Genomic DNA, 72,089 nt, shown 5'->3' on the forward strand with positions numbered 1-72,089 from the left:
TCCACGAATGCTCTCGCTCTCTCGTCTTATTCTCTCTCTCTTTTTCTTTCTTCTCAACTCCTTCGATTCCACATTGTTGAGTCTCGGCGATGTGAAGTTTTAATTCCTCGTATCGTTTTCAATTTCCCGTCTCCGGTTTCTCCTGCTCAGTCCGAGAGCCCATTCCACATTCGTTGTCGCGACCTTGATGGATATAAAGGCACGAGAATAATTTACTTTCATTCGAGATATGTACGTATTTTAAGCCAATTATCTCGTTGTGCTGCTGCTGCTGCTGCGTTGACAAACGATACACACGGAGAGTTGAATAACAGCAGCGACGTTTTGGGAAATGTCCCTTCTTCAAAACACGTAGATGGAGAGGGCAGAGAGATGGAGTTAATTAAAGTTGTAATCGCGCGCTTTGTACTATGGGCTCACCCACTCAATCATTCACCCACCCACTTACACACTCACTCACTCACGCACTCACTCACTCAATCATTCACCCACCCACTCACACACTGACAAAGATCCCCCGTGTAGCCTTACACACTCACTCACACACACACTCACACACTCACTCGCACACTCACTCATTCACACACTCACTCACTCACACAATCACTCACTCACACACTCACTCACACACTCACACACCCACACTCACTCACACACATACACTCACTCACACACTCACACACCCACTCACACATTCACGCACTCACTCACACACTCACTCACTCACACCCACACTCACTCACTCACACACTCACACACCCACTCATACACTCACGCACTCACTCACACACTCACACACTCACTCACACACTCACATACACTCACTCACACACTCACTCACTCACTCACACCCACACTCACTCACTCACACACTCACACACACTCACTCACACATTCACTCACTCACTCACTCTCACTCACTCACACACTCACACCCACACTCACTCACACACTCACTCACTCACACACTCACACCCACACTCACTCACACACTCACTCACTCACTCACACACTCACACCCACACTCACTCACTCACTCACACACTCACTCACATACTCACTCACTCACTCACCCACACACTCACTCTCACTCACTCACACACTAACACACTCACCCACACACTCACACACTCACCTGAGAACGCGGTCATCAAGCTCTCGGCTTACGCAGACGACATGATGCGTCGTGCTCAACGACGCGCATCACGTCTCTGCACTCTGCCAGGTGTTTGCCGTGTATGAGAGGGCCTCCTCCACCAGGGTCAACTGGCCCAAGTGCGAGGCCCTCTCTGTGCTTGGGGTCACGAGGCGGCGTTCGCTCTGTGCTCCTCCCAGGAGAAGTCGTTTGGGGGGGCGACGGAGTCAAGTACCTGGGGAAACCCCCACGACGTCGCTCTGAACAATTGGACCGAGCTGGCCGACACAATCGAGGCTAAATTACTAACATGGGCGCACGCCTCGCTCCGCAGATGTCATTCAGGGGCCGAGTGCTCGTCGCTAACACCCTGGCTGCATACTGCGTGCTGTGGCACAAGACCAAGGCCCTCCAGCCTCCTGCTTGGCTACTCACCAGAGTTATCTTCTCACTCGCGCACACTTCGTCTGGCACGGGAAGCACTGGCTCAGGCCGGGCGTTCTCTGCCTGCCGGTGGGCGAGGGCGGTCAGGGTCTGGTGGACGTCGCCGCCAGGGTCATGAGCTTCAGGGTCACGAGTTTCAGGTTCATGGCAGTCAGGCGGCTGCTGTACGACCGGGAGGAGCTACACTGGTAGTCGCCGGCCCTCGCCCTGCTGAGGAACGCAGGGGGGTTCCCGGGGTACGGAAAGGAGCTCTTCCTGATGGACCTGAGCCTGGTCGACTACACGAGGCTGCCAGGTTATCACCAGAGCCCCTTAGACGCGTGGCGGAGCTTCGAGAGGAGCAGAACGTGCGTGGCACCCTACGACCTCGCGCAGTTCCTGAACGAGTCCTTGTTCTGAAACGGACTTTTCCAGGGAATCAGAGGGGAGAGGGCCCTGGCTCTACGCCTCACATCGGCAGGGCTGCGGACAGTCTTCCACCTCGTGCAGGGCCACCAGCCCAAGTGGAAGACCGCAGCTGAGATCGCCAACACCGCTAGGGGACACCGCTCCATGCTCGCCGGGGAGAAACCGCTGTGGGACATCGCTCCGCGCCATGAAGGAGCTGCTGCAGGCACCAGGGGATGGCGGTGCCCCCCCCTCCTCTTCTTTCCCGGAGTTGTGCTTCCCCTGCGCGCAGCCCCCCGTCCACAGCGACTCCGGCAAGCTACTGAAGCTCCGAGGCTGCAGGAACGTGCCCCTGAAGAGTGCCCAAGCAAAGCGCTCTACACGTGCTGCGTCAAGGCGCTCTACACGTGCTGTGTCAAGGCGCTCTACACGTGCCGTGTCAAGGCGCTCTACACGTGGCTGTGTCAAGGCGCTCTACACGTGCTGTGTCGAGGCGCTCTACACGTGCTGTGTCAAGGCACTCTACACGTCCTGTGTCAAGGCGCTTTACACGTGCTGTGTCAAGGCGCTCTACACGTGCTGTGTCAAGGCGCTCTACACGTGGCTGTGTAAAGGCGCTCTACACGTGCTGCGTCAAGGCGCTCTACACGTGCTGCGTCAAGGCGCTCTACACGTGCTGCGTCAAGGCGCTCTACACGTGACTGTGTCAAGGCGCTCTACACGTGCTGCGTCAAGGCGCTCTACACGTGCTGTGTCAAGGCGCTCTACACGTGCCGTGTCAAGGCGCTCTACACGTGGCTGTGTCAAGGCGCTCTACACGTGCTGTGTCGAGGCGCTCTACACGTGCTGTGTCAAGGCACTCTACACGTCCTGTGTCAAGGCGCTCTACACGTGCTGTGTCAAGGCGCTCTACACGTGCTGTGTCAAGGCGCTCTACACGTGGCTGTGTAAAGGCGCTCTACACGTGCTGCGTCAAGGCGCTCTACACGTGCTGCGTCAAGGCGCTCTACACGTGCTGCGTCAAGGCGCTCTACACGTGACTGTGTCAAGGCGCTCTACACGTGGCTGTGTCAAGGCGCTCTACACGTGCTGTGTCAAGGCGCTCTACACGTGCTGTTTCAAGGCGCTCTACACGTGCTGTGTCAAGGCGCTCTACACGTGCTGCGTCAAGGCGCTCTACACGTGCTGCGTCAAGGCGCTCTACACGTGCTGTTTCAAGGCGCTCTACACGTGCTGCGTCAAGGCGCTCTGCACGTGCTGCGTCAAGGCGCTCTACATGTGCTGTTTCAAGGCGCTCTACACGTGCTGTGTCAAGGCGCTCTACACGTGCTGTGTCAAGGCGCTCTACACGTGCTGTGTCAAGGCGCTCTACGCGTGCTGTGTCAAGGCGCTCTACACGTGCTGTGTCAAGGCGCTCTACACGTGCCGTGTCAAGGCACTCTACACGTGGCTGTGTCAAGGCGCTCTACACGTGCTGTGTCAAGGCGCTCTACACGTGCTGTGTCAAGGCACTCTACACGTGCTGTGTCAAGGCGCTCTACACGTGCTGTGTCAAGGCGCTCTACACGTGGCTGTGTCAAGGCGCTCTACACGTGCCGTGTCAAGGCGCTCTACACGTGGCTGTGTCAAGGCGCTCTACACGTGCCGTGTCAAGGCGCTCTACACGTGCTGTGTCAAGGCACTCTACACGTGCTGTGTCAAGGCGCTCTACACGTGACTGTGTCAATGCGCTCTACACGTGCTGTGTCAAGGCGCTCTACACGTGCTGTGTCAAGGCGCTCTATACGTGCTGCGTCAAGGCGCTCTACACGTGACTGTGTCAAGGCGCTCTATACGTGCTGTGTCAAGGCGCTCTACACGTGACTGTGTCAAGGCGCTCTACACGTGACTGTGTCAAGGTGCTCTACACGTGGCTGTGTCAAGGCGCTCTACACGTGCTGCGTCAAGGCGCTCTACACGTGGCTGTGTCAAGGCGCTCTGCACGTGCTGTGTCAAGGCGCTCTACACGTGCTGTGTCAAGGCGCTCTACGCGTGCTGCGTCAAGGCGCTCTACACGTGCTGCGTCAAGGCGCTCTACACGTGCTGTGTCAAGGCACTCTACACGTGCTGTGTCAAGGCGCTCTACACGTGCTGTGTCAAGGCGCTCTACACGTGCTGTGTCAAGGCGCTCTACACGTGGCTGTGTCAAGGTGCTCTACACGTGCTGTGTCAAGGCGCTCTACACGTGCTGTGTTAAGGCGCTATACACGTGCTGTGTCAAGGTGCTCTACACGTGCTGTGTCAAGGTGCTCTACACGTGCTGTGTCTAGGCGCTCTACACGTGCAAGGCGCTCTACACGTGGCTGTGTCAAGGCGCTCTACACGTGGCTGTGTCAAGGCGCTCTACACGTGCTGTGACAAGGCGCTCTACACGTGCTGTGTCAAGGTGCTCTACACGTGCTGTGTCAAGGCGCTCTACACGTGCTGTGTCAAGGCGCTCTACACGTGATGTGTCAAGGCGCTCTGCACGTGCTGTGTCAAGGCGCTCTACACGTGCTGTGTCAAGGCGCTCTACACGTGCTGTGTCAAGGCGCTCTACACGTGCTGTGTCAAGGCGCTCTACACGTGCTGTGTCAAGGCGCTCTACACGTGCTGTGTCAAGGCGCTCTGCACGTGCTGTGTCAAGGCGCTCTACACGTGCTGTGTCAAGGCGCTCTGCACGTGATGTGTCAAGGCGCTTTACACGTGCTGCGTCAAGGCGCTCTACACGTGCTGTGTCAAGGCGCTCTACACGTGACTGTGTCAAGGCGCTCTACACGTGCTGTGTCAAGGCGCTCTACACGTGCTGTGTCAAGGCGCTCTACACGTGCTGTGTCAAGGCGCTCTACACGTGCTGTGTCAAGGCGCTCTACACGTGCTGTGTCAAGGCGCTCTACACGTGCTGTGTCAAGGCGCTCTACACGTGCTGTGTCAAGGCGCTCTGCACGTGCTGTGTCAAGGCGCTCTACACGTGCTGTGTCAAGGCGCTCTGCACGTGATGTGTCAAGGCGCTTTACACGTGCTGCGTCAAGGCGCTCTACACGTGCTGTGTCAAGGCGCTCTACACGTGACTGTGTCAAGGCGCTCTACACGTGCTGTGTCAAGGCGCTCTACACGTGCTGTGTCAAGGCGCTCTACACGTGCTGTGTCAAGGCGCTCTACACGTGACTGTGTCAAGGCGCTCCCCACGTGACTGTGTCAAGTCGCTCTACACGTGACTGTGTCAAGGCGCTCTATACGTGCTGTGTCAAGGCGCTCTACACGTGACTGTGTCAAGGTGCTTTACACGTGCTGTGTCAAGGCGCTCTACACGTGATGTGTCAAGGCGCTCTACACGTGCTGTGTCAAGGCGCTCTACACGTGCTGTGTCAAGGCGCTCTATACGTGCTGTGTCAAGACGCTCTACACGTGCTGTGTCAAGGCGCTCTACACGTGCTGTGTCAAGGCGATCTACACGTGCTGTGTCAAGGCGCTCTACACGTGCTGCGTCAAGGCGCTCTACACGTGCTGCGTCAAGGCGCTCTACACGTGCTGTGTCAAGGCGCTCTACACGTGCTGCGTCAAGGCGCTCTACACGTGCTGTGTCAAGGCGCTGCATTCCCAGGACCTGGCCGACCTACCGGACACAAAATTGGACAGAACATTTTTCTCCTCTCATTGTGGCCGCCCCTCAGTGGAAACTAATGTACAAGTCTCCCCCTGTAGCCAAACGCTGCGGTAACCGCCAGTGGAGGTTGGCACACTGCACCTTGCCATCGGCCGTGTGGCTCAGCCGAATCTCTTGCCAGGGGTAACAGACTCGTGCATTTCCTGCGGTGCGAGGGAGGATCTGCCCCACCGGTACTTACGCTGCCAGCGGCTCAAACCAATGTTCCGCCTTTTGGGGGACATCTTCAGGAAACTGGGGGTACCCTTCTACAACAGCAGCTTCGTATATGGGGGGTGCCTTACCTGGCTAGCAAGCGCCATGACCTCGCCAACTTCGCCTGTGCTCAGGCGAAGATGGCGGTGTACATGCTGGAAGGTGACACTGACGGCTGCTCTGTGCTTCCAGTGTTCAGGGGCCCCCTCAAGGCGCGGCTGCGGCTGAAGCACGCCATGTACCACACATATGTCGGTGATGTGCACGTCTTCTTCGAACGCTGGGGAGCTGGAAAAGCCCCTCTCTGCACCAGCGTGGACGGCACCCTCGTGGTGTTCACCTTCTGAAGCGCTCGCTCGTCACCGTGGCGTGCGTGATGACCACCACAACCACCACGTGACTTTTCTTTCGTGTTGTGCGTGGTGCTTTTAGCGCCACAGCGCGTCGATTTGTAGCGTTTGTTTTATTTTGTTGACTTCATGTATTTCATATTGAAATCGCCTCCAGTGCTTTTTGCTGCTGGCGGCAATAAAAGTTGTTTTAAAGTCAAAAGTCTCTACCTCCTCTCTTCCTACTCCGTGTCGCTCTCTCTCTCTCGCTTTTTCTCTCGCTCTTTTTTTAACTAGGACAAGTGCTGCATCTGCACGCAGCCCTTCTCGCAAGTCCAACGGCCTCCGACGGGTAGCTCATATCAGCATGCAGAGCTCCCCGTCATCTGCCACCGAGCACACGGCCTCCTCCATCGCCCACTGCTCCTTGAAGGCCGGCACGGCGTGGGTCAGCCACGCCGCATGGCGGAACTCCAGCCCACACACCCCCTGGCTCCAACCAGAGCGCGGAAGATGCCCAGGCTGCTGGCCGGACGTTTCCCCTCCAGGGTCACCTTCCTCGCCCTGTGCATGGCGAGCGTAGCCGACGAGCACGTTGACCAGACCCTGAAGATGTTGGAGTCCGTCGCCCTTCGGGTATCCAAAGATGAGGACCGTCCGTCGGGTAGAAGTGGAGGCTGTCTCTCTCCTGTTACTCGCTCGCTCTCTTCTCGCTCTCTCTGTCGCCTTCTGCGTTTCTTTCACTCATCACCGCCTTTGATCGCAACGGCGATTCCCTTCCCGATCCCACTCACCCCCCTCGGCTGAATCGGACGCGGTGACCTCGTGTATGTGTGTGTGTGGTACCATTGTGTGTGTGTGTGTGTTCTCTCTCTCATCTCTCTCCTCTCTCTAATGTGTGTTTGCATTGTGTTGGAAATATAAATAAATACATTTCCCAAACCCACCCAACAGTTTGCATAACGAATTGTGTGCCAGTGACGTTCGCTGTCCTTGTACAACACAATGCGCGTTTATGTAACGTGTCCACTGGGGGTGTTTTGGCTGCGTGCGCGTGTGTGTGTTGTGCTCGCTAACAACACTTGCCCCAACAGTCTGTTAAGGCTACACGGGGCGTCTTTGTCTTTGCGTGTGGTGGTGTTCATCGCGGCGGTGCGGCGGTGAGCGTTTCAGCTGCGAACCCGAGTTCCATTCCCGCTCACGGCCGCCGACGCCAGCGGCGATTTACAGCAAAACCCCGGTTTACGTGGGGGATGCGTTCCTCCAATGTCCTACGATGACGAATGTCGAAGCGAACTCGATCAAAGCGAACTTGGAGGGTAGTGGTGGGTGGTGGGGGTGGTGGTGGGTGGTGGTGGTAGTGGTGGTGGTGGTGGGTGGTGGTGGTGGTGGTAGTGGTGGGTGGTGGTGGGTGGTGGTGGGTGGTGGGTGTGGGTGGTGGTTGTGGGTGGTGGTGGGTGGTGGTGGTGGTGGGTGGTGGTGGTGGTGGGTGGTGGTGGTGGGTGGTGGTGGTAGTGGTGGTAGTGGTGGGTGGTGGTAGTGGTGGGTGGGTGGTGGTAGTGGTGGGTGGTGGTGGTGGGTGGTGGTGGTGGTGGGTGGTGGTGGTGGGTGGTGGTGGTAGTGGTGGGTGGTGGTGGGTGGTGGTAGTGGTGGTGGTGGTGGGTGGTGGAGGTGATGGAGGTGTAGCTGAGAGGCGACGGATAACGAGAAACGACGGACGACGCTGCTGTCAGCGACGTAAGTGTGGGGCTGTGGCGAAGCAAATCGGGTAGTGGTGGTGGGTGGTGGTGGTGGTGGTGGTGGGTGGTGGTGTGGTGGTGGTGGTGGTGGTGGTGGTTGGTGGGTGATGTGGTGGTGGGTGGTGGTGGTGATGGGTGGTGGTGGTGGTGGTGGTGGTGGTGGTGGGTGGTGGTGGTGGTGGGTGGTGGTGGTGGTGGGTGGTGGTGGTGATGGGTGGTGGTGGTGGTGGTGGGTGGTGGTGGTGGTGGGTGGTGGTGGTGGTGGGTGGTGGTGGTGGTGGTGTCAATAAAGTGACGACGTACAGAGGGGGAGGGAGGGGAGAGATGTAAATCGACGTTTTGCTGCGTCCGAATCAATCCTGGGGCTCACCCTGGGTCCACTCCGTCTCAAATGTGAGTATCGCTTGCGGTGTGTGGACATTGCCGCTCTGGAGACCGCGTGAGTCTGCGGCGAGGTGTGGACTCATCTCCATCTGTCTCGGGTGTGGACCACAATCAACTTCAAGGACAGTGCATGTCATTATCATCCTAGATTTGAAGCTTTCGTGACTGCAAGGATTCATATTCTTAGCGTTTTTCGGTAAAGTCACGTAGGTAAAACATTAAAATTAATAAAAGTAAAATAAATAAAAATCACGACGTTTCGGAGGCAACACGGAAGCTTGTGTTGCCTCCGAAACGTCGTGATTTTTATTTTATTTTACTTTTATTAATTTTAATGTTTTACCTACGTGACTTTACCGAAACAACCTAAGAATATCATTATCATCATCAGGGTTGTTTTTTTTTGTTTGCATTTTGACTTCTTGTGTTGAGGTTATTGCAAACATGATGCCTTGTATAAAGGTGTCAGATTTTGTACCAGTTAAAAGGGTAAAAACCTATTATTATATTTTGCCACTGGTAAAGGATGTCTCATATTGTAAATGCTTACCCCGAGCTCTCAATACTCTGATAGTGCGCTGTCTTTGAGTTGTACGCCTTTTGGCGTCACCTGGTCCAACACCAGTGGAGACTAGGCTCTAAAGAAATCTGTCTCGGGTGTGGACCAATCAACTTCAAGGACAGTGCATATCATTATCATCATCAGAGTTGTTTCTTTTTGTTTGCATTTTGACTTCTTGTGTTGAGGTTATTGCAAACATGATGCCTTGTATAAAGGTGTCAGATTTTGTACCAGTTGAAAGGGTAAAAACCTATTATTATATTTTGCCACTGGTAAAGGAGGTCTCATAGTGTAAATGCTTACCCCGAGCTCTCAATACTCTGATAGTGCGCTGTCTTTGAGTTGTACGCCTTTTGGCGTCATCTGGTCCAACACCAGTGGAGACTAGGCTCTAAAGAAAGCTGTCTCGGGTGTGGACCAATCAACTTCAGCACAGTGCATGTCAATATCATCATCAGAGTTGTTTCTTTTTGTTTGCATCTTGACTTCTTGTGTTGAGGTTATTGCAAACATGATGCCTTGTATAAAGGTGTCAGATTTTGTACCAGTTGAAAGGGTAAAAACCTATTACTATCATCGCCATCTGTTGCACTCCGCGAGGCGTGAGGGCGGCTTTGTCCGGGATGCTCCGCGTGTCTTAGCACACTAGAAGAATGAAGACGGCTCAGCGGCAGCAGCAGCAGCGGCGGCGTAATCGTCGTCGTCAGTAATACAATTAAACTGGTCAACAACAAAAAACACGTTTTTTTTCTGGCCTGGACTTTGCAGCTGTTTTAGACAAATTTCAGGGCGCTGATTCCAAATCTGATCTCAGATTTGCTCTATCACATCTCATTTTTATGCTATCGGCATACCCCATTTTCATTGATTTTACCCGAAATTAACTCTGTCACTTATAAATGCAAGTTGTTGCGAGTCAGTGACTGCTTTAGTGTTAAAATACGGTGCTGTATTTTTAGGATAGTGTGTTTATAGTATAATTGTATGTAGATATCCACATTTATTTAATATTTTTCTTCTGCAGTTTTAATTGAAAATGCAATATTTGATATAGATAAAAACTGATGCCAGATTTGGAATCAGCACCCCAAAATTACCTTGAAACCGTTGGGATACCTTATGCCAGAAAAAGTGTGTTGACCAGTATTATTAGTTGGCCGGATAAAAAACACAAAACGCCAAGGCGGCAGAGGCAGGAGCCCCTCCTGACAGTTGCGACTCTCAGTGCTAAATGAGTAAATGATTGCATACTAGTTATTGCTATGTATGTATACTGTAGTATTGTATTATGGCTTGCCTGATGTTACGTAATGGTCATTATCATCAGCATTGACCTTGGAGTAGGTGGCGTCGTGGTTGGGTTGGGTGGGCATGTCCACCCCACCCAGCCTTCCTCCCCCCACCAACCTGGACAATTTAGTAATCTTTTGAAGAACGTAATCAACCAGGTGGGGTGTTGACTCTTGTGTAGGCCGACTCTCTGTGTTGTATCGCATTATATTTCCAAGTTTACGATGTTTGTTTTTTCATTTATTTGTACCTGACGATGGTTGCTTGTGTTGCAATCGAAACGTCGTATTCTATTATACCAAACCATCTTCATCCTACCACTTGTAATAAAGCTCTTTGAGACGACTTCTGGAATCCGTCTTTTATTCACTTTGGGTTACATCTACTTCACGCTGCTGATAGACAACGTGAAGGGACAGATAGACCGAGAGAGACGCACTGCCACGTGGCAACTCGGAGCCCCGCTCTTGCGTGGCCCCTTCCTCCGTTGTTTCCCGTTCTGACCACGTGTCGTTCCTCTATACCCCTATTTAATACCCGGGTCACGTGGTACGCTCAGCCAATCCTCGTTAGCCTGCATCGAATCTTCCAGGCTCCCTCGTCAGCTCCCGGGACCACGCCCCTGACTCATCTCCCCATTGGCTGAGGCCAAAGCCAGCAGAACCAATCTCCATAGCTGTCACCTTTCCATCACGTCAGGGCCATGCCCCCAGGCTTCCCCCCATTGGCTGTAAGCCAGGACCGGCAGAGCCAATCACCATGACAAGGTGTGATACGTCAGTGAGCCGGATATATTCTCATATTACACAGGCAAAGCCTACTGAGGTGTTAACTTCATTTTCAGAAACGACCTGGCCACAAATGATAGCGGAAAAAAGTGTCTTATCACGTGGAGATTTATCGCAGCCTAAATCATCTAAATAATATCAATGTATGTTTCTAAATGTGGAGGGGAAAACCCTGAGAAAAAAAAATCCACGCGACCACGGAAAAAAAGACACCACAAACTCCAAATATACAGCAGGCGTCAGGGTCGTGATCGAACCCACGAACTCTTCCGTACCAGGCGAGGTAGTGAACATTACACCACCGTGATCATGATTATGATGAGAGAGAGACACGCAAACTCCAAATATAGAGCAGCAGGCGTCAGGGTATGGCTCGAACCCACGTCCTCCTGCATACCAGGCGAGGTAGTTAACATCTCCTAGCCACTGTGATGATGAGAGAGAGATGCAAACTCCAAATATACAGCAGCAGGCGTCAGGGTCGGGATCGAACCCACGACCTCCTGCGTACCAGGCGAGGTAGTTAACATCTCATAGCCACCGTGATGATGATGAGAGAGAGACACACACACAAACTCCAAATATACAGCAGCAGGCGCCAGGGTCGTGATCGAACCCACGACCTCCTGCGTACCAGGCGAGCTAGTTAACATCTCCTGGCCACCACAAACTCCACGTTTGAGGCCGCCCTCATCCAGCAGTGGACTGACAAGCCGGTTCGCGTGGCTCTCGCGAGGAACGAGGACAAATACACGACGGTGTGTCCGTCCTTGGAGGTATCCGACGGAGATAATTTGCCGCTCCACATGGGCGCATTGTCGACTCGAGACAGAAGGCGATGGTTTGAGAATGGGGGTTGAGTGGATGGGTGGGAGGCTGGGAGAGGGTTCCTGTATGGATGGGTGGGATACACAGAATGGGGGATGGGTAAGGGGGGGGGCGGTGACCTTCACGTGGGTTACAGAAGGGCCGAACCTTCATTGACAACGCGGCAACCCACGAGAGAAGGACCGGAAAAGCTTCAATGATTCGGTGAATGATCAGACCTTCGAGGTTTCTTTGTGTGGACTTTTCGAGCGATGATGATGATGGTGGTGGTTTGGAAGTGTGTGTGTGTCAATGTGTGTGTGTGTCAATGTGTGTGTGTGTGTGTGAATGTGCGTGTGTCAATGTGTGTGTTAGTTTGTGTGTGTGTCAATGTATGTGTCAATGTGTGTGTGTCAATATGTGTGTGTTAATGTGTGTGTCAATGTGTGTGTGTGTCAATGTGCGTGTGTCAATGTGTGTGTGTCAATGTGTGTGTGTCAATATGTGTGCGTGTGTGTGTCAATGTGTGTGTGTCAATGTGTGTGTGTCAATGTGTGTGCGTGTCAATGTGTGTGTGTCAATGTGTGTGTGTCAATGTGTGTGTGTGTTAATGTGTGTGTGTGTCAATATGTGTGTGTCAATGTGTGTGTGTGTCAATGTGTGTGTCAATATGTGTGTGTCAATGTGTGTGTCAATGTGTGTGTCAGTGTGTGTGTCAATGTGTGTGTGTGTCAATGTGTGTGTGTGTCAATGTGTGTGTCAGTGTGTGTGTGTGTCAGTGTGTGTGTGTGTGTGTGTGGGGAGCGGTAGTGTAGCGGTTAGCGCGCTGCGCTATGAACCTGGCGACCCGGGTTCGATTCCCGCTCACGGCTAACACCAGTGACGATTATCTGAACCGGTCCTGGGCCTCCCCTAGGTCGACTCAGCCTTAAATGAGTACCTGGTGCGGTGTGTAAACATCGCCACTAGGGAGACAAAGGCGGTCGGGCGTGGTGCTGGCCACCCACCCCCTCGTGTACCGTTCCGGCCTTCATAGGTGCTCGCTAACAGCACTTGCCCCTACAGTCTGTTCAGGCTATACGGGGGATCTTTGTCTTTGTGTGTGTGGTGGGGGAGCGGGAGTGGTTTGCGCGCTGCGCTACGCACCCGGCGAGCCGAGATCGATTCCGGCTCACGGCTAACGCCAGGCGACGATTGCCTGAACCGGTCCTGGGCCTCGGACTAGGTCGACTCCGCCTCAAATGAGTGCCCGGTGCGATGTGTGTTGTGAAAAGAACGAAAACATCGACGCTGGGGAGACAAAGGCGGTCGGGCGTGGTGCTACTCACTCTCCCCCTCGTGTGCCGTGCCGGCCTTCATAGGTGCTCCTCTACAACAAGAACAACCGCCATTCGCCACTAAGTGTCGGTGACGTCACCACGACGCTTGTGCCAGGCCATGTGCACCTTGAGGCCACGTGAAGTGTCGAACGCCCGCTGGCTGGAGGTCACGGGGCAGACCCAGTTGCCACGGGTCGACTGACTGAGATGACCGAGATGACTGGCTGATGCACCACCTGTGCCCCCTACTGTACCAACTTTCTGTGCTTTAGCCACCCGGCGCTCCGCTCGTTGTTGTGAGCGTCGCTCCTCCGCCCTCCGTTGTTGTTGGAGGGCGACTGCCTCCAACTGCCCAGTAGCGTCCTTCACGAGCCTCCTCCACTGAGGCCGATCTTGACACCGCTGGTAGCAGTCATCGGCAAGTCCACTCAGCTCCACGTCCTCCTGTACCACATCACTCCATCTCTTCTCTAGCCCGTGCCGCGCCCGTTTAGCCCCCTCGATCCGGCCGAACAAAAGCTGTTTAGGCATACGGTGGCTGGGCATGCGGGCTACATGACCCAGCCTCTACAATGACACTTGCCACCAACACAGTCCGTCGAAGCTAAAATGGGTTTGTCTGTGTGAGTGCTAACTCGGGTTAGGGTTTTTAAAACTGTATTTTGTCTTCATCTATGAATGGGAGATTGATGTCGGCACCGTTCCACAATTAATAGATTTCATTTTTACGTTAGACAACAAGTAACAAAATATATATAATCGTATTATATATATATAATCATCAAATATATAAAGTCAGTTTAACACGCAGTAGGCTTTCGCGGCCACTATTATCGATTAGAGGTTTTTTTTCGGGATTGATCGCGTCAATATGAATGTGCCGTTTACGTGACAGACCTTGCTTAACTGGCTGCTTCAACGACACATTTAGCTTTACGCGATCTCACCCCCCCACCCCACCCCTTCTATTATGGATGGTAAATAAGGCACACAACACCCACAATATCACGGAATTGATCAACCGGTTAACCCAACCGATGTCTCGCCATGCCCCGAGTCGGCCAGCTGTTTCCCATCGCCAAATCCTCCCACCCACCCGTCTCTCCACCAGCCACAAAGTAGCCTCCTAGACACAGACCACCCTCGAACCCCACGGGACATCCCATGGGGCACGGCTGGCTACGCGCGTTGAGAAAGACGTTCCAACATACAGTGATGGAAAAAAGTATTTGATCCCCTGATGATTTTGTACGTTTGCCCACTGACAAAGAAATGATCAGTCTATAATTTTAATGGTAGGTTTATTTGAACAGTGAGAAACAGAATAACAACAACAAAATCCAGAAAAACACATGTCAAAAATGTTATAAATTGATTTGCATTTTAATGAGGGAAATACGTATTTGACCTCCTCTCAATCAAAAAGATTTCTGGCTCCCAGGTGTCTTTAATACACGAGCTGAGATTAGGAGCACACTCTTAAAGGGAGTGCTCCTAATCTCAGCTTGTTACCTGTATAAAAGACACCTGTTCACAGAAGCAATCAATCAGATTCCAAACTCTCCACCATGGTCAAGACCAAAGAGCTATCCAAGGATGTCAGGGACAAGATTGTAGACCTACACAAGGCTGGAATGGGCTACAAGACCATCGCCAAGCAGCTTGGTGAGAAGGTGACAACAGTTGGTGCGATTATTCGCAAATGGAAGAAACACAAAAGAACTGTCAATCTCCCTCGGCCTGGGGCTCCATGCAAGATCTCACCTCGTGGAGTTGCAATGATCATGAGAACGGTGAGGAATCAGCCCAGAACTACACGGGAGGATCTTGTCAATGATCTCAAGGCAGCTGGGACCATAGTCACCAAGAAAACAGTTGGTAACACACTACGCCGTGAAGGACTGAAATCCTGCAGCGCCCGCAAGGTCCCCCTGCTCAAGAAAGCACATATACTGTACGTACAGACATACGGCACGTCTGGGAGCTCATCGTTCAATCAGCATTGGTTCGGCACAAGCTGAGACTCTGTAATCGGTGTCTCATTTGGCAGCGGAGTCAGACTTGTTCGAATCAACGCTGCGTGGTGAACTGCCCGGATGTTTAGAGTCAACATTGATCGATTTCGACGTTCAGTTTTTCATCAGTGATGTCCGGCTCGCTTGAATCAACGCAGAACCGCCGGGTGTTTATAGCTGCAGACCGGTTTTCGACGTTCAGTTTCTCATCAGTGAAGCCAGGCTCGCTTGAATCAACGCTGGTGAATTTCCAGATGCAAAAAGTCGCGGGCCGGTTTCGATGTTCAGTGTCTCATCAGTAAAGTCAACGGTGGTGACCTTCCAGGTGTCAAGACCGTCTGTGCAGGATCGCGGTCCGAGCAGGACTCAACATCGTCCAAGACATCGCAACGGACTATTGTTGTCCACAACATCACTCACCAACACGTGGCTTGCTCGTGGTAACCCAGCAGAAACAGCTGCAGGGTCCCGCTTCTGTGGTGATGATCAGTTGTTCCATCGGTTGCCCGAGATGATGTCACCATTGTGAGTGTTTACGAATGCTGCGTGTTGATTTTTTTTGGACGAGTAAATGCTTATTCTTAGGTTTTTTCGGTAAAGTCACGTAGGTAAAAAATTAAAATTAAAATTAATAAAAGTAAAATAAAATAATAAGAATAAATAAAAAGAATAATAATTAAATAAAAACAATTTCCAATTTTTTACCTACGTAACTTTACCGAAAAAACCTAAGAATATGAATCCTTGCAGTCACGAAAGCTTCAAATCTAGCATCGAGTAAATGCTTTTTAATTAATTGCACGCCGGTTTAGTTTCATATATCTGCGTGTGTATGTATGTACGCGTGTGCAGCGTCGTCATTTTGTGGGGAGCGGTGGTGCAGCGGTTAGCGCTACGCTGCGCTATGAACCCGGCTACCCGAGTTCGATTCCCGCTCACGGCCAACACCAAGTGACGATTATTTGACCCGGTCCTGGTCCTCCCCTAGGTCGACTCAGCATCAAATGAGTACCTGGTGTGTCGTGTAAACATCGCCACTGGGGATACAAAGGCGGCCGGGCGTGATTGTCGGCCACCCCACCCCCTCGTGTGCCGTGCCGGCCTTCATAGGTGCTCGCTAACAGCACTTGCCCCTACAGTCTGTTACAGGCTACACGGGGGATCTTTGTCTTTGCTATTGCTGGGTAGCGGTAGTGTAGTGGTGGACGCACTGCGCGTCAAACCCGGCCACCCGAGTTCGATTCTAGAGCCGTGACTGCCGTCGGTGGCGATTCCCTCCACCGGTCCCGATGCCGGCCCTAGGTCGACTCAACCCAAACCTGCCAACCGGTGCGGTTTACCCCGTGTTCTCGTACAGGGACATTGAGTTGAAACACGGTGTTTTTGTGTCTATGTGTTTGTGTTTCTCCCTTGTTGATGGGACTTTGTAGGATGAACGTTGAGGTTGACAAGGGGGCACGGGTTGACCAATAAGGTCTGAATTGGTCCTGTAAGAAGGTCGGGGCACTGATAAGGGGTTGACAGTGATGTCGACCTTAAATGAGCACCTCCCGTGGTGCGGTCGCGTACATTTTTTGCGTTAGATCGTGTACATTTGCACGTGCGATCTAACCCGAAAAACTCTATCATGGAAAATTAAAAAGATAAACGGAGTAGCGAGGGCATGGATTCAGAGTGGTGGGGCTGGCCGCACACACACACACGCCACGTGACTTGCGGAAGGCTTGAGCTGATTTTGATGAAGACGTGGAGATGCGAGAGGCAGGGGTGCATCATGGGGGCGGCCCAAGGAAGCCTTGGGCTCATTTAGATCGAGAGATGGAGATGAGAGGGGAGGGATTCAGAGTCGGGGGGTGGCCACATACACACACACAGAGAGAGAGAAGTCACGTGACGCACGGGAGGCTTGAGCCGTATTAGATGTGAGGCAGAGGTCGCAAACGGGTTTTGATTCCTTACCCGTACCCGGCCGCACCAGGGTCGCAAATGGGTACCCGTGTTGAGTAGTAGACGGAGGTACTCGGAGACGGAGGTGAGTTAGGGGCTTCCGCCAGGGTTTATTAACACGTATCACTATCCCAGGTTCCCTCTTTACCCCTTCTATTATCCCCGTTCCTCCAGTGACCCCGCTTACGTCACGGGGTCTCCCTTAAATACCCTCTGAGGCGTGACGTCACGTGCACTGCCCAGCGCGCGCGACCCCACGTCCCGTGATGTCACCGCACCGGACAGCGCACACGACGCCACCATTCTCCTCTACTCCTCTACACCCGTACCCGTACCCAGCCGGGTACGGGTAGCCGTTCCCTACCCGTACCCTACCCGAAATGAGTGACAAACAGTTACTCACCAGTGACTCACGGCCTACCCGTACCCGTACCCGGCCGCACCAGAGTCGCAAACGGCTACCCGTACCCATACCCGGCCGGGTACGGGTAGCTGGGTATCGGGTAGGGTACGGATATCAGGTACCCGGTTGCGACCTCTGATGTGAGGACAACAACAAAAGAAAAGGCGAGATGAGATGGATGTCGCCGGGTGTCGAGATAGTTACCGGAGCGGCGTTTCGGACTGTTCCAGCTGAACCTCAGCACCGCTTTACATCAACATCAATATAGATAAAGACACACTAGCTTTACTAGCCGGCTTCGGACGAGACTTGGATTCTTTTCTTGGATTAATCCACGGCCTATGCGGTGGGGGGGAAGGGGTGACGTCAGCAGGCACACTGCGTGACGTCAGCAGGCACACTGCGTGACGCTGCCGCATGCGGGTGACATCACAGATGTGACGTCACCGCTCACTTGCCGTGCAATATATTATTTCTATTATTGCGCCACCAAATGCAAAAGTCTATTTTTATACGTTTTGCATTGTGTAGAGTCTGGAAGCTACCCACATGCCACATTTCAAGGTTGTAGCATGTTGGGAAGTACGCTAAACATTGAAAAAAGACACACATATTCACAAATTTCCCTTTTATATATATAGGTTATTGTTGTTACCATCATTGTATTCTTGGTTCTTTCGGTAAAGTCACGTAGAAGGGAAACAATACAATAATAAATATATAAAACAATAAAATTGTCACGTTTTATAGTTTTATTATTTTATTACTTGCCTTCTACGTGATGACTTTACCGAAAGAACCAAGAAGATGAATCCCTGCAGCCACGAAAGCTTTACGTCAAAAAGTTACCATAATTAAATTTCGATTTAAAGCGTTCGTGACTGCAGGGATTCATCTTCTTGGTTCTTTCGGTAAAGTCATCACGTAGAAGGGAAGTAATAAAATAATAAAAACAAAACATAATAAAACAATTCTCACGACGTTTCGGCCACAACGCAAGCAGCCGTCCTCAGGTGAAAACCAGGTCTGTCGAGGCGACAGCGTCTGTCGTGGTGACAGCGTCATTCAGACGCTGTCACCTCGACAGACCTGGTTTTCACCTGAGGACGGCTTCTTGCGTTGTGGCCGAAACGTCGTGAGAATTGTTTTATTATGTTTTATTTTTATTATTTTGTTACCATCATTGTTTGGGCTGAGAGCTCGCCGCGCGGGGCCAGGGATCGAACCCAGGTCTCCCCGTGCTGGCGGCCCGGTGTGTCCAAAGCGATGTCCCCTCGCGGTGAACGGGGGAGAGAAAAATGGAATTATTGACTGTAACCTCTCCCAATGCCAAGAGGTGACTACTTTGCGAGGCTGACATTAAGCAGAGACACGCGGTGCCTTTGTATTGCGCGCGCGCGCGTGTGTGTGTGCGAGCACGTGGGTGTGTGTGAGCACGTGGGTGTGTGTGTGTGAGCACGTGTGTGTGTGTGAGCACGTGGGTGTGTGTGTGCGAGCACGTGGGTGTGTGTGTGCGAGCACGTGAGTGTGTGTGTGTGAGCACGTGGGTGTGTGTGTGTGTGTGTGAGCACGTGGGTGTGTGTGTGTGTGAGCACGTGTGTGTGTGTGAGCACGTGGGTGTGTGTGAGCACGTGGGTGTGTGTGAGCACGTGTGTGTGTGTGTGTGAGCACGTGGGTGTGTGTGAGCACGTGTGTGTGTGAGCACGTGTGTGTGTGAGCACGTGGGTGTGTGTGTGTGTGAGCACGTGTGTGTGTGTGTGTGAGCACGTGGGTGTGTGTGAGCACGTGGATGTGTGTGAGCACGTGTGTGTGTGTGCGTGTGAGCACGTGGGTGGGTGTGTGTGTGTGAGCACGTGGGGGTGTGTGTGTGAGCACGTGGGTGTGTGTGAGCATGTGGGTGTGTGTGTGTGAGCACGTGTGTGTGTGTGTGAGCACGTGGGTGTGTATGTGTGTGAGCACGTGTGTGTGTGTGTGAGCACGTGTGTGTATGTGTGTGAGCACGTGTGTGTGTGTGTGTGAGCACGTGGGTGTGTGTGTGTGAGCACGTGGGTGTGTGTGAGCACGTGGATGTGTGTGTGTGGGAGCACGTGGGTGTGTGTGTGAGCACGTGGATGTGTGTGTGAGCACGTGGGTGTGTGTGTGTGCGAGCACGTGGGTGTGTTCGACACTTCACGTGGCCTCAAGGTGCACAGGGCCTGGCACAAGCGTCGTGGTGACGTCACCGCCACTTGGTGGCGAATGGCGGTTGTTGTTGTTGTGTGGGGAGCGGTGGTGTAGTGGTTAGCGCGCTGCCCTATGAACCCGGCGACCCGAGTTCGATTCCCGCTCACGACCAACACCAGTGAAGATTATCTTAACCGGTCCTGGGCCTGCCCTTAGGTCGACTCAGCCTCAAATGAGTACCTGTTGCGGTGTGTTGTAAACATCGCCGCTGGGGAGACAAAGGCGGCCGGGCGTGGTGCTGGCCACCCACCCCCTCGTGTGCCGTGCCGGCCTTCATAGGTGCTACTCGCTAACAGCACTTGCCCCTACAGTCTGTTAAGGCTGTCTTTGTCACACCTGTAGACGCCGAACACCCCACCTGTTTGGCCACTAAAGGATGGTGACGTCCCCAATCAGCGCTTGTGCCAGGCTAGGTGCACCTGGAGGCCGTCACGTGAAGAGTGTATCGTACCAGGTAAGGCCACGCTGAGCTTTGTGGGTATTTTCTTCAGCAGCCAAATACGCCACACGCGTGATGATGTTGATTCTAAATGTGGAGGGGAAAATCTGGAGGGCCCGGAGAAAAATCCACGCGACAACGAGGAAAGAGACACGCAGACTCCAAATTTAAAGGCATCGTAAGGGTCGGGATCGAAGCCACGACCTCCTGTATACCAGGCGAGGTAGTTAACATCTCCTAGCCACCGTGGCGCCCACACACACACACGCAGATAGAGACATACGCAGGCACATGGCGACACAAAGACGCAATCACAGAGACACGCAGATAAACTCTCACCGGTGATAGGTTGACCGAGATGACTGGCACGTGTACCGCCTGTGCTTTCCCATTGTGACGTTGGCACGGTAACATATAGACACAGACACACACGTGGCAAAGATCCCCCGTATAGCCTTCAACAATACTGTTGGGGCAAGCGCTGTTAGCGGGCAGCGCCTATGAAGGTTGGCACGGTACGCGACGGGGTGGTGTGGCCAGCACCACGACCCTGACGTCTTATAGACACACATACACACACACACGAGTACAAAGATCTCCCGTACAGCCTTAACAGACTGTAGGGGCAAGTGCTGTTAGCGACCACCTATGAAGGCGGGAACGGTACACGCCCGGCCGCCTTTGTCTCCCCAGTGGCGATGTTTACACACCGCAACCAGGTACTCATTTGAGGCTGAGTCGACCTAGGGGAGGCCCGGGACCGGTTCAGATAGTCGTCACCGGTGTTGGCCGTGAGCGGGAATCGAACCACGAGTACACCCACACACACACAGACTCACAACCCTTGCCGTAGAAATGTGGAATATTCATCAGTGGCCCTGAAAGACGCTTTTGTATGTATAGTTGCCATGATCTGACCCCTAAATGCTCAAGTTGAATGACAACGCTCCACAGCCGCTTGACGTGCAGCCCTCTTTCATGCGTTCGATCTGTTGCGCAGAGAGACCGCTCGGCCCTTATTCATGGAAGCAACTTCAGTCGCCCTCTCATCCCAGCGGCTGGTAACTCAGAGATTCGGGGTTCGGGTTAGGACGAGGGTCAGGGCTATGTGATCTCCTAACGCTGTCTCATGAATGAAGATGTACTTCCACCTTCCCACTCGCTTTTACGATCAGTGGAAACAAGAAGATGCTCGGTGTATTCGGCACTTTGTTTCGTTCATCATTTCGTAAATATTTTTTTTAACGGGGCTTTATGTAACCCTCGCTCGCTCGCTCTCTCTCTCTCTCGCTCGCTCTCTCGCCCTCTCTCTCTCTCATCCGTTCTCTCTCTCTCTGTGTTTGTGAGAGCATTTTTAGGGAGCTGAAAATTCCTCCGCAAAAGCGTGGAGGGGAGGGGAGGGTCGCCATGACCCAGCAGGGCACCGGTGGTGAACGCCTCTGGCTCACGCACTTTCAACTCAGCGCTCGTGCCGCATTCATATCCAGCGTTCATATCGTCCGGCCCTGTGAGCCGCGGGAGTTGACACTGAACGCCGGATACCGTCCGCAGAACGGCTTCAATGCTCGCGGAATTTTATAGCCGCAGTCAGCCATCGCCAGGGGTATACCGGATGTGGTGTGCCGGGTGCGGTTTTGAGTCACGGTGGCGAGGAGATGTTAACTACCTCGCCTGGTACACAGGAGGTCGTGGGTTCGATCACGACCCTGACGCCTGCTGCTGTATATTTGGAGTCTGCGGTGTCTCTCTCTCTCTCATCATCATCACGGTGGCTAGGAGATGTTAACTACCTCGCCTGGTACACAGGAGGTCGTGGGTTCGATCACGACCCTGACGCCTGCTGTATATTTGGTATCTGCGGTGTCTCTCTCTTTCTCATCATCATCACGGTGGCTAGGAGATGTTAACTACCTCGCCTGGTACACAGGAGGTCGTGGGTTCGATCACGACCCTGACGCCTGCTGCTGTATATTTGGAGTCTGCGGTGTCTCTCTCTCTCATCATCATCACGGTGGCTAGGAGATGTTAACTACCTCGCCTGGTATACAGGAGGTCGTGGGTTTGATCACGACCCTGACGCCTGCTGTGTATTTGGAGTCTGCGGTGTCTCTCTCTCTCATCATCAACACGGTGGCTAGGTGATGTTAACTACCTCGCCTGGTATACAGGAGGTCGTGTGTTCAATCCCGACCCTGACGCCTGCTGCTGTATATTTGGAGTCTGCGGTGTCTCTCTCTGTCATCATCATCACGTTGGCTAAGAGATGTTAACTACCTCGCCTGGTATACAGGAGGTCGTTGGGACATTCGGATATTCGGACAGGTTTGTTCGTAGATCTGAAAAGTTCGCAAGTCGAGTGTTCGTAAGTGGAGGAGTCCCTGTGCACACACACGTGCATACATGCCAGTCGCACCCTGTGAGTCACGCCTTAACGAGCCGTCTAATTAACTTCTCTTGTCCTCCACTTGTCGTCTCCTTAGTGGTTTGTTGGCACAAGTGATTGGCACCCCGCGGGGTGTTAACCTTGTCCCAAACACTGCCCCTTGTTCTACTCGGTTCTTCAGAGGTGGTGGGGAGGGGTGGAGGGGGGCCCTTCTAATTAGAGTGCGAAATGCGGTGGGGCGGGGAACACTGGGTGGGAAATAGGCGATGGAATTGGAGGGGTGGTTGCCTGCCTTGCAGCGGGAAGCGTGTTTACCTGCGGGTGAGATTGAATTTGCAAGCGCTGTGCGTGTTTTTCTGTTTGATTGCCAGAAAGGGGAAAACCTCTTCTAGATTTGAAGCTTTCGTGACTGCAATGATTCATATTCTTAGGTTTTTTCGGTAAAGTCACATAGGTAAAAACATTAAAAAGTAAAATAAAATAAAAATCACGACGTTTCGGAGGCAACACAAGCTTCATTTACTTGATACAGCTGTCGTGGCTGTGACGGTTCCACCTGAAGACGGAAGCTTGTGTTGCCTCCGAAACGTCGTGATTTTTATTTTATTTTACTTTTCAATGTTTTTACCTACGTGACTTTAGCGAAAAAACCTAAGAATGGGAAAACCTCTTCTTATTTTTCATCGATACCGGCAAAACGCTTTCCCATGATGCAGCCGCTCACCCCGAGCTATAAGCGCTCCGATACGTGTGGCATTGACTTTGTGCTGTTCGCTTGTTGGCGTCGTTCTCTGGTTCTGACACTGGTGGTAGCGAGATTTGGCCCTCAAGAAAGTTGTCTCCGGTGTCGCCAATCAGTTTCAAAGGCAATGCAAATGTGATTATCAGAGCATGTTCGTTTGCATGTTCAGCACAAGTAGCGCGTGTGGTTAATGCAGTTCTTGATTCCTTGCCGAAAGGTTTCTATTTGGTATTGTTTGGGTCTTTCGGTAAAGCCACGTAGATAGAAAAAAAGAATCAAAATAATAATAACAATGATAATTGTGTTTTTTACCCTTCTATCTGGCAACAAAACTGACACCTTTTTACAAGGAGTCATGTTTGCATAGACCGCAATACCTGCAGTCATAATACAAACAAAAGACATAACTCTGATAATGTGTACTGCCAAATGAGGTTCCCATGGTGGAATAATAACAATATCACGACGTTACGATCGCAGGTGAAGACGATTACTTGTGTTGTCGTCATATTGTGAAAATTTTGATTATTTTTTTCTGTCTCCGTGGCTTTTTTGAAAGACCCATGGAATATGAATTCCTGCAGTCACGAAAGCTTTAGGTTCAAGATTCATCTATTTGGTGTTCGAACATCTTAACACCTAAATTTCGATTTAAAGCTTTCGTGACTGCAGGGATTCATCTTCTTGGTTCTTTTGGTAAAGTCACGTAGAAGGGAAATAACAAAATAATAAAATGATAAAACATAATAAGAACAGGTCTATCGGAAAGGCAGCGTCTGAATTCAGACGCTGTCTTTCCGACAGGCCTGTTCTTCACCTGAGGACGGCAACTTGCGTTGTGGCCGAAACGTCGTGAGAATTATTTTATTATGTTTTATTTTTATTATTTTATTATTTCCCTTCTACGTGACTTTACCGAAAGAACCAAGAAGATATTAACACCTCCTGTTTTATTGGCAGAAAGGGTTAAAAACAAACGTGTTTTTAAATCCTTTATATTAAGTTCGCATGCTTGCTTGCTTGCGTGCTTGCGTGCTTGCTTGCTTGCTTATGACCGTGTAAATCTTTCGGTCGTTTTTTAACCCACTTCCCGTGATCCAATCGAGTTGACATTTTGCACACAGACTCGTTGTGCGAGACAATTAATGTTCGTGAAAAAATTTTTCCAAAATTTTACACTGTTTAGGGAAAACAAATTAAATATTTAATTACCAATTGCTTAATACTGGCAGACAATCATCTGATCCATAGGTGGCAGCCATCTCAAGCCAGAGGACGAGAGGACTCTAGCCGCCACGCATATAAAAGATTTATAGTGAAAAACTTTGTTTTTACGGGTTATACTTATTATTTCTCGTGCTCTGCGTTTGTGTGTGTTTACGGGCAGCAATGTGGGTTCGTGTGATTATCATTCTGGCGACACAAACAGAGGCAGACGATTTGCCTCCAACGACCCATGTCCGATGATTGTTACGGGCGATGTGATTACACGTTGAGCTCGCTTCATGCGGCAGTCGTAGTAGCCGTAGTAGATGCGTTTTAAAAACACACACACAGGGGCGCACATAGTACACGCACACAGTACACGCACAGTACATACACAGTACATACACAGTACACACACAGTATACACACAGTATACACACAGTACACACAGTACACACACACAGTACATACACACAGCACACACAGTACATACACAGCACAGTACACACACATGTCGTCCCACGTCCGACCGCATAGCCGCATCTAAGGGAATTCAAACCGCACAGATCGAATGATAATTCCAGATCGATAACAGAGGTTAGCCCCAAGCGGGGGGATCGGCAAACAAAACACAACATGAAGAGGCATATATTTTTTTTTATTGCGAATCCGGTAAACACACACACACAGACAAAAAAAATAGACGCTCCAAGCCTAGGACGTGTCATTCAGACTCTGTCTTATCGACAGACATGTTCTTCACCTGAGGACGGCTGCTTGCGTTGTGGCCGAAACGTCGTGAGAAATATTTTATTATGTTTTATTTTTATTATTTTATTACTTCCCTTCTGCGTGATGACTTCACCGAAAGAACCAAGAAGATTTCAAGAGCCGCCAAGCCACGCGAATCCTTGCGGAGTGGACGCGTCGAAGAGTCACGGAGTCTGTGACAGAGGGAGTCGCAGGTTGCGAAATGGTACGAACGGCACCCTCACAGAACGAGGGGTACCCTGTGGTGATGATTGTGATTGTGTTTGTGAACGAGACTCATTGATTTGGTGGTTCTGCTGCTGCTGCTGCGTTCGCTGTGGCACGCAAACAGCAACACGACTCGTTCCGTGTCAACAACAACAACATCAGTTTAAAGCTTTCGTGACTGCAGGGATTCATCTTCTTGGTTCTTTCGGTAAAGTGACGTAGAATGGAAATAATAAAATAATAAAAATAAAACATAATAAAATAATTCTCACGACGTTTCGGCCACTACGCAAGCAGCCGTCTTCAGGTGGAGAACAGGTCTGTTGAAACGTGGTGAAAATTATATTATTATGTTTTATTTTTATTATTTTATTTTTTCCATTCTACGTGACTTCACCGAAAGAACCAAGAAGAACAACATCAGTGTGTGTGTCTGCGTGTGTGGCCTTAAACATAAAAAGGCGACGTTTCGGGCAATGGTCCTTCTTCACATCACATGGAGAGGCCGGAGAGGTGAAGAGGACCACTGGTAATGCCCGAGCCTTCAAGGCTATACCGGGGTGGGATCTTTGTCTTTGTGTATCACTGCGCCACCCGAGTTCGATGCCAGCTCACGGTCAACGGTGGTGACGAATATCTGAACCGGTCATGGGCTTCCCTCCCCTAGGGCGACTCAGCCTCAAATGAGTACGGGGTGCGGGTGTGGTTCTGGTCACACCACTGCCTCGCTCGTCGTTTCGGCTTTCATATGTGCTACTCGTTAACAGCACTTGCCCCATGAGTCTGTCAAAGGCTCCACTGGGGACGTTTGTCTTTGTGTCTGTTGACAGCCAGCTTGAGTGTGCCTCTGTGTGTCTAGGTGTGTGTGTCTCTCTCTCTCTCTCTGTCTTTATAATAAAATAATCATTATCAGGAAAATGCTCCGAAGCAGTTTCAGAAGAAGATGATCTCACAAATAACAGGAGAGAACTACGGGACAGGTAAATGCCTTGACTTGAGTGTTGGTCTCACATTGTTGTTGCTGTTATTATCACCACGCAAATCGACAAAAGCGGGGACTTTTCAATGTCTCCTGGGAACTTCTTACGGGATTTCCCGGGACGATCCGGGGAAAAGCAGGGCCAGGTGGCAACCCTATTACAGCCACTCCATCCCAGTCAGTGAACCAGGTAGGTTCGCATGCTGCCTGTCGGAGCGTGACGCTCAATCGGTCACACAGTTGACGTGCAGCAAATATGACTGCTCCTATTTGCTGCTGGTGGCCAGTGCTGGATTGTCCCAGTAGCACAAGTAGCTACATTTGTAGCACAAGTAGCTACATATGCAGTAGCTACATATGTAGCACAAGTAGCTACATATGCAGTAGCTACGGGCCCCGCACTTTCAAGGGCCCCGCGCTAAATGCTTTGAAGATATCAATTCCGGTTCAGCGATTTTGCACTTGCTCTATTACTATAGTACTATACCGCCTTCAACTTTTGTGAACGACTGGGTGTTTAAGGTTAGCGATTTGTCGTATCATCTAGCTGTATAGCAAATTAAACAAATGCAATAACTTCACTATGCAAGTGAAAATTTCGTGTTTTTATATTTACGTGTGTTTTTTTATTATTTAGGGACCCTTTAATAATATAATGCAACAGGCCCCGCACTCGCTTCATCCGGCACTGCTGCTGGTGCTGCTGCTGCAAGGAAACTGACGCCGGGCTGCAAATTCAGACGGCATTTGCGTCCGCGTGTTCTGCCACGTTTGCCGGCGAGGCGCTCGGACGGAAATGACATTTCCCCGTTGATTCGATGGCAAATAGTTGTTGTTGCTGCTGTTGTTGCCGCCACTGTTGTGTGCTTTGCGCGTTGAAGAGAATTATAAAAAAAAACACCACCCTCGCGGGTAATTGCGAAGTCTCGTAAGCGCGATTTAAGGCGAGGTTTGTCAAAGAGGGGGGAGCGTGGAGCGGCAGAGGTGACGAAGCCCTCTGGGGCAGGGCCCGATGAAGGTTATTGTAGGTCCGAGGCACTTCTGTTTCGTCGGCCATCGGTGATAAACTTTCAAAAACAAACTCTTTGGTTTTTTCGGTAAAGTCACGTAGGTAAAAAATTTAAGATAAATTGAATCACGACGTTTTGGAGGCAACACAAGCTTCCGTCTTCAGGTGGAACCGTCACAGCTAAATGTTGCCTCCGAAACGTCGTGATTTTATTAATTTTAATTTTATAAAAACAATCTTGATTTGAAGCTTTCGTGATTGCAGGAATCCATACTCTTTGGTTCTTTCGGTAAAGTCACGTAGGTAGGAAAAAATAATAGATGACGACGTTTCGATCGCAACACAAGCGACCGTCTAACAATCTTGATTTTTTTTATTTAAAGTTGTTTACTTTTGCTGCCCCATGTCACTACCGCTACTACCGCCGGTGTCACTCCGCTTGTCGCACGCGTAGCACAGCCACGCCGCGCACTGCTCTCTGTTGAGAATGAGATCGCGTGCGAAAGACACAATATGAAGGTGTTATTTTCTTACTTTGCAATGAAAAAAAAACATCTCAAAAAGTGCATCTCCAGTGGTTTATTTGTCGCTCGATGTGTGAGAAAAAACACTGATTCACATGCCTCTTTGAATGTACACTGTTGCACTATCCTTGCAATATATTTATTGAAAAAGATATCTGGAATTTTGTTTATCATATACAAACAAAATAAAACATGGGTCAACAATTATTATTTTTCGTAGGCCCATTCAGTTTTCGTAGGTCCTAGGCACAGTGCCTGCTATGGCCTCTTGGACAACGTGGTCCTGCTCTGGGTGCAGTGCCGGACTAAGCTGGTGCGGGCCTGTTGCATTATGTTATAAAGGGGCCCTAAATAAAAAATAAAAAATATCTATAAATATTGAAAAACTAATGTTTTACTTGCATAGTAAAGTAATTATATTTTTTCATTTGCTATACAGCCAGATAATGCGACAAATCGTTACCCTTAAACACCCAGTCATTCATAAAAGTTGAAGGCGGTATAGTACTATAGTAATAGAGCAAGTGCGCTTGAAAGTGCGGAGGCCGTAGCTTCTACATATGTAGCTACTTGTGCTACGAGGACAATCCGGCCCTGCTCTGGGTGTCAGCGAAGGAGTTTAGGGCGTCGAACTGAGTTGTGTTTAAGTTGTCACGATGCGTTCAGCCGAATGCGTTGATTCGAATTGCGTTGTTGGAGGAGATGAGAGAGAGCCCCGTTTAGATTCACCCACGTGACGTCGCTTTACGGAACCCCGGTTATAGTGAAACACAACGCGGAGGTCGTCTTCACTTTATTTAACACGAATAAGAGATCGATTTATTGTCGATTTTAGTTAAACACTGGAGAGGTCATAATAGAGGGTTTCCCCGTTTTTCTGGCAACAAAACTGAAACTTTTTACAAGGAATCATGTCTGCATTAACCACAACACTCGTGGTCAAAATGCAAACAAAAAACACACTCTGATAATGTATGCATTGTGCTTGAAACTGATTGGTCCACACCAGAGACAGCTTTCTCTTGAGCCTCGTCTCAATTGGTGCTAGACCAGAAGACGCCAAAAGGCGTACAGCTCAAAGACAACGCACTATCAAGCCCTCATTACTTTGATAGTGGCAAGGCTCAAAAGAAAGCCGTCTCTGGTGTGGACCAATCAGTTTCAAGGACAATGCACTATATTATAAGAGTTTGTTTTTTGTTTGCATTTTGACCACAAGTATTGTGGTTAATGCAGACATGATTCCTTGTAAAAAGGTTTCAGTTTTGTTGCCAGAAAAAAGGGGAAAACCCCTATTATTATATTTTGGTACTGGCAAAGGAGGTCTAATGACTGGAGATATCGTTTAGAACGAATTGGCTCTTTATTTAGCCACGTGAGAGAGGTTACTGAGGTTGCATCGTTAAGAGTACTTTATCCAACCAACTCAAAGCTCATTGTATAGATGCTCAACTTCTTTCGCACCGTACGTAGCCAACCGCGGTTAATTAATCGGAGGTGCGGTGGAAAGACAGCTAAACACAACAACAAGAAGCAGTTCTAAAGAAACGAGTTTGTCAATCATAATGACAATTTTAAAGGTGGATAGCTCCCAGTGGCTTCATAACATCGGAAGGGAAGAACGTTCCAGACGGCCGCAGAAGCGCATCTGAAAGCTCCCCGCGATGCGGTGACCACCACCGTCTTTTTGTTCGATGGCTCGCAGCCCAAAAGCCGCCGCCGCTGCTGCTGCTGCTGCTGCTGCGAGGGTGACCCCCGGAGTTCGCGTGCCTGGTGGTTTATTCTCCTGGACGAGATCAGCGAGGTACATGTGTATGTTGAACTTCTTTCGCACCGCACATCGCCAACCGTGCTCATCGGAGGAGCAGGAGAAGGACAACAAACTCAACACAACAAAAGCAGTTCTAAAGAAATGAGTTTGCCAATCTAGATGATGATTTAGAAGTGCATAGCTCCAGTGACTTCATAACATCGGAAGGAAGAACGTTCCAGACGGCCTCAGAAGCGCATCTGAAAGCACCCGCGATGCGAGGATGACCCCCGGAGTTCGCGTGCTGGTGGTTTGTGCTCCTGGACGAGACCAGCGAGGGTGTTGTGGTTCATCTGTGGCATGCGCTTTCTGTGCGCAAACTTTATTTGCACCGAGCTCGTCGCTGTATGCATTGCCGAAGCGTGTGAGAGTTCATGTGCGTGCGTTGTATGTGGCTGTCGATTCACGCTCACAACCACCGACACCGCTGACGATTATGCGAACCGGTTCCGGGCCTCCCCTAGGTCGGCTCAGCATCGAACGAGTACCTTATGCGTGGTGTCAGCCACCCTGGCCCTAACCCACGTGTGCCGTGCCTGGCCTGCATAGCTGCTGGTTAACAACACTTGCCCCGACAGTCTGTTGAGGGCTATGCGGGGGATCTTTGCATTTGGTGTGTTATCCCATGTCTGTGTGTACGTGTGTCTGTTGATAGCCTGCGTGTGCCTGTGTGTACGTGTGTGTGTGTGCACGTGTGTGTTTACGCGTGGCTTTGTTTGCGTGTGTGCACGTGTGTGTGTGCACGTGTGTGTGTGTGTTTACCCCTGGCTTTATTTACGTGTGTGTGTGTACGTGTGTGTTTACACGTGTGTGTGTGTGGTGACGTCACACATCTTATTTCTTGTCGTCTTCTCTCGAACCCTCCCGGTCACGAGAAGACGCAAACGGAGAGGTGGGCGAAGCGAGCGAGCGAGCAGGTCAGTCAGTCCCTGACACCACCATCATCATTAGCAGCAGCAGCACCAACACCACCATCACTAATGCTATCACCGCCACTAACACTATCATCAACACTTATATTATCATTTGCACAAAGAAGAATATCATCATCATCATCATCATCACTCAAACTACCATCACTTAGACTATCACGATCAGCACTTACACTGTCGTCAGCACTTAAGCTATCGTCACTAATGCTTCCACTATCAGCACCAACACTGTCATCATCGGCACCAACACTATCATCATCATCGCGAATACCACCACATCACCATTATATCATCAGCAGTAAGCACGATAACTGTGGTGATGATGATGATGATCATCATCATCATATCGCACCACTAACAACACCACGATCATCATTCACACTCACACCATCGCCATCACAATGAATACTATCACCATCACCATCGTCAAGAACACCACGACTTCCATCACGATAATCATCATCAGCAGCATCACTGACACCATCATCACTAACACATTCATCACCACCATCATCATCAGCAGAAGCATCACTAACACCATCATCACGGACACATTCACCACCACCATCATCATCAGCAGCGGCATCACTAACATCATCAATATCACAGCCATCATCATAAACAGGACCGCCATCGCCATCACCAAACACCACCATCATCACCACTTTATGATTATCGTCATAATCATCATAATCAGGTGCGTTTCGCGCGTATAGACGCGTGCGTGTGTGCGCATTTGTGTCCACGTGTGGGGAGCGGTGGTGGAGCGGTTAGCGCTGCGCTACGAACCTGGCGACCCGAGTTCAATTCACGCTCACGGTCAACACCAATGATGATTATCTGAACCGGCCCTGGGCCTCTCCTAGGTCGACTCAGCCTCAAACGAGTACCTGGTGCGGTGCGTAAAAACATCGCCGCGGGGGGAGACAAAGGCGGCCGGGCGTGGTGCTGGCCACCCACCCCCCTCGTGCGCCGTGCCGGCCCTTCATACGTGCTCGCTAGCAGCACTTGCCCCAACGATCTGCCAAGGCTACTCGGGGGATCTTTGTCTTTGTTTTGCTGCCCACGTGCCATCGCCTGCACGCGCGCGTTTGCGCCGCTGCCGAGCACATGAGCCCAAGCGTTCGTGACGCCAGGCGGCCAGCAACTAGCATCGGCAATCACTCGTTCACAGCTGCGATCGATAAAGGATGAATGACCGTTTGCAAAAGTGGCGCACTTCATTCCCAGATCCCAACAATGCGCCACCGCCGTGTGCGTGGTTGTTTGGTCGTCGTCAAAATTGTTGTTATATTCTTCGGGTTTTTTCGGTAAAGTCACGTAGGTAAAAAATTAAAATTAATTAAAGTAAAATAAAAATCACGACGTTTCGGAGGCAACACAAGCTTCCGTCTTCAGGTTGGAACCGTCACAGCACGATAGCTGTATCAGCTACCGTCACAGCTATCGTGCTGTGACGGTTCCACCTGAAGACGGAAGCTTGTGTTGCCTCCGAAACGTCGTGATTATTTTAATTTTATTTTATTTTTATTAATTTTAATTTTTTACCTACGTGACTTTACCGAAAAAACCTAAGAATATGAATCCTTGCAGTCACGAAAGCTTCAAATCTAGAATTACTGTAGTTGTTGTTGTCGTGAGTGTGGAGGAGCGGTGGCGCAGCGGTTAGCGCGCTGCGCTACGAACCGGTTCAAATCATCGTGACTTGTGTCGTTGGCTGTGAGCGGGAATCGACGGCCACATGCACGCGCGCACACACACACACACAACACTGAGATGCTGCGATAACAATGAGCTTCGTGCGTTTAAAGTATTAAAGTAGCACTCGTTGCACACGAAGTGCTTGCCACAAATGAACCACAACGCCCTGCTGCTGATCTCGTCAAGAAGCACAAACCACCAGCACGCGAACTCCGGTGATCATCCCCGCAGCAGCAGCAGAGCGGCGGCTTTTGTCTGCGAGCCATCGGACAGAGACGGCCGTGGTCACCGCATCGCGCGGCGCTTTTAGACGACGCTTCTGCGGCCGTCTGGAACGCTCTTCCTTCCGATTTTAGGGAACCACTGCAACTCTGCACTTTTAAATCATCATCATCATCTAGATTGACAGACTAATTTCTTAAGATCTTTTTCATATTCTTAGGTTTTTTCGGTAAAGTCACGTAGGTAAAACATTAAAATTAATAAAAGTAAAATAAAATAAAAATCACGACGCTTCGGAAGCAACACAAGCTTCCGTCTTCAGGTGGAAGCTTGTGTTGCTTCCGAAACGTCGTGATTTTTATTTTATTTTACTTTTATTAATTTTAATGTTTTACCTACGTGACTTCACCGAAAAAAACCTAACAATATGAATCCTTGGCGTCACGAAAGCTTCAAATCTAGAATTCTTAAGATCTGCTTGTTATCTTTAGTTTATTGTCTCTTCTCCCGCGCCTCCGATCAAGGCGGTCGGCTGCGTACGGTGCGAAAAAAATTTCGATGTAAAGCTTTCGTGACTGCAGCGATTCATCTTCTTGGTTCTTTCGGTAAAGTCACGTAGAAGGGGAATAATGAAATAATAATAATAATAAAAAAACATTGTATTGTATTTTATTATGTTTTATTTTGTTTATTATTTCCCTTCTACGTCACTTTACCGAAAGAACCAAGAAGGTCCTCTTCTTGGTTCTTTCGGTAAAGTCACGTAGAACGGAAATAATACAATAATAAAAATAAAACATTATAAAATAATTCTCACGACGTTTCAGCCACAACGCAAGCAGCCGTCCTCAGGTGGAGAGCAGGTCTGTCGAGAAGACAGAGTCTGAATGACACACTCCAGGCTTGGAGCGACTATTTAAGCTGGGATGGAGGGGGGAAGTGCGCCTTGACAAAATAATTTGCATATCAAGAGGAATTTAGCATATTTATGGGAAATGCAGATATGCGATTAGTACTACTTGGAAATGCGTAGGTGGTGCGAAAGAAGTTCAACACTACACACGGGGCCTCCACCACCTCCACGTGACCTCATGTCTCGTCGCGACTCGAGCCTCTGCTGGGCCTCCCTCGCCGCCTCCTGCCTGCCCCCCCTACTCCTCCTGCTCCTCCTACCGGGTCTGGGTTCGACCCCGGGGGCCGCTGACAACGCGGCCCCAGGCCTAGGCAGGGATCTGAGTGAGCTCCGAGGGCTCCGTCTTGGCCTGCGACCTCCGAGACCGCCCATCTCTGCACGCGCAGCTCAGGTGAGGAGCAAGGGTCAAGGTTCGACCCACCCCCACCCACCCCACCCACCCCACCCACCCACCCACCACCCCTACTATAGCCGGTGCTTGATACGTAACATTTCGACACCACGCGAAATGAAATATGCCGATTTATAATAAAGTTTTTTTTGGGTCAGATCGCGTTAATTTGACCAAATTCCGCCTCTCGCAATCAAACCCTATATTCACATACCGTGTCGACTGCCTTTGCGAACAACAATGATGCCGTCACGTGGGCACTTCGAGAGATGTGATCTCCAAAAGCCAAACAATCGCGATCTGAACTCCGAACTTGTTCGCGGGCAGATCTTCCTGGCTCGGTACGGCTGGCTGGACCCCGTGCCGTGGAGAGAGGGCTCTGGACACGCTGACGCCGACCCCGCCACCGCCCCCTGGGATGACCTCGACTTTGCCAACCCCGTCCCGGACGAACTCCCCGTGGAGCCCGACTCGGAGCCAGCCCACTCGGACTCCGCAGAGCTGCCCGCTTGGGGAGCCGAGGCGGGTGCCGGGCCCCAAGAGGAGGCGTCACGGCGGGGCGAGCGAGCGGGGGGGCGAGCGGGGGTGGCGTTCTTCGTCGGCGTAGGCCCAGCCGTGGCCGATGCCCTGCGCAGGTTCCAGGCGGCGCACGGCCTCGAGGTCACGGGCCTCCTGGACCCCGGGACCAGGGAGGCGATGAGCCAGCCGCGTTGCGGTGTCCCCGACAGGCAGACGGGAGAGGCGGCAGGTGATTGGGGTGCTACTCGCTAACAGCACTTGTCACAGGCTATACGGGGAGATCTTTGTCTTTGCCTTTGTCTTTGTTTCCAATGTCACCTGCGATGTTGCTGGATGTGTGGACGATCGAAAGGTCTCGTTGCTCCACTTTTGCCGTCGCTGCGTTCCGCTGACACCGACTCTCCCGCCTTCCTGCAGCTGATCGGTTTGCCGCCTCGATCTCCTCCAGCGAAGCGACCGCCACCACCTCCACCATCACCTCCACCACATCCACCGTTAACGTCACCCCCAACACTATCACGAACACCTCCACACCGTCTTCCTCCGCAGTGAACACCACCGCTACGCCACATACCTCAACCACCGCCACCGCTGCCACGACCACCGACCCCAATACCATCACCTCCCCATCGCCTCCCTCCGTCACCATAATCGCGAACACCTCCACATCACCGGCTTCCACCACAGCCACCATCACCCCCAGCATCTCCGCGAGGGCTCACACTCCTGCCAACACCATCACCAACCACTCCGCGTCACCTCCCTTCATCACCACCGCCAACATCATTAACGCCACCAACACATCCGCGCCACGTTTCTCCACCACCACCACCACCACGACAGCCAACAAGAACCTCACGGCCTACGACCGAAGCCGCACTCATTCACCATCCACGCCGCTCGTGCCGAACACTCAAACCACCACAACCACAACCACCACCACAACCACCATCAACCCCAAAATCTCCACAACCACTCACACTTCTGGCAACACCATCACCAACCGCCCCACGTCACCTGCCTTCATCACCACCGCCACTATCATCACCAACGCATCCACGCTACGTCCCTCCACCGACACTACCACCATCACCAACCGCTCCACGTCACCTGCCTTCATCACCACCACCACCAACATCATGGACACCACCACCATCATCACCAACGCATCCACGCTACATCACTCCATCACCACCGCCACCATCACCAACCGCTCCACGTTACCTGCCTTCATCACCACCGTCACCAACCGCTCCACGTCACCTCCCTTCATCACCACCACCACCACCACCAACATCATGAACACCACCACCACCACCAACGCATCCACGCTACGTCCCTCCACCGACACCACCACCATAACCAACCGCTCCACGTCACCTGCCTTCATGACCACCACCACCATCACCACCATCATGAACACCACCACCACCAACGCATCCACGCTACGTCCCTCCACCGACACCACCACCACCATCACCAACCGCCCCACGTCACCTCCCTTCATCACCACCACCACCACCATCACCACCACCACCACCAAATCTGACGTCGCCCGCAGCGCCGGGCGCTCGAGGCGGGCCCTCCCGTCACGTCCCAAACGCCGCCTCCCTCGTCGCCTCCACGAGTTCGAGACGAGGCGACGTCGCGACCTCCGGGGCCCGGTCGACGGTCCCGGGGGGCTCGCGTCGACCTCCAGGGCCTCTCCCGAGGAGGAGGAGAAGGAGGAGGGGGGGGAGGCCGCGCCGCCGCCGGCGGCCGCCTTCGCGGCCCGCGTGGTGCGCTGGAGGCTCCTGAGCGAAGGCTTCAGCACGAGGCTGAGCGTTGTGGAGCAGAGGGCCGTGGTGCGCCTCGCGTTCCGCATGTGGAGCGAGGTGGCTCCGCTCGTCTTCAAGGAGGACCTCACGTCCCCGCCCGGAGACGTGGACATCCGCTTGGGGTTTGGCACGGGTGAGGGCTCCTCCCCCGTGGGTGACTACCGCCTTGCTCGTGACTACCACACCCCCCGTGACGATCCCGTGACCACCACACCCCACGTGACCATCCCCTGACCGTGACCACCACACCCCACGTGACCACCACACCCCACGTGACCATCCCCTCACCGTGACCACCACACCCCACGTGACCACCACACCCCACGTGACCATCCCCTGACTGTGACCACCCCTCCCCACCCCAGGCCGCCACCTGGGCTGCCCGCATGCCTTTGACGGCTGGGGCCGCGAGGTGGCCCACGCCTGGACTCTGGGGGACGTCCACTTTGACGACGATGAGGACTTCAGGGGCCTCGGGGAGGCCCGGGGCATCAGCCTGCTCAAGGTGAGCGACAGAGACACAACGCGCGCGCGCGGGGAGCGGTGGCGCAGCGGTTAGCGCGACGCTGCGCATCGGAACCCGGCGACCCGAGTTCGATTCCCACTCACGGTCGACACCGCTGACGGTTATCTGAATCGGGCGCTGGGCTTCCCCCGAGGTCGACTCGGCCTCAAATCAGTACCTGGTGCGGTGGTGTGCAAACATCGCCACTGGGGAGACAAAGGCGGCCGGGCGTGGTGTTGGTCACGCCACACCCTCATGTGCCGTGCCGGCCTTCATAGGTGCTGCTCGCTTGCCGCACTTGCCCCAACAGTGTGCTTAGAGCTACACGGGGGACCTTTGTCTCTATCATAGGTGCTGCTCGCTTTGCAGCACTTGCCACAACAGTGTGCCCAGGGCTACACGGGGGATCTTTGTCTCTATCATAGGTGCTACTCGCTAGCAGCACTTGCCCTAACAGTGTGCTAAGGGCTACACGGGGGATCTTTGTCTCTATCATAGGTGCTGCTCGCTTGCCGCACTTGCCCCAAGGGTCTGCTAAGGGCTACACGGGGGACCTTTGTCTCTATCATAGGTGCTATTCGCTTGCAGCACTTGCCCCAACAGTGCGCCAAGGGCTACACGGGGGATCTTTGTCTCTATCATAGGTGCTATTCGCTTGCAGCACTTGCCCCAACAGTGCGCCAAGGGCTACACGGGGGACCTTTGTCTCTATCATAGGTGCTATTCGCTTGCAGCACTTGCCCCAACAGTGCGCCAAGGGCTACACGGGGGACCTTTGTCTCTATCATAGGTGCTATTCGCTTGCAGCACTTGCCCTAACAGTGTGCCAAGGGCTACACGGGGGACCTTTGTCTCTATCATAGGTGCTGCTCGCTTACAGCACTTGCCCCAACAGTGTGCTTAGGGCTACACGGGGGACCTTTGTCTCTATCATAGGTGCTGCTCGCTTTGCAGCACTTGCCCCAACAGTGCGCCAAGGGCTACACGGGGGACCTTTGTCTCTATCATAGGTGCTGCTCGCTTACAGCACTTGCCCCAACAGTGTGCTTAGGGCTACACGGGGGACCTTTGTCTCTATCATAGGTGCTGCTCGCTTTGCAGCACTTGCCCCAACAGTGCGCCAAGGGCTACACGGGGGACCTTTGTCTCTATCATAGGTGCTGCTCGCTTTGCAGCACTTGCCCAACAGTGCGCCAAGGGCTACACGGGGGACCTTTGTCTCTGTGCGCCAGGTGGCCGTGCACGAGATCGGTCACGTGTTGGGGCTGCGCCACGCGCTGCTGCGCGGCTCCGTGATGCTGCCCGAGTACCCCGGGGGAGGGGCCGGCGGGGGGGAGGGGGGGGCCGGGAGGGGGGCCGGGGGGGAGGGCGAGGGGGGGGGCCGAGGGGGAGGTCTGTGAGCTGCACCCCGAGGACAGACGTGCCGTGCAGCACCTGTACGGTGAGAGGTGACATCACCATCACCAACATCACCAACATCACCAACATCACCACCATCACCATCACCAACATCACCAACATCACCGCCATCACCAACATCACCAACATCACCACCAACATCACCACCAACATCACCACCAACATCACCATCATCACCATCACCAACATCACCATCACAAACATCACCACCAACATCACCATCACTACCATCATCATCACAGACGCGCCGTCCAGCACCTCTACGGTGAGACGCGACACCACCAACATCACCAACATCACCACCAACATCACCAACATCACCAACATCACCACCAACATCACCAACATCACCACCAACATCACCAACATCACCATCACCAACATCAGCAACATCACCGAGATCACCAACATCACCATCACAAACATCACCACCACCAACATCACCACAAACATCACCACCAACATCACCAACATCACCACCAACATCACCATCACCAACATAACCATCACAAACATCACCATCACCACCAACATCACCATCACCAACATCACCATCACCAACATCACCAACATCACCAACATCACCACCACCAACATCACCACCAACATCACCACCAACATCACCACCAACATCACCATCATCACCATCATCACCATCACCAACATCACCAACATCACCACCACCAACATCACCACCACATCACCAACATCACCATCATCACCAACATCACCAACATCACCATCACCAACATCACCAACATCACCATCACCAACATCACCAACATCACCACCACCAACATCACCACCAACATCACCACCAACATCACCAACATCACCATCACCAACATCACCACCAACATCACCATCACTACCATCATCATCATAGACGCGCCGTCCAGCACCTCTACAGTGAGACGCGATACCACCAACATCAGCATCACCAACATCACCAACATCACCAACATCACCATCACCAACATCACCAACATCACCAACATCACCATCACCAACATCAGCAACATCACCATCACCAACATCACCAACATCACCAACATCACCATCACCAACATCACCACATCACCAACATCACCATCACCAACATCACTAACATCACCATCACCAACATCACCAACATCACCAACATCACTAACATCACCAACATCACCAACATCACCATCACCAACATCACCAACATCACCAACATCACCATCACCAACATCACCAACATCACCAACATCACCAACACCACCAACATCACCAACATCACCATCACCAACATCACCAACATCACCAACATCCCCATCACCAACATCACCACCAACATCACCATCACTACCATCATCATCATAGACGCGCCGTCCAGCACCTCTACAGTGAGACGCGATGCCACCAACATCAGCATCACCAACATCACCAACATCACCAACATCACCATCACCAACATCACCAACATCACCACCATTACCAACATCACCATCACCAACATCACCAACATCACCACCATTACCAACATCACCAACATCACCAACATCACCAACATCACCATCACCAACATCACCAACATCACCAACATCACCAACACCACCAACATCACCAACATCACCATCACCAACATCACCAACATCCCCATCACCAACATCACCAACATCACCATCACCAACATCACCAACATCACCAACATCCCCATCACCAACATCACCAACATCACCAACATCACCATCACCAACATCACCACCAACATCACCTTCACTATCATCATCATCACGATCACCAACACCAACATCACCTTCACTATCATCATCATCACGATCACCAACATCACCTTCACTATCATCATCACGATCACCAACATCACCATCACCACCAACATCACCACCAACATCACCTTCACCAACATCATCACGATTACCAACATCACCACCACTACCATCATCATAATCACAGACGCGCCATCCACGGCGGAGGTGACGGTGGCACGGATGGAGGGACGGTGAGGCTGGGAATGGAGCCGCGTGATTTCCCAGCGGGTCGGTGAAGGAGGAATGACTCTATGGTTCTTTCGGTAAAGTCACGTCTAAAGATAAAATAATAAATTAAATAATAACATACGACGTTTCGATTGCAACACAAGCAATCATCATCAAGTATAAATGAAATAGCAACAAACATTTTAACCAGAAAACTATAGACAGACATATAGGCAGACAGATATCACCAAGATACATAGAGAGAGTAACACAGGCACAGAGAGGGAGATCGTCTCTGTGGCGAGGCCTTAAATAGACAGAGGGGACGGTGTCAGAGAGAGTTGGAGGGGTTAGAGAAAAAATTAACATGTCAATGAATACGAAGCACGCCTGGTAAAGTAAGTTGCTTGTGTTGCAATCGAAACGTCGTATGTTATTATTTAATTTATTATTTTATCTTTAGACGTGACTTCACCAAAAGAACCATAGAGTAATTCCTGCAGTCACGAAAGCTCCAAATTCAAGAAGGATGAATGAGTTGGAGCGTGATGGTGGAACGAGGACGCACGGTTGGGTGCGGCGTGGACGAGAGGCGACGGGGTACGGGGCACACGCGTGATGTGTTCGGGGGTCAATCTTGATTTGAAGCTTTCGTGACTGCAGGAAATCCATACTTTTTCGATTTAAAGCTTTCGTGACTGCAGGGATTCATCTTCTTGGTTCTTTCGGTAAAGTCACGTAGAAGGGAAGTAATAAAATAAGTAATACAATAATAAAAATAAAACATAATAAAATATTATATTATATTATTTTATTATGTTTTATTTTTATTAAAATAATAAAAATTAAACATAATAAAATATTATATTATTTTATTTTATTATGTTTTATTTTTATTATTTCATTACTTCCCTTCTACGTGACTTTACCGAAAGAAACAAGAAGGAGAAATCCATACTCTTTGCTTCTTTCGATAAAGTCACGTAGGTACGAAAATAAAATCAATCTTGCGCAACACAAGCATCCGTCACCTGATGACGGACGCTTGTGTTGCGCCCGAAACGTTGTGATTTATTTTATTTTTTACCTACGTTACTTTACCGAACGAACCAACGAGTATGGTTGGGGGTCATCCATTCAGTGCGTACGCATGGAGGGGGAGGGGGGGGTTTAAACCAAATGCGTTCGCGTGCGTGTGGGGGGGTGTACTGACAATGTACGCATAGGAAACGGGGGGCTAGGGGGTGAAGGCTCGATAATAATGTGTCTACATTGGCCTTCAAATGAGTCAAATTGTCCGGCGGTGTGGACTATCTGTTTGCTTAAACACGTTCATATTACACTGGTCAAAAACAAAAACAAAATTCTGGCCTGGACTTTTGCAGCTGTTTTAGAATAATTTCAGGGTGCCGATTCCAAATCTGATCTCAGATTTGCTCTATCACATCTCATTTTATGCTATCGGCATACCCCATTTTCATTGATTTTACCCGAAATTAACTCTGTCACTTATTATTGCAAGTTGTTGCGAGTCAGTGACTGCTTCAGTGTTAAAATATGGTGCTGTATTTTTAGGATGGTGTGTTTATCACGTTTTAGCTGTGACGGTCCCACCTGATGACGGAGACTTGTGTTGCCTCCGAAACGTCGTGATTTATTATTTTATTTTATTTCCATTATTACTTTTATTAACTTTAATTTTTTTACCTACGTGACTTTACCAAAAAAACCTAAGAGTATGAATCCTTGCAGTCACGAAAGCTTCAAGAATCTAGAAATAAAATAACTCAATTAAATCACGACGTTTCGGAGGCAACACAAGTCTCCGTCTTCAGGTGGGACCGTCACAGCTAAATTTACTGTATCAGTAAATTCACTTGATACAGTAAATTTATCTCTGACTGTCCCACCTGAAAACGGAGACTTACTTGTGTTGCCTCCGAAACGTCGTGATTTCATTGAGTCATTTAATATTTATGTATTATTATTATTATTTTACCTACGTCACTTTACCGAAAAAACCTAAGACTATGACTCCTTGCAGTCACGAAAGCTTCAAGAATCTAGAAGTTAACATCTCGATAATTGTTTTTTTACCCTTCTATCTGGCAACAAAACTGACACCTTTTTACAAGGAGTCACGTTTGCATAGACCGCAATACCTGCAGTCATAATACAAACAAAAGACCATAACTCTGATAATGTGCACTGTCCTTGAAGTTGATTGGTCCACACCCGAGACAGCTTTCCTTAGAGCCTAGTCTCACATGGGTTGGTGGACCCGATGACGCCAAAAGGCGCACAACTCAAAGACTGCAGGCATTGCGGTCTATGCAAACGTGACTCCTTGTAAAAAGGTGTCAGTTTTGTTGCCAGACAGAAGGCTAAAAAAACAATTATCATATTTTTACTGGCAAATGAGGTTCCCATAGTAAAGTTAACATTTCCTTAACCCCCCCCCCCCCTCTAGGCGTGTGCGAGGGGCGCTTTGACGTGGTGCTGGACTGGGTCCGCCGTTCGCCCGACGACCCCACGGGGCCCCCACGCTACAACACGTTCTTCCTGCGCTCCGCCTGGTACTGGCTCTACGAGAACCGCAGTCAGCGCACTCGCTACGGAGACCCGCGGCCCATCGCAGCCGGCTGGCGGGGGCTGCCACCGGGCGGTGTCGACGCCTTTGTGCACGCGTGGACCTGGAGCCAGGACTGCGCCTATTTCTTCAGAGGTTCCATGACCAACATCACAACCATCATCATCACCATCATCAGTTTAACACGTAGGCTTTCGCGACGAATATTATTCATAATCAACGTTTTTGGGTTTAGATCGCGTTATTTATAAATGTGTCGTAACCCTCCACCACCCGACACGGCCAATCAGTAAAAAAGTGTCACGTTGACAAAAGACAAATAGTTCACTGCTTTAGCCCACCGGTGTGTTGAAGCGTGAAACCACAACATTTACAATTTGAGTAGTACGACGTTTCGCTGGTAATTGCATCCAGCATCATCGGGCAATTCGCCAGAATGGTGAGGCTCTGCTGTGTCTCCCGTTCTTATATAGAGCAGCAGCAGGGTGACGTCATCATTAACTCATCAGGTGCAAAGATTTGAGGGGGGAGTTATTGTAATTATATACTAGAACTAGCTGTACTACCCGGCTTCGCCCGGGACTTGTATCCACCACGGCTGGCCGCCTTTGTCTCCCCAGTGGCGATGTTAATACGCCACACCAGTTACTCGTTTTGCGGCTGAGTCCCTCCCTCACCACTCTCCCTCCGTCACCACTGTCCCTCCCTCACCACTCTCCCTCCCTCACCACTCACGCACGGCCGCCTTTGTCTCCCCAGTGGCGATGTTAATACGCCACACCAGTTACTCGTTTGAGGCTGAGTCGACCTAGGGGAGGTTCAAATAATCGTCACCGGTGGTGGCCGTGAGCGGGAATGGAACTCGGTTCGCCGGGTTTGTAGCGCAGCGTAGCGTTAACCACTACACCCACCGCTCCTCACACACCACACACGCACAGACACACACACAGACACACACAGACACGCGCAGACACACACAGAAAGACACACACACACAGACACACAGACAGCACGCTAACCACTACACTACCGCTCCCCACACACCACACACGCACACACACAGACACACACACAGACACACACACACAGACACACACACACAGACACAGACAGCACGCTAAGCACTACACTACCGTTCCCCCTACACAACACACGCGCGCGCGTCCATAGGTACACATACACGCGCTTGCTGCAGACACACACGACTTTCAGGGTGCGTAAGGCAGTAAACGACTGAAATAATAAAGCGGCAATGCTGTGCGAGGAACGCCTTAGACCTGCAACACATTTGTGTAATGCGAGCGTAAACACACAAACACATACAAACACATACACACACATACATACACACATACACACAAACACATACACACACATACACACACATACATACACACAGACATACACATAAACACAAACACACACATACATACACACAAACACATACACAATACACACACACATACATGCAGACACACAGACAGACACATAACACACATACATACACACACATACATACACAGAAACACATACACACATACATAGACACACACATACATACACACAAGCACATGCACACACGTACATACACACATACATACAGACACGCAGACATACACATAAAGACATAGAAAAAAACCCACATGCATACACACACACACAAACACATACACACACATACATACACACATACATAGACACACAGACATACACATGAACACATACACACATACACATGACCCGGCTTCGCCCGGGACTTGGATCCACGATGCCCGGCCGCCTTTGTCTCCCCAGTGACGATGTTCACACACGACAGCAGTTACGCGTTTGAGGCTGAGTGGACCTAGGGGAGGGCCAGGTCCGTTTCAAATAATCGTCAGCGGTGGTGGGCGTGAGTTGGAATCGAACTGGGGTCGCTCAACCAGCTTAATGACTATTTGTACAAAGAACATATAAAGAATCGATTATAATAACCAGGCTACAGTCCACATTATAGACTGCCAGTACACGCAATCAGCTTCATAAGCAGGCTAGAGTGTACATGATAGAGTGGCAGTACGCTCACCGAGCTTAATAAGCAGGCTACAGTCTACATGATAGACTGGCAGTGCGCTGACCCAGCTTAATGACTATTTGTACAGTGAACATTTAAGTAATTGATTGTTGGCGCGTTGGGTTTAAAAGTAATATTAATTGCACACATTGTGGTGGGGGTGGAGTGAAGAGTAGGAAAAACTTTGATGAATTTACCTCAGAGTGGCGTGGTGGGTGTCGAGGCCTAGTAGCGTGCAGAGCCTGCGGCCTCGCCTAAATTGTCCACCCGGCAGAGGCAGGGTACGGGTGGCGTGCCTTCCCCCCCCCCCCCTCAGCGCTCCAACAATACTGTGTAATGGCTATTATTTAATTATTTACGGAGCCTATGAAAGTGGCGAAGGCGTGGCTAGCCGTTGGTAGGGGCAACCGCCGTCCAATGAAACTGCAGCCCTTGGCGAAGGCGTCGCTAGCCGTTGCCAGGTCCAATGAAGCGGCGAAGGCGTCGCTAGCCGTTGCCAGGGGCAACCGCCGTCCAATGAAAGTGCGTATGGTCCGAAATCCACACACACACACACAGACGGACAGACAGACATTCACGATTTTATATATATAGATTGCCCGATGATGCTGGATGCGATTACCAGCGAAACGTCGTACTCAAATTGTAAATGTTGTGGTTTCACGCTTCAACACACCGGTGGGCTAAAGCAGTGAACTATTTGTCTTTTGTCAACGTGACACTTTTTTACTGATTGGCCGTGTCGGGTGGTGGAGGGTTACGACACATTTATAAATAACGCGATCTAAACCCAAAAAAGTTGATTATGAATCACCATCATCACCATCGTCACCGGGGTTTCCGTGTGTGTGTGTGTGCCTGTGTCTCGCTAACAGCACTTGCCCGTACATTTCAGTTTCATTTCATTTATTAGGTATAACCCTAAATTTCGATTTAAAGCTTTCGTGACTGCAGGGATTCATCTTTCTTGGTTCTTTCGGTAAAGTGGTCACGTAGAAGGGAAATAATAAAGTAATAAAAATAAAACATGATAAATAATTCTCACGACGTTTCGGCCACAACACAAGCAGCCGTCCTCAGGTGAAGAACAGGTCTGTCGGAAAGACAGCGTCTGAATGAACACCAACAGGCTTGGCAGCGTATATATATATAATATGGGTTGGAGGGGGAAGAGCGCCTTGACAAAGGAATTTGCATATCAAGAGGAATTTAGCATATTTATGGGAATTATTATTTTATGATGTTTAATTTTATTATTTTATTATTTCCCTTCTGCGTGACTTTAACGAAAGAACCAAGAAGAAGAGGTATAACCCTGTGAGCCATGCGGCTCTTGACTCGGGTGCAACCGCAACAAAACAAAAAACATGAACAAGAAAACATCTTCAAAATGACTACACGCAACATAAAAAAAATCCTGGAAAAAACAGCAAAGTCCTACAGCGTGTTAAGGCTATACGGGGGATCTTTGTCTTTGTGTCTGTCCGTGTCTGGCTTCAGGACCAGCTCAGATAATCATGAATCGTCGCTGATGTTGACCGTGAGTGGGAATCGAACTCGGACAAACACGAGCGCATTGGTATTTAGAGCGTTACGTGTGGCCGCTGTCCGCTGAATGGAGAGTCATCAGCAGAACGTATTATACGGTCGGAATGAAAGGGACGCACGAGTGCGAGCTGTAATATGCTACTCGACGGAGGCTCGCTGCGATTAATGAGTTGATAGGAATCCAGCCGTTTGTGCTCTCGCCAAGGACGTGAATTGTGATTTCTTGATACAGATACAGATGGCGGGGGGTGGGGGGGTGACACTGCCGGAACAAGGCGTACACGCACGGGTATAGACACGTGCGCGCGCACACAGCATTCGTACGTGAAGGCAAAGACCTCCCGTATAGCCTCAGCAGACTGTTGGGGAAAGTGCCGTTGGCGAGCACCGCCCGGCCGCCTTTGTCTCCCGAGTGTTTACACGCCGCTACACCAGGCGCTCATTTGAGGCCGAGTCGACCTAGGGGAGGCCCAGGGCCGGTTCAGATAAACGTCACTGGTGGTTAGCCGTGAGCGGGAATCGAACTCGGGTCGCCGCTTTTCGTAGCACCAGCCGCTCCACCACCAGCACCATCATCATCATCAAGGTTATTATCATCATCAACACCAGCACAATCATCATCATCAAGGTTATTCTCATCATCAGCAGCAGCAGCATCATCATCAAGATTATTATCATCATCATCATCATCAACACCAGCACAATCATCATCATCAAGATTATTCTCATCATCAGCAGCAGCATCATCATCAAGATTATTCTCATCATCATCATCAGCAGCAGCAGCAGCAGCATCATCATCAAGATTATTCTCATCATCAGCAGCAGCACCATAATCATCATCAAGATTATTCTCATCATCAGCAGCAGCATCATCATCAAGATTTTTATCATCATCATCAACACCAGCACCATCATCATCATCAAGATTATTCTCATCATCAGCACCAGCAGCATCATCATCATCAATATTATTCTCATCATCATCATCAAGATTATTCTCATCATCATCAGCACCAGCATCATCATCAAGATTATTATAATCATCATCACCATCAGCAGCAGCATCGCTATCATCTTCAACATCACAAAGGCGGCCGGGCGTGGTGCTGGCTACACCGCCCCCTCGTGCGCCGTCGGACTAAATCGGTTCTCGCCTACCGATCTTTGCCCTGCCACCAACAGTCTGTTCAATCATACTTGGGGCAAACGTATTTGTGTTTATATATTTGTTTGCGTGAATACGAGCGTCCGTCACATGTACGTTGGTGTAACGTCGTTGCACGTGTGCAAGAGTGTTTAACGTGTGCCTGTGTCTGTGTGTCTCGGTGTGTGCCTGTGTGTGTATCTGTATCGGTATGTTCCTGTGTGTCTGTGTGTATTGTGGGGAGCGGTAGTGTAGCGGTTAGAGCGCTGCGCTACGAACCCGGGTTCGATTCCCGCTCACGGCGAACACCCAGCGACGATTATCTGAACCGGTCCTGGGCCTCCCCTAGGTCGACTCAGCCTCAAATGAGTACCTGGCGCGGTGCGTAAAAACATCGCCACGAGGGAGACAAAGGCGGCCGTGCGTGGTGCTGGCCCACCCACCCCCTCGTGTGCCGTTCCAGCCCTTCATATGTGCTACTCAGGAACAGCACTTGTCCCAACAGTCTATAGCTAAAGGCTATAAAGGGTGATCTTTGTCTTTGTAGGGTCCTATTACTGGCGCTACGACAGCGAGCGAGACCAAGCCTTCGTGCGAGACCCCCAAGGGGTCTCCTACCCCCGACTCATCTCAGAGGGATTCCCAGGGGTCCCGTACCCCCTCGACACGGCCTACTTCGACCGCAGGGACCAGAACATTTACTTCTTCAAAGGGAGTGGAGTGAGTTTCTTCAAATCTCCCCCACGCACCCAAACCCCCTACACTCCCCGCAGTGCCGGATGATCCTAGTAGCACAAGTAGCTACATGTGTAGTAGCTACTACTAGTGTAGCTACTGCATGTGTAGTAGCTACATGTGTAGTAGCTACTACATGTGTAGCTACTGCATGTGTAGTAGCTACTACTAGTGTAACTACTACATGTGTAGTAGCTACATGTGTAGTAGCTACTACTAGTGTAGCTACTACAGGTGTAGTAGCTACATGTGTAGTAGCTACTACATGTGTACTACATGTATAGCTACTACACATGTAGTAGCTACATGTGTAGTAGCTACTACATGTGTACTACATGTGTAGCTACTACACGTGTAGAAGCTACATATGTAGTAGCTACATGTGTAGTAGCTACTACATGTGTACTGCATGTGTAGCTACTACATATGTAGCAGATACACATGTAGTAGCTACGGGCCCCGCACTTTCAAGGGCTCCGCGCTGTGGACCGATCAGTTTCAAAGACAATGCACATAGTATTATTATGATCAGAGCATGATTTTTGTTTGCATGGTCACCGCAAGTACGTTGTCGTTCACGCAGACAGGATTGCTTGCAAAAAGGATTATGTTTAGTGTTTTAACATCTTAACAGCTGTTTTATTTGCCAAACCTCCTGTCACATCTCTTGTATATACACTATGTTGAACTTCTTTAGTACCTACATTTCGATTTAAAGCTTTCGTGACTGCAGGGATTCATCTTCTTGGTTCTTTCGGTAAAGTCACGTGGAAGGGAAATAATAAAATAATAAAAATAAAACAATAAAATATTTCTCACGACGTTTCGGCCACAATGCAAGCAGCCGTCCTCAGGTGAAGAACAGGTCTGTCGAGAAGACCGTCTGAAACATTCAGACAGTGGTGGAAATTCCAACATTCAGACGCTGTCTTTCCGACAGCCCTGTTCTTCACCTGAGGACGGCTGCTTGCGTTGTGGCCGAAACGTCGTGAGAATTCTTTAGCACCGTACGTAGCCAACCGTTGACTCGTTCCCCCGTCCCCCCACTTCTCTTCCCGACGTCCCCCACCCCCCCGCACCCCTCGCCTCTCGCCGTCCCCAGGTGACGGTGTTCAACGTGCGCTTGGGCCGCGTGTCCCCAGGCCCTCCGCGGGCCCTGCGCTCCGTGTTCCCGGCCCTGCTGGGCCCAGGCGGGGACCACCCCGGGGGAGGCCTGGATGCGGCCTACTACTCGTACGCCCACGGAGCCCTCTTCCTCCTGAAGGGCCCTCACGCGTGGAGGGCCCTCACGGACGCCGAGAGGCGCGCCTGGGCCTCGGGCGGGTCGACGATAACGATGAAGGAGACGATGAAGACGATGCAGGAGACGATGCAGGTGAAGGCGACGCTGCCGCCTAGGAATGCACTGCTGCCCCGGCAAGCGACGGCGCAGATCTGGCGGGACATCTGTGATGCCGGTGCGGCCGGGGTTTAGCGGATGGGTGCACGAGGTGGTGGTGGAGGAGGAAGAGGTGGAGGAGGAGGAAGAAGAGGTGGAAGAGGATGTAGAAATGGTGTTGAAGGGGTGGTGGAGATAATTGGTCTTTTACCCTTCTATCTGGCAACTAAACTGACACCTTTTTTTGTTGCCAGATAGAAGGGTAAAAAAACAATTATCATATTTTTACTGGCAAATGAGGTTCCATTGGTGTAGGTGGTGGAGAGACAAGGGAAACAAATATATGGAAGACTTATGAGAGAGATGAAGATGATGATGATGATGGAGGAGGAGGGTGGAGGGGCAGAAGATTTAGAGGAGATGTAGGTAGAGAGATGAATGGAGGGAATGGGAGGTGGAAGTTAAAGGTGGAAGAGAAATGTGGAGGATGGGAGGTGCATGGGGGTAGAAGAGGGGTAGAGGAGAGTTGCAGCAGGAGGGTGCGAGCGTGGGTGGTTGAGAAGAGGTGCTGGAAATAGACGAGTAGCAGAAGGGATATTGACGAGGTGGATAAGGAGATGGGGTGGAGGTGAGAATGGACGGTGAAGGAGGTGAATGAGGTGGAGGAGTAACAAGGCGATAGGAGGTGGAGGATGTTGAGAAAGGAAGTGAAGTGGACGGGTTACAGAGATGTCGGAGGAAGAGGAGGAGGCATGGACGGTTGGTGTGGAGGAGGAGGTAGCAGGAGGCAGTGGAGGAGATGGAGGTGAGGTCAGAGGAGGTGGAGCGTGGCGAGATGAAGGCGGATGAGGTGGTGCAGAACAGCCTGGCAGAAGAGGTGGAGGGATGAGTCGGGGCCTACAGTAGACGGAGGTCAGGAGGTCAACGAAACAGATGAATTTCGATTTAAAGCTTTTGTGACTGCAGGGATTCATCTTCTTGGTTCTTTCGATAAAGTCACGTCGGGGAGGCAGCGTCTGACGCTGTCTTTCCGACAGACCTGGTCTTCACCTGAGGACGGCTGCTTGCGTTGTGGCCGAAACGTCGTGAGAATTGTATTTTATTATGTTTTATTTTTTTATTTTATTATTTCCCTTCTACGTGACTTTACCGAAAGAACCAAAAAGATGGAGCAGATGAAGTTGAATTAATGAGGTGAGAGAAAGCGAAGAGCGATCGATGTTAATCAATTCTAGATTTGAAGCTTTCGTGACTCCAAGGATTCATATTCTTAGGTTTTTTCGGTAAAGTCACGTAGGTAAAAAAATTTAATTAATAAAAGTAAAATAAAATAAAAATAAAATCATATAATTTTATTTTTATTTTACTATTATTAATTTTAATCTTTTACCTACGTGACTTTACCGAAAAAAACCTAAGAATGTGATGTTAATCAAGTTAACGCGTCTCGTGAGATATGGAGACAAGTCTGGCAACTAAAATATTATAATCATTTTACTTTATTTATTTACGATGACGATGAGAATTTTGTCAGATGTTTTTTTTATTTTTTATTTTACAATGAAATTGCCTCAAAGTCTCAACCCAGCGTTGGACAGTGGTGGCAATTCCACATTGCTATGGCAAGGAATAGTTTACACAAAGGACAATAGTCACTGTTGGGTTTTCAACGTAGTGGTTCTATTAATTATATTGAGTTCGGAGCGATTGAGATTAAGAGGACGAAGCCACCAAATATCTGGGAGACTCAACCCGTTCTAGATTTGAAGCTTTCGTGACTGCAATGATTCATATTATTAGGTTTTTTCGGTAAAGTCACGTAGGTAAAAATTTAAAATTTAAATTAATAAAAGTAAAATAAAAATTAAAAAAAAATCACGACGTTTCGGAGGCAACACAAGCTTCCGTCTTCAGGTGGAACCGTCACAGCACGATAGCTGTATCAGGTAAATGAGAGATTTCAAGAGATATTTTTATTTTACTTTTATTAATTTCAATTTTTTACCAACGTGACTTTACCGATAAAACCTAAGAATATGAAGACTCAACCCGGACACACGGTGAGCTGATTGCCACGCCCATTACGGTGGCTAGGAGATGTTAACCACCTTGCCTGGTTTTCAGGAGGTCGCGGGTCCGATCCCAACCCTGATTATGCCAGTACATTTGGGGCCGCCCATACATGACGTCACGCGATTTTGGACGATTTTTTACCCCCCCCCCCCCTTCGTCACACGGCGTCACAAAAAGTCAGACCCCCCCCCTCAAATATGACGTCACAAAGCTCTGCCCCCCCCCCCCCAAAAAAAATGCTTCAAATCGCTTTAAACTATTGTCATTGTAGTGCGTATTTAATGTGGCGCTGCACTCTGATGTTGTAGGAGAAAACATTTATTAAAAAGTCTATTTAATTAAGTAGAACGTGTTGTCTATATTTATTTAAAGTTGCCCATTTTGATGTGACGTCACATTTCTCAAACCCCCCGCTCCCCTCGTCACACATCGTCACAAATGTCTGACCCCCCCCCCCCCAGGTGCGTGACGTCATTTATGTACGGCCCCTTTGGAGTTTGCATGTTCTCCCCGTGGTCGCGTGGATTTTTCTCCGGGTCCTCCGGTTTTTCCCCTCCACATTTAGAATCAACATAACGCGTTTCGAGTGTTGTTTGCCTGCTGTACATTTCCACGTTATCTTCTTGGTTCTTTCGGTAAAGTCACGTAGAAGGGAAATAATAAAATAATAAAAATAAAACATAATAAAATAAAATATATTATATTATTATATTATATTATTATATTATATTATTTTATTATGTTTTATTTTTATTATTTTATTACTTCCCTTCTACATGACTTTACCGAAAGAACCAAGAAGATGAATCCCTGCAGTCACGAAAGCTTTAAATCGAAATTTCCACGTTACTTCTGAAAAAACAGCAAAAAAAAAAGTTGTATACAGGCACTCCTCTACTTACGAACACTCGACATACGAACTTACAGAGATACGAACAAACCTGTGCGTATGTCCAGTCGCCCGTTCGGAACGAGAGTCGTAAGTTCAACCGCGGTCGTGGCATCTACATCTGCATGAACGTGAAAAACCAGTCGGCATCTATATCTACAGGAGAATTATACAACTTTAAAAGCCATCCCCCGTGTTTGGTGTCCATGCCCGTAGCACAATGTGTTTGGAATCGATAGGAGTAAATTTGGGACTTACGAACAGATCGACTTACGAACAGACCTCTGGAACCGAACTCCCTGCAGTTTCATATCCACCCCGTTATTAATGTAGCCCCGCCTACTACCCAGGTGGCCCCGCCTACTACCCGGGTGGCCCCGCCCACTATCAGTGTGGCCCCGCCTACTACCCAGGTGGCCCCGCCTACTATCAGTGTGGCCCCACCTACTACCCGGGTGGCCCCGCCCACTATCAGTGTAGCCCCGCCTACTACCCAGGTGGCCCCGCCTACTATCAGTGTGGCCCCGCCTACTACCCAGGTGGCCCCGCCCACTATCAGTGTAGCCCCGCCTACTACCCAGGTGGCCCCGCCTACTATCAGTGTGGCCCCGCCTACTACCCAGGTGGCCCCGCCTACTATCAGTGTGGCCCCACCTACTACCCTGGGTGGCCCCGCCCACTATCAGTGTAGCCCCGCCTACTACCCAGGTGGCCCCGCCCACTATCAGTGTAGCCCCGCCTACTACCCAGGTGGCCCCGCCTACTATCAGTGTGGCCCCGCCTACTACCCAGGTGGCCCCGCCCACTATCAGTGTAGCCCCGCCTACTACCCAGGTGGCCCCGCCTACTATCAGTGTGGCCCCGCCTACTACCCAGGTGGCCCCGCCTACTATCAGTGTGGCCCCGCCTACTACCCAGGTGGCCCGCCCACTATCAGTGTAGCCCCGCCTACTACCCAGGTGGCCCCGCCCACTATCAGTGTGGCCCCGCCTACTACCCAGGTGGCCCCGCCCACTATCAGTGTAGCTCCGCCCACTATCCTGCTGGCCCCGCCCACTATTCCGGTGGCCCCGCCCACTATCTGTGTAGCCCCGCCCACTGTGAGTGTAGCCCCGTCCACTATTCTCGTGGCCCCGTCCACTATCTGTGTAGCCCCGCCCACTGTCAGTGTAGCCCCGCCCACTATCCCGGTGGCCCCGCCCACTATCCCAGTGGCCCCGCCCACTATCAGTGTAGCCCCGCCTACTGTCCCAGTGGCCCCGCCCACTACCCAGGTGGGCCCCGCTCTTTGCCCGGCATCTTCACGATTCGGAGTAGAAATATTTTGAACTCGGCGGCAAAGATCCCAGATCTTTGAAAAATCTTCCGAGGAGAGAGGGTGGGGATGGCCCTTTACAAACCCACCGGGACTGTCCAGGACAGTCTGTGCAAGTTGATGATGATGATCTTAGATTTGAAGTTTTCGTGACCGCAGAGATATATAGTCTTTGGTTCTTTCGGTAAAGTCACGTAGGTATAAATAAGTATAACCCGTAAAAACAAAGTTTTTCACTATAAATCCTTTATATGCGTGGCGGCTCGAGTCCTCTCGTCCTCTGGCTTGAGATGGCTGCCACCTATGGGTCAGATGATTGCATTGCACCATTAAGCAATTGGTAATTAAATATAATATTTTTGTCCTAAAAAGTGTAACATTTTGAAAAAAAAGTGTTCACGAACATTAATTGTCACGCACAACGAGTCTGTGTGGAAAATGTCAGCTCGATTGGATCACGGGAAGTGGGTTAAAAAACGACCGAAAGATTTGCACGGTCCTAAGCAAGCAAGCGAACTTAATATAAAGGATTTAAAAATAGCTTTGATCTCCGAGCTGGGAGTTGAACTCGCGCTCACCGCCGTGTCACCGAAGCCGATGTTTTCATTGCACGGAATTAATCCCACGTGTTCATTTGACTCGGGGAGGGGGGGAAGGGGTGATTTAAAGGTATTTATTAAATCGCGCGTCTTACTTTCATGAAAGGGGCACTGTCTACTGACGTGTACATTAAAAATAAATCAATATTGATATTTTACAGCACATGTGTCAAATCCACTGCTGGATGATGGGCTGTCTGCGCCGTGTCAAGTCACGTGGGAGTGGGAGTGGGGGTGTGGGTTATTTGACCATACTTCACCACGCTGGTCAGTCAGTGAGGGTTGGGGAAGGTGGTGGGCAGAGGAGGAGAGGTGACCCCGTTTCAGGTTCAGTTTCAATTCACCACGCCCGGCCGCCTTTGTCTCCCCAGCGGCGATGTTCACACACACCACACCAGTTAATTGTTTGAGGCTGAGTGGACCTAGGGGAGGCCCAGGATCGGTTCAAATAATCGTCACCGGTGGTGGCCGTGAGCGGGAATCGAACTCGGGTCGCCGGGTTCATAGCGCAGCGTAGCGCTAACCACTACACTACAATGCGTGACGCTTCCACATGCGAGGGTCACGTGACAGATTTGACGTCACAGCTCACTTGCTGTGCTAAAAATAAATGCATTATTGAGCTCCCCCCCCCAAAAAAAATGTATTTTAATAATTGTTGCATTGTGTACAGTCTGGAAAGTACCCACATGGCAAATTTCCAGTTTGTTGCATGTCGGGAAGTACGCTAAACATTTTGAACAGACACACATATTCACAACATTGCCTTTTATAAATATGGAGATAACCCTGTGAGCCATGCGGCTCTTGACTCGGGTGCAACCGCAACAAACAAAAACATGAACAAGAAACATCTTTAAGTGACTACACGCAACAACAACAAAAAATCCTGGAAAAGACATCAAAAGTCTTGCAGAAAAAAAAACGCATTTCAACGCTGTGTGCAAAAATCCCAGTGGGATGCAAATCAAACAATAACAACCATAAGACATATCACTCACTACCGATGTCAGCCGTGGTCGAGATTCTAACTGGGCTGGGCAGCTTTGGTATCACGCAGTGAGCAGTGCACCACGTGGGCGCCGGATCGATTGTATCTCCCGGAGCGGCAGTTGAAGAAAATTAAATGGCCAGCGTGCATGGAGGATGAATGGATAAACACGTGTGGTGGGGTAAAGTGTGGGTACCTCCTCCAAGTGTCCAAGAGGTGTGGCCAGCAATGGAAGAGTAGGCCGAATTCACGTATTGGCGGTACACTGCAGTGGTGCGCGGTTATATTCGCAATAATTATTATTTATTTCCCTCCCCCCCCCCCCCCCCCGATTCGCAACCCCCGATAGGAAAATCTCACGGGGTTGGTGGTGATGGTCAAAATCACGTAGGAAGAAAAATAATAGATCACGACGTTTCGATCGCAACACAAGCGATCGTCATCAGGTGGGATAACCACAGCAAAGAAAAAACTGCTGAAGTAGCATATTCTTAAGTTTACTCGGTAAAGTCACGTAGGTAAAAAAGTAAAATTAATAAAAGTAGCAAATGAAAATTTAAATTAATAAAAGTAGCAGTTTTTTCTTGCTGTGATGCGATCTAAACGTCGTGATCTATTATTATTTTTCTACCTACGTGACTTTAGCGAAATATCTTCTTGGTTCTTTCGGTAAAGTCACGTAGAAGGGAAATAATAAAATAATAAAAATAAAACATAATAATAAAATGTTGTATTTGTATTATTTCCCTTCTACGTGACTTTACCGAAAGAACCAAGAAGATGAATCCCTGCAGTCACGAAAGCTTCAAATCAAGATTGTCGGTGATGTCGAATCGGTCGCAAGAAGGAACGTCTAACACAGAGGTCGCAACCGGGTACCCGATACCCGTACCCTACCCGATACCCGGCTACCCGTACCCGGCCGGGTACGGGTAGGGTACCAGTTTGCGACCCTGGTGTGGCCGGGTACGGGTACGGATAGGCCGTGAGTCACTGGTGAGTCACCGTTTGTCACTCATTTCCCAACGTCTTGTCTCTTCTCACAATTCAAGTTCCTAGAATCAACCCACCCGCGCCTGCAACATGGCTTCATCCCAGAGGTCGCAATCAGGTACCAAATACCCGTACCCTACCCGATTCCCGGCCGGGTACGGGTAGGGTACGGGTACCCGTTTTCGACCCTGGTGCGGCCGGGTACGGGTAAGGAATCAAAACCCGTTTGCGACCTCTGGTCTAACATGAGCGGCTGAACACGGGGACACTTCCCGCCGTCTGTTGCCGTAGAGCAGCAGCGCCCCGGCCTGACGACGATTGTCTCGGCTCCCGTGTTCCAAAGGGCGACGTTTCCTACTCGTTGCCTCCAGACGTGATCGGAACTCGTCCTCGATCCGTCTTCCCGGTGCCATCAAAACGATTGCGACTCGTGGTGGCGTCACCACCGTCGCACGGTCGAACGGCGAAGCGTGCCGCTGAATCTGAGCGCAGCTCGTGTGATGGAGACTACTTGTGTTGTGGTTCTAGATTTGAGGCTTTCGTGACTGCAAGGATTCATATTCTTAGGTGTTTTCAGTAAAGTCACGTAGGTAAAACATTAAAATTAATACATCAAGTGATGCAGCAAATCTGGCTGTGACGGTTCCACCTGATGACGGAGGCTTGTGTTGCCTCCGAAACGTCGTGATTTTTATTTTATTTAACTTTTATTAATTTTAATGTTTTACCTACGTGACTTTACTGAAAATACCTAAGAATATTGTGTTGTGGTTATTGCAAACATGATGCCTTGAAAAAAGGTGTCAGTTTTGTACCAGTTTAAAAGGGTAAAGACCTACTACTGTTGTGATGGAGAGGTCTGCAGCTCACGGCGGTCACCGTGAGGTCCTGCTTCAATGAGGATCCCCCGGTGCGTCGTCACGCTGTACGCATGCTGCCAGCTATGGCTGCAGGTTCTTAGGTTTTTTCGGTAAAGTCACGTAGGTAAAACATTAAAATTAATAAAAGTAAAATAAAAGAAAAATCACGACGTTTATTTTATTTTACTTTTAGTAATTTTAATGTTTTACCTACGTGACTTTACCGAAAAAACCTAAGAATATGAATCCTTGCAGTCACGAAAGCTTCAAATCTAGAATTATGGCTGCACGGTTTTGGTGGTGCATGTTGTTTATGCCATTTATTGTGAAAATTCCGTCACAGTTCCTATGATCACTGTTTCATTGCTTTCATGGCTTTATTTTGGTGATTTCGAAAAGTGTATTGGTTTAGCCATCTTCTTGGTTCTTTCGGTAAAGTCACGTAGAAGGGAAGTAATAAAATAATTAATATAAAACATAATAAAATAATTCTCACGACGTTTCGGCCACAACGCAAGCAGCCGTCCTCAGGTGGAGAACAGGTCTGTCAAGTAGATTCCGTCTCAGGTGGATCTGTTCTCCACCTGAGGACGGCTGCTGGCGTTGTGGCCGAAACGTCGTGAGAATTATTTTATTATGTTTTATTTTTATTATTTTATTAATTCCCTTCTACGTGACTTTACCGAAAGAACCAAGAAGATGAATCCCTGCAGTCACGAAAGCTTTAAATCGAAACATAACATGTACTTAACATGCGCGTGGCTTCATTTGTGTGTTCGATGATTTGCCTTCTGATAAAATGTGTCCGTGTCTCGCATCCCCCGGAAAGGGCATCTCGCACCCACAGTGATCCCAGGCTCAGAAGAATAAGTATAACCCGTAAAAACAAAGTTTTTCACTATAAATCCTTTATATGCGTGGCGGCTAGAGTCCTCTCGTCCTCTGGCTTGAGATGGCTGCCACCTATGGGTCAGATGATTGTCTGCCAGTATTAAGCAATTGGTAATTAAATATTTAATTTGTTTTCCCTAAACAGTGTAACATTTTGGGAAAAAAATGTTCACGAACATTAATTGTCTCGCACAACGAGTCTGTGTGCAAAATGTCAGCTCGATTGGATCACGGGAAGTGGGTTAAAAAACTACCGAAAGATTTGCACGGTCGTAAGCAAGCAAGCACGCAAGCAAGTGAACTTAATATAAAGGATTTAAAAAGATGAACCACTGCTCTAAATTCTAGATTTGAAGCTTTCGTGACTGCAAGGATTCATATTCTTAGGTTTTTTCGGTAAAGTCACGTAAGTAAAAAATTGTAAATTAATAAAAGTAAAATAAAACAAAATAAAAAATCACGACGTTTCGGAAGCAACACAAGCCTCCGTCTTCAGGTGTGTCGTGGCTGTGACGGTTCCACCTGAAGACGGGAGGCTTGTATTGCTTCCGAAACGTCGTGATTTTTTTATTTTGTTCTATTTTACTTTTATTAATTTAAATTTTTTTACCTACGTGACTTTACCGAAAAAACCTAAGAACACTGCTCTAGAGCTTCCCTCTTGTCACGAGGCCATCCGCCGACGGTGGCGTAAGCGAGAAATTGCACGGCTGCGCCTTTCCCCTTTGCTCGTCACTTGGATCCACCACCAGATGGCAATGTCGCTCCATCTCTTCGCGTGCGTTCAAGACCCGCGCGGTGAAGTATGCGCGTGGGGTGGCGCTCATCCCCGTTGGATGGAGGCCAGTCGCACGACACATCCCACGTGTAATACTCGTTGGGAGCCGTGCTCGGTCCACTGCTGGATGAATGCCTCCTCCCCCCCCCCCCCCCCCGAAGTCGCGTGGATTTTTCTCTGGGTCATCCGGCTTTTCCCCTCCACATTTCGAAGGCACGCGTTTAGAGTATTTGACTGCTATAAATGTCCACGTGATAAGCTACCTTGTATGAGCTATCATTTGTGGCCAGGTCGCTTGTGAAAAACTGAACCCGTAAAAACAAAGTGTTTCACTATACATCCTTTATATGCGTGGCATCGGTTTTATTTTATTATTCATTTCTGTTTTTCTTGAGTAAGAGTTTCATTTTTATCACATTGGTATTTTAAATTAAATATGACATTTTTTTTTCCTAAAAAGTGGAAAGTTTTGGAATTTTTTTTTCAGAAAAATAACTTGTCACGCACAACGAGTCTGTGTGCAAAATGTCAGCTCGATTGGATCACGGGAAGTGGGTTAAAAAACGACCGAAAGATTTGCACGGTCGTAAGCGCGCAAGCAAGCAAGTGAACTTAATTTAAAGGATTTAAAAAGAGCTATATGGCTCAGTTGTCCTTACCTGGTGAAATAAAAAGTAGTTTATGGGTTTTTAATGGGTTTTACTTCGGTGTGTGAAGCTCTACGTCAGTTTTAGGAGCTATGTCAGTGCTAGGGGCGATGTCACCATGAATCGCTGCGGCAGTGTTAGAAACAGGATCTACAGTGAGGGAAAAAAGTATTTGATCCCCTGCTGATTTTGTACGTTTGCCCACTGACAAATAAATTATCAGTCTATAATTTTAATGGTAGGTTTATTTGAACAGCGAGAGACAGAATAACAACAAAACTATCCAGAAAAACGCATGTCAAAAATGTTATAAATTGATTTGCATTTTATTGAGGGAAAAAAGTATTTGACCCCTCTGCAAAACATGACTTAGTAATTGGTGGCAAAACCCTTGTTGGCAATCACAGATGTCAGACGTTTCTTGTAGTTGGCCACCAGGTTTGCACACATCTCAGGAGGGATTTTGTCCCACTCCTCTTTGCAGATCTTCTCCAAGTCATTAAGGTTTCGAGGCTGACGTTTGGCAACTCGAACCTTCAGCTCCCTCCACAGATTTTCTATGGTATTAAGGTCTGGAGACTGGCTAGGCCACTCCAGGACCTTAATGTGCTTCTTTTTGAGCCACTCCTTTGTCGCCTTGGCCGTGTGTTTTGGGTCATTGTCATACTGGAATACCCATCCACGACCCATTTTAAATGCTCTGGCTGAGGGAAGGAGGTTCTCACCCAAGATTTGACGGTACATGGCCCCCGTCCATCGTCCCTTTGATGTGGTCAAGTTGTCCTGTCCCCTTAAAAGAAAATCACCCCCAAAGCATAATGTTTCCACCTCCATGTTTGACGGTGGGGATGGTGTTCTTGGGGTCATAGGCAGCATTCCTCCTTCTACAAACACGGCGAGTTGAGTTGATGCCAAAGAGCTCCATTTTGGTCTCATCTGACCACAACACTTTCACCCAGTTGTCCTCTGAATCATTCAGATGTTCATTGGCAAACTTCAGACGGGCATGTATATGTGCTTTCTTGAGCAGGGGGACCTTGCGGGTGCTGCAGGATTTCAGTCCTTCACGGTGTAGTGTGTTACCAACTGTTTTCTTGGTGACTATGGTCCCAGCTGCCTTTAGATCATTGACAAGATCCTCCCGTGTAGGTCTGGGCTGATTCCTCACCGTTCTCATGATCATTGCAACTCCACGAGGTGAGATCTTGCATGGAGCCCCAGGCTGAGGGAGATTGACAGTTCGTTTGTGTTTCTTCCATTTGCGAATAATCGCACCAACTGTTGTCACCTTCTCACAAAGCTGCTTGGCGATGGTCTTGTAGCCCATTCCAGCCTCGTGTATGTCTACAATCTTGTCCCTGACATCCTTGGAGAGCTCTTTAGTCTTGGCCATGGTGGAGAGTTTGGAATCTGATTGATTGATTGCTTCTGTGAGCAGGTGTCTTTTATACAGGTAACAAGCTGAGATTAGGAGCACTCCCTTTAAGAGTGTGCTCCTAATCTTAGCTCGTTACCTGTATAAAAGATACCTGGGAGCCAGAAATCTTTCTGATTGAGAGGGGGTCAAATACTTATTTCCCTCATAAAAATGCAAATCAATTTATAACATTTTTGATATGCGTTTTTCTGGATTTTGTTGTTGTTATTCTGTCTCTTACTGTTCAAATAAACCTACCATTAAAATTATAGACTGATCATTTCTTTGTCAGTGGGAAAACGTACAAAATCAGCAGGGGATCAAATACTTTTTTCCCTCACTGTATGCTCGCAGGAGCTACGGCAGTTAGGAGCCGTGCCAGTGTTCGTAGCCGTGCCAGCACTAGGACCCGTGCCAGGACCCGTGCCAGTGTTAGGACCCGTGCCAGCACTAGGACCCGTGCCGGGAGCCGTGCCAGTGTTAGGAGCCGTGCCAGTGCTAGGAGCCGTGCCAGTGTTAGGACCCGTGCCAGTGTTAGGAGCCGTGCCAGTGTTAGGAGCCGTGCCAGTGCTAGGAGCCGTGCCAGTGTTAGGACCCGTGCCAGTGTTAGGAGCCGTGCCAGTGTTAGGACCCGTGCCAGTGTTAGGAGCCGTGCCAGTGTTAAGAGCCGTGCCAGTGCTAGGAGCCGTGCCAGTGTTAGGACCCGTGCCAGTGTTAGGAGCCGTGCCAGTGTTAGGAGCCGTGCCAGTGTTAAGAGTCGTGCCAGTGTTAAGAGCCGTGCCAGTGCTAGGAGCCGTGCCAGTGTTAAGAGCCGTGCCAGTGCTAGGAGCCGTGCCAGTGTTAGGAGCCGTGCCAGTGTTAAGAGCCGTGCCAGTGTTAAGAGCCGTGTCAGTGTTAGGAGCCGTGCCAGTGTTAGGAGCCGTGCCAGTGTTAGGAGCCGTGCCAGTGTTAAGAGCCGTGCCAGTGCTAGGAGCCGTGCCAGTGTTAGGAGCCGTGCCAGTGTTAAGAGCCGTGCCAGTGTTAAGAGCCGTGCCAGTGCTAGGAGCCGTGCCAGTGTTAGGACACGTGCCAGCGTTAGGACCCGTGCCAGTGTTACGACCCGTGCCAGTGTTAGATCCCGTGCCAGTGTTAGTACCCTTGCCAGTGTTAGGACCCGTGCCAGTGTTAGGACCCGTGCCAGTGTTAGGAGCCGTGCCAGTGTTAGGACCCGTGCCAGTGTTAGATCCCGTGCCAGTGTTAGTACCCTTGCCAGTGTTAGGACCCGTGCCAGTGTTACGACCCGTGCCAGTGCTAGGAGCCGTGCCAGTGTTAGGACCCGTGCCAGTGCTAGGACCCGTGCCAGTGCTAGGAGCCGTGCCAGTGTTAGGACCCGTGCCAGTGTTAGGACCCGTGCCAGTGTTAGGACCCGTGCCAGAGTTAACAGCCGTGCCTGTGTTAGATCCCGTGCCAGTGTTAGGACCCGTGCCAGTGTGAGGACCCGTCCCAGTTTTAGGAGCCGTGCCACTGCTAGGACCCGTGCCAGTGTTAGGACCCGTGCCAGTGGTAGGAGCCGTGCCAGTGCTAGGAACTGTGCCAGTGCTAGTACCCGTGCCAGTGTTAGGACCTGTGCCAGTGTTAGGACCCGTGCCAGTGTTAGGAGCCGTGCCAGTGCTAGGAACTGTGCCAGTGCTAGGAACCGTGCCAGTGTTAGGAGCCGTGCCAGTGCTAGGAACTGTGCCAGTGCTAGGAACCGTGCCAGTGCTAGTACCCGTGCCAGTGTTAGGAGCCCGTCAGTAGCTCTGCGAGTGTCGGGATCCACGACTGCGATCGTGAGCCGCGTCCGTGATTCCGGAGGCGACGGGCGGGATCGAGACCCCGTGCCACCCAATCCATCAGATCCCATCTCCGCTCTAATCCCGTCGCCTTGTTAACATCTCCGCTCGCGCTGCGTGTTCTGTTTGTTAACTCCATTGGGGGGGGGTCTGGGGGGCAGGGGGGGGGGCACAAAGGGGGGGGGGGGTATCGGGGGGGGTGTCGTCATGGTAACAAGACAAATGAAGAGAGTGCAGTGCGCGTTACCGGCGTGATGCGATTTGATGCGATTCGGGAGCCTCTGCGTACGTACCGCGTCTGTCCATCTGTTGTTCTCCCGAATCGGTCCCGGGTCTGCCCCTAGGTCGGCTCGGCCTAAAAATGAGCGCCTGAAAGCCACTTTCGTTGAGGTGTCGTTTTGTGACGGCTTCTGCAAAAATAAGCTCATAGCTCCGTGAGCCTTTTTACCGGGTAAGATACAAAAAAGAAAATGTTTAGTTATTTTCGTGTCTATTTTAAAGTGATTTGTTTACCTAGCCTATACTTTGCACTCCCGTCGTGTTTTTTTATGTCGCGTTCGTTGTTGTTACGTTCTGAACCCGCTTTACGGCTCATCGGATTCCTCCAGTGTTAATGTTCACATTCTGGCGCGGTGTGCAGTGAACATCGCCACTGGGGAGACAAAGGCGGTCGGGCGTGGGTGGTGCTGACCACCCACACCGCCTCGTGTACCGTGCCGACTCACGGCACCTGGCCAAACATTCTGTCGAGGCTATACGGGGGATCTTTGTGCGTTGGATTAAATAATAGAATGTAAATAGCAAGCTGGACTGACTTTGCATGCAATGTCAGCCCGATGTACACAGCCGAGTGCAACGGCAAAGTCTAATCAGCAGCATCATCAGCATCATCGTCATCAGCAGCAGCAGCAACAGCAGAATTCCAACTCGAAGCATTATAATCATCAGGGACATCAGCAGCAACGGCGTTATCATCAGCAGTGTCAGTCGCCGCGTTTCAACTATCATCAGCAGCAGTAGTATTATTATGGCAGCAATATTCATTATCAGTTTATCAGGAACAGAAGTAGATTTATAACCACAGATCATTAAAAGCAACATTATCATCAGCAGCGTCAGATTTATCTGCGGCAGCGTTCTGACTTAATAGTATCTTCATCAGTATTAGCAATGTTAGCCGCAGTAGAATATATCCTCTTTAGCAGCATTATCAACAGTTGTATTATAACTACTGCCTGAACAATTTCATGAGGCACATTACTGTCATCAATAACAGCAGAAGCATCATCATCATAATTAAATCAGCAGCATTATAACACAATCATCAGCAGCATCAGCAGCAGCAATGTCAGTAGTATCATCATCAGCCGCAGCGTCAGCAGTGCCATCATCAGCAGCAGTATCATCAGCGGCAGCAGTGTCAGCAGAATTTGTATTATCATGAGCAGCATAACGATCATCATTATCGTGAAGACAAAGGCGGCTGGGCGAGGTGATGGCCACATCAACTCACCCCGCCTCGTGCGCCGTTCCGGCCTTAATGGGAGGCCTTCATCCAGCAGTGGACTGACCATGGCTGATGATGATCGAGGCTTGGAGAGGCCTTCATCCAGCAGTGGACTGACCATGGCTGATGATGATCGAGGCTTGGAGAGGCCTTCATCCAGCAGTGGACTGACCATGGCTGATGATGATTGAGGGTTGTGGAGGCCTTCATTCAGCAGTGGACTGACCATGGCTGATGATGATCGAGACTTGGAGAGGCCTTCATTTAGCAGTGGACTGACCATGGCTGATGATGATCGAGGCTTGGGGAGGCCTTCATCCAGCAGTAGACTGACCATGGCTGAGGAAGATCGAGGCTTGGAGAGGCCTTCATCCAGCAGTGGACTGACCATGGCTTATGATGATCGAGGCTTGGAGAGGCCTTCATTCAGCAGTGGACTGACCATGGCTGATGATGATCGAGGCTTGTGGAGGCCTTCATCCAGCAGTGGACTGACCATGGCTGATGATGATGATGCAGATGCCAGTGAGAAGAGTTTGGCAGTGGTGGTTTCTGTATTTTTGGGTTCCCGAAGCAGATCATATATTGGAGTGAGAGGGGGGGTCACCCTCCAACACCCCTCTTTCATTAAATACACTTCGAGCGAGATGACAGAGGGGGTACAGACAAGAGAAAGATGTCGTGAGATGAGCGAAACGCAGACACACACACATGGAGATGTGGCGAGACGAGAGGCGAGGGGAGGGGATGCAGACGAGAGGGAGAGGCGCAGGCACTCGAGTGAAAGTGGTGTCGACGAGAGGCGGAGTGAGTTAAGGGAAGGGGACAAGATGGATCGCCGACAGCTCACGATGTGGCAACGCTCGTGATCCGTGTTGTGTTCGTCAGGATTTGAATTCAAGTGCCCGATTCGAGTCGGCTCGCTCCCTCGGGTTTCACCACGGACTCAACGGTGGCCCTCCAACCCAGCAGCTTAAATAGACGCTGCCAAGCCTGGTGGTGGTTTCATTCAGACGCTGTCTTTCCGACAGACCTGTTCCATGATGTGTGGGAAATCCACTCGGTGGGTGAATCGCGAATGAATATTGAGAAATAGGCGCAGAAGTCTTCTTGGTTCTTTCGGCGAAGTCACGAAGAAGGGAAATAATAAAATAGTAAAAATAAAACATAAAATAATTCTCACGACGTTTCGGCCACAACGCAAGCAGCCATCCTCAGGTGAAGACCAGGTCTGTCGGGGAGACAGCGTCTGAATGTCTGTCTCCCCGACAGACCTGGTCTTCACCTGAGGACGGCTGCTTGCGTTGTGGCCGAAACGTCGTGAGAATTATTTTATTATGCTTTATTTTTGTTATTTTATTATTTCCATTCTACGTGACTTTACCGAAAGAACCAAGAAGGTGGTCCCACCAACTGAGCTATGTGTGACCGCCTGAGGCTTGGCTTTGTCACTGCTGTCTGGGAGACGAAGAGACGTCAATCTTTACACGTGCAACTCCCGCATTTAATGATCGCGATGCTTGAATAATTCCGTGTGAAATACGGGAGCGATATTACAAGCATTGAACAAGCATTTTGCTTTCATAGTGACAACTTCCGCCAAAAAGTTGAAGGCGGATTTTTTTCGTCTCCCCAATTTTTGGAAAAACGAATTAAATATACGATGTGCAGATCAAAAATTGAAACGTGTTAATATTGCATCATGTCCCCCCCTCTCCCCAACATAGCTCCGGCAAAGCTTTGAAGTGCTCACACACACGCACGCACGCACACGCACGCGCGCGCACGCACGCACACACGCACGCACGCATGCACGCGCGCACACACACGCACGCACGCGCACGCACGCGCGCGCACGCACGCACGCACACACACGCACGCACGCGCGCCCACACACACGCACACGCGCGCACACACACACGCACGCGCACGCACACGCACGCACGCACACACGCACGCGCGCACGCACGCACACGCAGCGATGTGAAATTAGTGGAGAGACGCGAACTGGGAAGGTGCGACAGAGATTTTAGGGTTTCACGCTCATGGGGGCAATGATTGAAGGCGGCCCTCGATCTAGCCGATAAAACTGAAAATATTTATATATTATACATTTATATATATATTATACAGATAAATAACATTGAACATATTTACATGAATGTATTTTATTTGACCAGGTACGGCCCAATGCTCTGAAGCCACCCCGGCTATCACAAATGATGGCTCAACGAGAGTGCCTGATCATCATCACGTGGAAATTAATTGCAGCCAACTACTCGAGAAACGCGCGATTGTTGTTGGTTCTAAATGTGGAGGGTGGAAGAAAAAAAAAACGGAGGACCCGGAGAAAAATCCACGCGACCACGGGGAGAACACACACACTCCAAATATACAGCAGGCTTCATACTCTTAGTTCTTTCGGTAAAGTCACGTAGGTAAAAAATGAAATAAAAATAAATACAAATAAAATAAAAATCACGACGTTTCGGAGGCATCACTTGATGCAGCAAATCTGGCTGTGACGGTGTCCCACCTGATGACGGAGACTTGTGTTGCCTCCGAAACGTCGTGATTTTTATTTTATTTTTATTAATTTTTATTTCATTTTTTACCTATGTGACTTTACCGAAAGAACTAAGAGTATGAATCCTTGCAGTCACGAAAGCTTCAAATCTAGAATTATACAGCGGGCGTCAGGGTCGGAATCGAAACGACGACCTCCTGTATACCGGGCGAAGTATTTAACATCTCGCCACCAAGGCAGACAGGGGAGGGGGGGGCCGGGGGGGGGGTGTTTGGGAAGAAAATAATTAACCCGTAAAAACAAAGTTTTTCACTATAAATCCTTTATATGCGTGGCGGCGAGAGTCCTCTCGTCCTCTGGCTTGAGATGGCTGCCACCTATGGGTCAGATGATTGCCTGCCACCATTAAGCAATTGGTAATTAAATCAAAAAATGTTTTTCCTAAAAAGTGTAAAGTTATGGAAAAAAAATTTCACGAAAATAAATTGTCACGCACAACGAGTCTGTGTGCAAAATGTCAGCTCGATTGGATCACGGGAAGTGGGTTAAAAAACGACCGAAAGATTTGCATGGTCTTAAGCGCGCAAGCAAGCAAGCAAGTGAACTTAATATAAAGGATAAAAAAAAGCAAACTTGTCAATGAAAAACCAAAACCTCCCACCAACGTTGCATACAGAAAAGACGGCGGTCACCACGTCGCATTCAGACGCGCTTCAAAGGCCGTCTGGAACGCTCTTCCCTACCGATTTTCAGAAGCCACTGGAGCAGCTATGCGCTTTTAAATCATCTAGATTGACCAATTCATTTTTATTCAGAACTTATTTTTTCGTATCTACTTGGTTCTAAAAAAAAAAATACAATTGTATTTTATTGTTTTATTTCTGTTATTTCCCTTCTACGTGACTTTACCGAAAGAACCAAGAAGATGAATCCCTGCAGTCACGAAAGCTTTAAATCGAAATGTATTTTTTTGTATTTTTAGTTTGCGGTCCTTCTCCCCCCACCTTCTCCTCCGATGAGCACGGATGGCCATGTACGGTGGACGAAATAAGTTCAACATACACATGCCCGGCGGGGTGGAAGGAGCGGTTGGGGGGTGGAGTAATTTCTTCTGGATCTTTCCGGAGGATTGACGGCCCAACGATAATTTCCACCCCACGGCGCACACCACATTCCAGTCCACTTCTCGCTGTGGGAGTGGCCCCCATTCATCCTGCACCACCTAGCAGCACCCCAGTCAATGAACATACCACATTGGGATCGTCAAGATGAATCACCTGCGTGTGTGCGCACGCCAGCTGCACGGGCGTGGTGCTGGCCCACCCTGATGTTGAACTTCTTTCGCACCGTACGTAGCCGACCGTGCCAATTTGGACGCTGCGGGGAAAGGACGGCAAACTCAACACAACCAGCGGTTCTAATGACAAACGAGTTTTCAATCGAGATTTTAAAGTGCATATAGCTCCCAGTGGCTTCCGAATATCGGAAGAGCGCGTTCCAGACGGCCGCAGAAGCGCGTCTTAAAGCGCGCGATGCGGCGATCGTCTTTGTTCGATGAGCAACAGCGAGGATGAACAATTCTAGATTTGAAGCTTTCGTGACTGCAAGGATTCATACTCTTAGGTTCTTTCGGTAAAGTCACGTAGGTAAAAAATTTATAATAGAAAAAATAATAGAAATAAAATAATAAATCACGACGTTTCGGAGGCAACACAAGCTTCCGTCTTCAGGTGGAACCGTCACAGCACGACTGCTGTATCAAGATACATTTTATTTCTATTATTTTTTCTATTATTTATTTTTAGTATTTATTTTTTTACCTACGTGACTTGACCGAAAAAACCCAAGAGTAGGATGAACACTGTTTGCGTGAAGACGTGTTGCGCTCCTTGACGAGATCGGCAAAGGTCGGTGCTTCACGTGTGCTACTCGCCAACAGCAGCAGCAGCTGCCCCGCGGTCTGCCGAGGCTCCACGTGGGTGACCTTTTGCCCTCGATGCGCCGCAGGTTCTATGGACCATCGTCACCGCGACTGACGCCCGCCACACATTTAAGGCCCGACGTGGGACACCGCGATGCGCGTCGGGACATTTTGTTGCATTTAGACGGAGGCGCTGACGTGGATCTTTTTTTCCCGGAAGGTAGACGAAGCGGTGTTTCATTTAAAGCTCTCTCGTCTCGGACGCCCCGGGGGCTGCGGGCTCTGAAAATAGAACCCAGCTTTGTTCTGTCAAGATGCCCCCGGGTCTCCCTCCCTAAATCTCTCTGCTCGGTCTCGCTCTCTCTCTCTCATCCTCCACTCCGTCTGTCACAAACTCGCGCTCTCCCCCCCTCTGGGCTCGGTTGAGTGGGGGGGGGGGAAACATTTCGGGTCCACTTTAGTTGACAATTCTTCTTGGATAATGCCTCCCGCGAGCTCTCTGTAGGCTAAACAGAGGCGAGCAAAGATAAAGATCCCCCGTATAGCCTGCAACAGACTGTAGGGGCAAGTGCTGTTAGCGAGAACCTATAAAGGCCGGCACGGCACACGAGGGGGTGGGTGGGCAACACCACGCCCGGCCGCCTTTGTCTCCCTAAGTGGCGATGTTTACACATCGCACCAGGTACTCATTTGGAGGCTGAGTTGACCTAGGGGGAGGCCCAGGGCCGGTTCAGACAATCGTCACTGATGTTGCCCGCGAGCGGGAATCGAACTCGGGTTTGTAGCGCAGCACGCAAACCACTACACTACCACTCGAGCGTACACACACGCAGCTACAAAGACAAAGCTCCCCCATATAGCCTTAACAGACTGTAGGGGCAAGTGCTGTTAGCGAGCACCTATGAAGGCCGGAACGGTACACGAGGGGGGTAGGTAACCAACACAACGCCCGGCCGCCTTTGTCTCCCTAAGTGGCGATGTTTACACATCGCACCAGGTACTCATTTGGAGGCTGAGTCGACCTAGGGGAGGCCCAGGACCTGTTCAGATCAACAGACACACTCTCGCAGTCGCTCTGGATTCAAAGACACGCTCCACACTCTCCTCTCTCTCCCCATCTCTCCCTGCTTCTCTTTCTCTCTCCATCCATGCATCTTCTCGTTCTACTCCCCCCCCCTCCCCCCGTCTCTTTATCCTGTAAAAACACACACTCAATGCAAACTCTGTGAAATAAACAACAGAGACAGAGACCAAGAAACATAAAAAAAAACTGTTTTGGCCAACACCGCTCTTTTAATTTAATCCAGTCCACGTGGTTTTTTTTTTCAAGTGATTTATTATTTAGTTATCAATATATATGACTATGTACAGCTTTTATTAATCGTGTTTATTTACTTATTCCACATCTCCCTTATAATCCTCTTTTAATAAAGTGATAAAAGTGGCAAACGTACATTTGACTCTCTCTTTAGCAAAGGTTAAAAAAAAAATGTTTCCGATACCCGGAGCCGCAACAAGCATTGGTGATTGGATATCGATCGATGTTGATTTTTAAAAAGGACTCGGGATTGATCCGGATTGGTTTCGGGAGTTCAAGAGATAGTTTATGGTTTAAAATGGCATTACCGGCGGACACTCATCCGATCCAGAACCCTCGTCTCATCCGATACGGAATCCCCGTTTCATCCGATACAGCACGCTTGCTGTTGTACAGAGTCTGTGCACCGAACAGAGAACGGGTGTTGAATCCGATGCAGAACCATCGGCCCATCTCATGACGAGCCATTTCACCCGATGCAGAACCGTCGTCGCGTCAGATTGAGAACTCACGTTTCACCGGACACAGAAACCTCCACCCCCCCCCCCCGTCCATCACGTGCAGTGTCATCCAACGGTCGATCGCCCGCGTAACGCCAGTACGTATAAATTAACGCTACAAATAACGTAACGACATGCGATTAAACACAAACAAAATGTGCAAACCACTATTTGGCGACTAACCGACAATTCGCGACCGACTGCCACCCCAAGGCTCTCGCCAATTACGCCAACGGTGAATCACGACCCGAGGTTGCAAATCATCACCGTCGTCACCGCGCTCGCAACCGATGGAACCCGCACTCACGCGCGCGCGTGTGCGGCCGCGTGCGCCTGACATACACAAGACAAGCATCTCCACACAACAGCCTGGACGGACCGAGCTACGGCTGTTGGCGAGCACCCATTAAGGTCGGCAGGACGCGCGAGGAGAGTGACGTGGCCGAAACCAGACCCGCCCGCCCGCCGGACCGGCCGGCCGGAGAATCTCTACCCACGCCACCCGCACTCATTGCGAGCGGTACCAGGTACTCATTGAAGGCCGAGTTGACATAGGGGAACCCCAGGACAGGTTCAGACCCTACTCCGCCACTAAGATCACACTCGCGCACACATGCACACATGCACTCGCACACAAAAGACAAAGACCCCCCCCATATAGCCTAAACACACTTTTGGGACAAGTGCTGTGAGCGAGCACCTATGTCTCCCCAATGCTGATGTTTCGACACTGCACGGGCTGTTCAACCCGGTCGAGTCAACTTCAGGGAGGTCTAGGACCAGAGTGGAAATTGAATTCGAGTCGCTGGGTTCGTAGTGCGGTGCACTAAAGCACTGCACCAAAGATAAAGATCGCCCCTTATAGCCTTAACAGATTGTTGGGGCAAGTGCTGTTAGCGAGCATCTATATAGGATGGCACGGCACACGAGGGGGTGGGTGGCCAACACCACGCCCGGCCGCCTTTGTCTCCCGAGTGCCGATGATGTACACACCGCACCAGGTACTCATTTGATGCCAAGTCGACCTAGGGGAGGCCCGGGACCGGTTCAGATGATCGTCACTGGGTGTTGGCCGTGAGCGGGAATCAAACCCGGGTCGCCAGATTCGTAGCGCATCGTGGCGCTAACCGCGATGCCGCCGCTCCCTACACACACACACAAAGATACTCGCACACACAAACAACTCACACACCCAGCCACCTAGTCTCCAACCCAAGGCTGATATATTATCAAGACCCACAACCACTAACAGCACTGCCACACCTGGTATTACTTCAGGCAGAGTCAACCTAGCGGTGGCCCAGGCCAGTGCAGTTACTAAATGGTGACGTGCATCGCGGCTAGGAATCGAACTCGGGTTGCCGGGATTCGTGGTGTGGTGTGTGAACATCTGCTCCACCGCTCCCCATGTAACCTATAGCGATATGTACACATCTATATACACAAGAATATGTACACACTGATACATATGTACAATACAGGAACCGATGCAT

General features: G+C 50.1%; 2 protein-coding genes across 2 annotated transcripts in view; one reads left to right on the plus strand and one right to left on the minus strand.

Moving 5' to 3' along the window:
- Window positions 1-2,174: 2,174 nt before the first annotated feature.
- LOC133340720 (matrix metalloproteinase-21-like) lies at window positions 2,175-49,655 on the plus strand. The gene is made up of 12 exons (XM_061549110.1): window positions 2,175-2,325; window positions 6,039-6,084; window positions 6,724-6,811; window positions 34,209-34,629; window positions 34,818-34,824; window positions 36,100-36,350; window positions 36,583-36,722; window positions 37,955-38,044; window positions 38,115-38,163; window positions 42,579-42,833; window positions 47,994-48,166; window positions 49,284-49,655. The coding sequence occupies exons 1-12, from the start codon at window positions 2,175-2,177 to the stop codon at window positions 49,653-49,655; spliced, it is 2,043 nt and encodes a 680-aa protein (XP_061405094.1).
- Window positions 49,656-70,046: 20,391 nt separating this feature from the next.
- LOC133340836 (uncharacterized) overlaps window positions 70,047-72,089 on the minus strand; it is a 32,801-nt gene continuing 30,758 nt past the window's right edge. Inside the window, exon 16 of the mRNA XM_061549262.1 lies at window positions 70,047-72,089. This exon is cut by the window's right edge and continues 2,641 nt beyond it. The gene's annotated coding sequence lies outside the window, so the exon portion shown is untranslated.

The sequence above is a fragment of the Lethenteron reissneri genome, chromosome 10 (assembly GCF_015708825.2).
Source record: "Lethenteron reissneri isolate LAM-NWPU_2019-01 chromosome 10, ASM1570882v1, whole genome shotgun sequence".
Taxonomy (NCBI): Eukaryota; Metazoa; Chordata; class Hyperoartia; order Petromyzontiformes; family Petromyzontidae; genus Lethenteron; species Lethenteron reissneri.

Bases quoted from the DNA above. Each gene is read 5' to 3' on its own strand.
- LOC133340720 (XM_061549110.1), top strand. From the start codon at position 2,175: ATGAAGGAGCTGCTGCAGGCACCAGGGGATGGCGGTGCCCCCCCCTCC. The intron at 2,326-6,038 runs GTGCCCAAGCAA...CTGTGCTTCCAG, and splicing joins CAGGAACGTGCCCCTGAAGA to TGTTCAGGGGCCCCCTCAAG. The intron at 6,085-6,723 runs GTACCACACATA...TTTCCCCTCCAG, and splicing joins CTGCGGCTGAAGCACGCCAT to GGTCACCTTCCTCGCCCTGT.